Source organism: Gobio gobio (assembly GCF_949357685.1).
Source record: "Gobio gobio genome assembly, chromosome: 2".
In the NCBI taxonomy this organism is placed as follows: domain Eukaryota; kingdom Metazoa; phylum Chordata; class Actinopteri; order Cypriniformes; family Gobionidae; genus Gobio; species Gobio gobio.
The window spans coordinates 2602952-2675040 of record NC_137098.1 but is presented as its reverse complement, the minus strand read 5'-3'; the positions used below and the strand labels follow the sequence as shown (position 1 = coordinate 2675040).

The window sequence follows — 72089 nt, the reverse complement described above, 5'->3', positions numbered from 1 at the left end:
ACAACCTTAAAACAACTAAATATCAACATCAGCTGACGTTGGTATTGGACGTCAAATTAACGTTGGCATTAGACGTTGAGCTGACGTTGAATTTTGGTCACCTGACTTCACAACCAAAATGTAACCAAATATCGTCTTATGACGTTGTGTGCCTGCTGGAAAACTCCTCAATCTCTACCTTGTCCTTTTCCAGGCATTCCTCTCCTTTGTCCTGGTACTCATCTTTCTCTCCCTCATGCAGCCTTTTTTCTGACTTTCTTTGTGTTGCTCTATATTGTTCCTTTTTCACACAAGATCAGCCCAAAGACGTCTTCTTTTACTGTATACCATATGGTCATGTGATTAAAAGAACATCAACACCTGAACAATTCCTAGATGGGAATCAGCTGTGATTTATATATTTGCACAAATTCAATCAGCTGTTTCTCAGTAACAATGGAATAAAATACAGGGGATATATTTGTGTTTCAATTCTCAATATGAACAGCTGTTTACCTTGACTTTAGCCTATAGATTAGGGTTTAGAACATGGTGTTATCTGTTCTGACACACAGTGTTAAAGCATTGGTAAATCTGGCAGTAAAAATCCAGTGTTTTGGTCTTGGTTGAGCTTGTGTGTAAAAGAAGTTCAAGCATTTTAAATTTGCGTTAACTGCATTTTGTGTAAAAGCAACAATAAATGTGTTAATTGTATAGCCTACACAGACAAATGTTGTGCTAACTGCGTTAAGAGTTTAGGAAATGTGTTAAAAGTATTGAAAAAATTGTCATAGCGATTGTAATAAACTGTAACTTAGTAAGTTGAACTTAAATATACTAAGTGTAATAACTACAAATTAATTGATATTCTTGAAGTTAAATTAACTCAAATGTTTAAAGTAAATTCAACTTATCCGGGTTAACAGTGTAATAATACATTTCTTATATATTTACGGTAGGACATTCACAGAATATCTTCATATCCTAATGATTTTTGGCATCAAAGAAAAATTTATAATCTTGACCCACACAATGTATTACAGAAATACCCGTGAGACGCACGACTGCTTTCACATCATAAATAAAATAAAGAACGAACCGAATAATGCATTTTCAGTTGTTGTCATGGCTGTTTCTTACATTGCTTACTCAAAACGGCCATTTAAGACACAAATGGCTCATCTTGGGCACGGAGGAGATGCTTGAGCACAAAGACTCGGCCTTAGAAGGAAACTCTGATGAGCCTCAGACGTGTCGCGCTCTTGGAGCCCACGGGGTCAAAGCAGGTCGGCCCTTGAACGTCCAACAGAAAGGCTGATGGAGACACTCAAGGGCCCGGGCTCAGTGTGTTTAATGAGCTGCCCAACATTACAGCACCTGCTCTTGAAGCTCCACACACACACACACACACACACACACTCTGCTCTATAATCAGTGTGTGTCCAGCGGGAAGGCCACTAAAGCCGTCCGCCGCAGTGATTTACAGGGCCCCGGGGCCGCTCTCCGCCTCAGGTGATGAGGTCTGGCAGGAGCAGCTCAGGTTCGGGTCCTAAGAGCCAGGCGTCTCCTGGATTCCCAGACCGTCCCCCAAACACAGGCATTGCCTCGGCAACCGGCCATTGTATAGCAGATTGTTGGGTGCTCGTTCCCTCAGTGTGGGGATCTATTCAGATCTGGTGAAGTGAATGTGTGTTTGTCATTGGTCCTCCAGACGTTCAGACAAACGGGTCAGACCTGACAATACTCACACCTACACATTAAACTACACTCTGGGTTAAAAACAACCCAAGTTGGGTTGAAAATGGACTAATCCAGCAATTGTGAATGTGTTGTTTTAACCCAGCAATTGGGTTGTTTTAACCCAGTGAATGTGTTGTTTTAACCCAGCGATTGGGTTGTTTTAACCCAGCAATTGGGTTGTTTTAGCAATTGGGTTGTTTTAACCCAGCAATTGGGTTGTTTTAACCCAGTGAATGTGTTGTTTTAACCCAGCAATTGGGTTGTTTTAACTCAGCAATTGGGTTGTTTTAACCCAGCGATTGGGTTGTTTTAACCCAGCAATTGGGTTGTTTTAACCCAGTGAATGTGTTGTTTTAACCCAGCGATTGGGTTGTTTTAACCCAGCAATTGGGTTGTTTTAGCAATTGGGTTGTTTTAACCCAGCAATTGGGTTGTTTTAACCCAGTGAATGTGTTGTTTTAACCCAGCAATTGGGTTGTTTTAACTCAGCAATTGGGTTGTTTTAACCCAGCGATTGGGTTGTTTTAACCCAGCAATTGGGTTGTTTTAACCCAGTGAATGTGTTGTTTTAACCCAGCAATTGGGTTGTTTTAACTCAGCAATTGGGTTGTTTTAACCCAGCGATTGGGTTGTTTTAACCCAGCAATTGGGTTGTTTTAACCCAGTGAATGTGTTGTTTTAACCCAGCAATTGGGTTGTTTTAACTCAGCAATTGGGTTGTTTTAACCCAGCGATTGGGTTGTTTTAACCCAGCAATTGGGTTGTTTTAACCCAGTGAATGTGTTGTTTTAACCCAGCAATTGGGTTGTTTTAACTCAGCAATTGGGTTGTTTTAACCCAGCGATTGGGTTGTTTTAACCCAGCAATTGGGTTGTTTTAACCCAGTGAATGTGTTGTTTTAACCCAGCGATTGGGTTGTTTTAACCCAGCAATTGGGTTGTTTTAACCCAGTGATGGATGTTTTTAACCCAGCAGTTGGGTTGTTTTAACCCATTGAATGGGTGGTTTTAACCCAGCAGTTGGGTTGTTTTAACCCAGCAATTGGGTTGTTTTAACCCAGTGAATGGGTTGTTTTAACCCAGTGATTGGGTTGTTTTAACCCAGCAATTGGGTTGTTTTAACCCAGTGATTGGGTTGTTTTAACCCAGCAATTTGGTTGTTTTAACCCAGTGAATGGGTTGTTTTAACCCAGCAATTTGGTTGTTTTAATCCAGTGAATGGGTCGTTTTAACCTAGTGAATGGGTTGTTTTAACCCAGCAATTGGGTTGTTTTAAGCCAGTGAATGGGTTGTTTTAACCCAGCAATTGGGTTGTTTTAACCCCGTGAATGGGTCGTTTTAACCCAGCAATTGGGTTGTTTTAAGCAAACATTTAACCCATCCGCTGGGTTAAAACAACCCAATTACTGGGTTAGTCCATTTTCAACCCAACTTGGGTTGTTTTTAACCCAGCAATTTTAGAGTGTACGCAGTTTACCTTCATTTCTCTCCGATTTCTGCAGTAAAAAATGATCGTGATTTTAATGGTAAAAGACTGTAAAAATGCTACAGTTAAAACCGTAGTGTCTGTACTATATACAGTGAATAACTAATAAATCGAACCATATACATTTAATGTAATTTTACAGTAAAATACCGTTAAATTACAGTTTTTGGAAGTGAAAAAGAACAAGTATTTGTGTAATTTACATTAAAAAAAAAAGTATATTGACATTCCCAGAATTCCCTGCTGTTGTTTTGAACTGTCTATTCATCAAAGAATCCTGAATTTTTTTTTACACAACTGTGTTCAACACTGATAATAATCATAAATCATAAATCCTCATATGAGAGTGATTAGTGAAGGGTCATGTGACACTGAAGACTGGAGTAATGATGATTTGATCACAGGAATAAATCACACTTTACTATTTATTCACATAGAGAACAGCTGATCTACACTGGACTGTGTGTGTGTGTGTGTGTGTGTGTACAGCTGATCTACACTGGACTGTGTGTGTGTGTGTGTGTGTGTGTGTGTACAGCTGATCTACACTGGACTGTGTGTGTGTGTGTGTGTGTGTGTGTACAGCTGATCTACACTGGACTGTGTGTGTGTGTGTGTGTGTACAGCTGATCTACACTGGACTGTGTGTGTGTGTGTGTGTGTGTGTACAGCTGATCTACACTGGACTGTGTGTGTGTGTGTGTGTGTGTGTGTGTGTGTGTGTGTGTGTGTGTGTGTGTGTGTACAGCTGATCTACACTGGAGTGTGTGTGTGTGTGTGTGTGTGTAAAGCTGATCATTAACCCATTCACTATAAAACAACCCAACCGCTGGGTTTGTCCATTTACAGCCCAACTTGGGTTGTTTTTAACCCCGCATTTGTTAGCGTGTATAATAACAATTGTTCACCATTGTGAGAATGATTACGAGCATAAAGTCTCAAAATACAAAACTGACCACATGTATACATTAAAGATATGGAATTAATAAATCTGTGTAAATAAAAACAAATTCACTTATATATTATAGAGAATTCATAAACGTCTTGATTAGCCTCTGATGGCACAGGGAGGCTTTAGAAAGACTGAAACCCACCGGCCGTCCAGAGCCATGGCGCCATCTGGCTGCAGCTCCACACAACACAAGCCCTGCTCCTGCATTACACTACACAATCACTACACAATCACTACACAATCACAGCACAATCACTACACAATCACTACACAATCACAGCACAATCACTACACAATCACTGCACAATCACTACACAATCACTGCACAATCACTACACAATCACAGCACAATCACTACACAATCACTGCACAATCACTACACAATCACTGCACAATCACTACACAATCACAGCACAATCACTACACAATCACTACACAATCACTACACAATCACTGCACAATCACTGCACAATCACTACACAATCACTACACAATCACAGCACAATCACTACACAATCACTGCACAATCACAGCACAATCACTACACAATCACTACACAATCACAGCACAATCACTACACAATCACTACACAATCACTGCACAATCACAGCACAATCACTACACAATCACTACACAATCACAGCACAATCACTACACAATCACTGCACAATCACTACACAATCACTGCACAATCACTACACAATCACAGCACAATCACTACACAATCACTGCACAATCACTACACAATCACTGCACAATCACTACACAATCACAGCACAATCACTACACAATCACTACACAATCACAATCACTGCACAATCACAATCACTGCACAATCACTACACAATCACTGCACAATCACTACACAATCCCTGCACAATCACTACACAATCACTGCACAATCACTACACAATCACTACACAATCACTACACAATCACTGCACAATCACTGCACAATCACTACACAATCACTACACAATCACTGCACAATCACTACACAATCACTACACAATCACTGCACAATCACTGCACAATCACTACACAATCACTGCACAATCACTGCACAATCACTACACAATCACTACACAATCACTGCACAATCACTGCACAATCACTACACAATCACTGCACAATCACTGCACAATCACTACACAATCACTACACAATCACTGCACAATCACTACACAATCACTGCACAATCAATACACAATCACTGCACAATCACTACACAATCACTGCACAATCACTACACAATCACTGCACAATCACTACACAATCACTACACAATCAATACACAATCACTGCACAATCACTGCACAATCACTGCACAATCACTACACAATCACTACACAATCAATACACAATCACTGCACAATCACTGCACAATCACTGCACAATCACTACACAATCACTGCACAATCACTACACAATCACTGCACAATCACTACACAATCAATACACAATCACTGCACAATCACTACACAATCACTGCACAATCACTGCACAATCACTACACAATCACTACACAATCACTACACAATCAATACACAATCACTACACAATCACTACACAATCACTGCACAATCACTACACAATCACTGCACAATCACTCACTGCAAAATCACTGCACAATCACTACACAATCACTACACAATCACTGCACAATCAATACACAATCAATACACAATCACTACACAATCACTACACAATCACTGCACAATCACGACACAATCACTACACAATCACTGCACAATCACTACACAATCACTACACAATCACTGCACAATCACTACACAATCACTACATAATCACTGCACAATCACTACACAATCAATACACAATCACTACACAATCACTACACAATCACTGCACAATCACTACACAATCACTGCACAATCACTGCACAATCACTACACAATCACTACACAATCACTACACAATCACTACACAATCACTACACAATCCAGCATATATATTATGCTACATATTAAGTTAATGAACCCTTCCATGCATGACTTATGACAACCTCATTCAGGATTTTTTTTCTTGTGTTTTTATTGCTCTCAAGGCATGAAAAACAAGATTTTTTAACATTTTGTTTCTATGGGGAATCATCGATTCGTCGCTCTGTTGAGAAGGTCTTGTGTGTTAACCGGTGTTGTGCCAAATTTCCTACCAATACCAGGGGGTCAGAATTCGGCACAACACCGGGAACATACTCTGAGTTGGCTGAACTTACTCTGGGACTCGTTTTTGGAACCAGCATACCTCGAGTAAGCAAGGTTTGGGATAATCAACCGAGAATTCAGGGTAATCCTTACGAAAAATAACCATGGTTTTATTATAGTAAAAGTGTAGTAACCAAGTTTTTTTGGCTAATTGATTACTTTTATATAACCAGTTTTACCACAAATGTTAAACTATGGTTAGAGTAGTTAATTTGTGGTTAGAGTAACAAAACAATGGTTCATTTTCGTAAGGGAAGTTAACCTCACTCAAAAAAAAAAAAAATGTATGATGCTGTTCACTTTATTTAAGCAATTCATCTTGATTTAACACAATTGTATCAGGTTTCTGGTTCAAATGTGATTGATTAATGTTAAACTGACTTAAAACCGTTACTCTTTGACATAACTTGATGTTTTCATTTTGAAGTAACATGTTTCAATCAAGTAACCCAATCAAAACCAATCACTTCCCATCATGCTTTGCAAAGGGGCTGAATTCGGAGCGTAAATGTTTAAATAAAGTGCTAGTTGATGCATTTTTAACAAAATGAAGAGACTTTTTAAAGGGATACTCCACCGTTTTTTCATATTAAACGTTTCGGTTACGGATGAAACCCTCGTTCCCTGAGGAGGGAACGGAGACGTAAAGTTAGTGACTAACGAATGGGGGTTTCGCCTAGAAGCCAATCATCTTCAAGATCTTAGAAAACGCCCAATGGCAGTGCCAATGCCATGGGCATGCAGAATTTGCATACGTAACTCCGCCCCACCGTGTGGGTATAAAAGGAAGTACATGGCAATATCGCATTATGTTACCTGCTGAGGAGGCAAGACTGAACTCCCGGCCGTTCCAGCCGTACAGCGGATGTGGCAAAGGGACGTTACGTCTCCGTTCCCTCCTCAGGGAACGAGGGTTACATCCGTAACCGAGTCACTGGGACACGGAGCGTGCCTGAATGCCATGGCCATCTCGGGACTCGATCGCGAAGCCAAAGCTGAAGCGGTCTCATATGAACAATCCGAGCGGCGTTACCGCGGTTGCAGATGCCATATGCCCCAGGAGCCTCTGAAATAACTTCAGTGGGACCGCACTCTTGCTCTCGAACTAACGAAGGCAAGTCAGCAGTGACTGCGCACACTTGCTGGAAAGCAGCACGAACATGGCGAGCGAGTCGGAAACCATACTGAGAAAAGAGATCCTCTGCACGGGGCAGAGTCGCTCTTATCCTAGTTAACCCGAAGGCCCAGACGGGCTAAGTGCCGGAGCACTTGGACTGTGTGTTCGCACACCTGCTCTCGAGAGTGACCCAGTATGAGCCAGTCGTCGAGGTATTTCAGGATGCGAACCCCGTGCTGCCTGAGTGGCGCAAGGGCTGCCTCGATAGACTACGTGGAGTCACGAGGGGACAGAGCTGGCCCGAATGGGAGGACCGCGTACTGAATGTCTGCCCCTTGAAGCAAACCGTAGGAACGGTCCGCGTCGAGGAAGGAGACATGGAAGTAAGCATCCTTCAGGTCGATCGCTGCAACCAATCTACCGGATGAACGCATCCTAGGAGGCGTTCGCTACCAACATCCTGAACGGAAGCCTGTGAAGGGATCGGTTCAGGACGGGCAAGTCCAGGATTGGCCGTAACCCACCGGTTTCCTAGGGTACAATGAAGTAAGGGCTGAGGAAGCCGGACTTCATTTCGGCTGGAGGGACAGGCTCGATCGCACCGTTCGCCAGTAGGGTGGCAACCTCCGCACGCATGACTGGGGCCTTTTATTGGGCCCCACCATGGAGCGCGGACTCCCCGGAAGCGGGGAGGAGCCTGTGCGAACTGAATCGCGTAGCCGAGCCTGATGGCCTTCGTGACCCAGCGGACACTCCCTGAAGCTGTAGCCAGGCTCCCAGGAACTGACCAGCGGGGTCACTCGAACCACAGACGTACCCTGGGTGGGGCAGCGAGACATGGGAAGCGTAGCGTCCCGGTGTGGGGGCACAGTCAGCAGCTGCGTCCTGACAGAGGAGACCACTGGGAAGGACACACGTTCCACTGGGGTCTGCTCTGAGACAAGGCTGGCGACAGAGAGGGACGAGAGCGGCGCGGCCCGGGGGGTGGCACACACTGCCATCACCGGTCTCTGGGACCTCAGAGATGGGTAAACCAGTTCTTTCAAAGTGCCGCCAGCCCGGGGGACAGCAGCAGAAGGATTTTCCCCCGGCCCTCCACCGGGGGAAGGAGAGGCCCTGCTACCATCCCCTGGAAAGAACTGGAACCCATCTCTGTGTTGTCCCTCTGCCATCGGCGGCGAGCGGACTGAGGCGACTGAGCCGGCGGCTGGTGCAGCAGCTGGCGCCGGGGCAGTACGTGTTACAGCCTCAGTCTGCTCTAGGGCGGCCGAGAACCGTGGCGCGCAGTTCTCAGCCGCGCTGCCGAAAAGGCCAGCCTGGGATATGGGCGAGTTGAGGAGGCAGGCTCACTCAACCTTCAGCACATCACCAGGTAAGGCCAGGTGTTTCTCCCGGACCACAGCTGTGGACATCGCCTGACTGAGGGAGCGTGTGGCCGAGGGATCAGTGGCGGCACGCAGCTCATAGAAGAGCCCTGGGTCGGCTCCATCCTTGTGCATGTGCAAAGGGGCGGCGGCCTGCTCGTAGCTCTGCAGGACCACGCCACCGAAGTAGACGAGCCCACAGGCTTTGGGAGGGTGCTTAGGACAGCCACGCCACGTCAAAGCCCTCTGGGGACACCGTAGTGCGCAACAGAGAGTTCAACAGTGGGGGGGGGGGGGGGGGGCAGTGTACCCTAGGCCGCAGCCCCATCAAGGGCAGAGAAGGCGGAGGAGGCCACCAAACAGTCGCAGGGAAGCACGGGGCTTCCGGGACCGCGTGATCTCCTCATGCACCTCGGGAGCCAAAGGCATTGGGGGCGGGGCCCAACAGCTGTCGGGTGCCGCCCCCAAAAACCAATCGCGCAACCACAAGCACTCGCGACAGGGCGGAGTTCCACACCAACACGAGACTCGCGGCTGCCCGAGATAACATGGCTGTCAACTCTAGGTCGGATCAGGCGCTGACACACCCGAAGGCGGAGCACAATCTAATCGTCATCCCCAAAGGACTCTAGCCCACCTTGGGATGCGGCGATCGACATCTCACTGCTATCTGGAGTGTGAACGAAACGAACGAGGCGTCAGAGACGGGCCGCTGTTTCAGTCCTGCTCTCGCGGGAAGCGATGTGCGAGAGGGGGGCGTGGCCCGAGGAACGTATCGTCGGGGTTCTTAATACCACGGCACCCCCTCAGGTCACCCTGGCCACCAGCCAAAGCACCACCTCACTCGGAGACGGTTAATTGGGGAGTGGCAGAGGGGACTCTCTCTCCTCACGGAGATCATTGAGTCTCGACCGCGACATCGCGATGGTTCCCGCAGTGGGAACATGACACATCCACAAACACTGCCCGAACGTGCTGAAGCCCAAACACGTCGAGCAGTGAATGTGCCCATAGACAGCAATGGAGATCGATTGCACCCGGAAGTGCACGGGCGAACCGTCTTGAAAAAGACGTGCCACGCGCAAGCTGTTTTTTGTGAGAGGAAAGCTCTGCGATAATGCTATATTGCCCACATACTTCCTTATATACCCACACGGTGGGGCGGAGGTACGTATGCAAATTCCGCATGCCCATGGCATTGGCACTGCCATTGGGCGTTTTCTAAGATCTCGAAGATGATTGGCTTCTAGGCGAAACCCCCATTCGTTAGTCACTAACGTTACGTCGTAGTGACTGAACGAAAGGGAACTATGTTATTCTCTTGACTAAGACGAGTTGATACATACCTCTCTCGTCTCAGTGCGTGCACTTAATCGCTCTGATGCACAGTGACATTTTGATAGCACTTAGCTTAGCCCACTAAGCCCAGTTCATTCATTAGGTACCAAACAGAGATCAAGTTAGAAGCGACCAAACACCTCCACGTTTTCCCTATTTAAATACAGTTACACGAATTGTTGAACTACCAAGTATGGTGACAGAAAATAAAACGTGGCGCTTTTCTAAGGATGACTATATTGTATGGCGGAATAGCACTTTTGAGAGAGTACTTTGAATCTGCGCAGTAAAAAGTCACGCTGAGAAAAATCCTTGGATTTTTCAGGCGTGACTTTTTACTGCGCAGAGTCTTAATTGCGTCAGAGCGATTAACTGCACGCACTGAGACGAGAGAGGTACGTATCAACTCGTCTTAGTTAAGGGAATAACATAGTTTAATATGAAAAAACGGTGGAGTATCCCTTTAATGCTTAATGTTTTGTTATGTTGGTATTTTAAAGTTTGTGTTATGTTAGTGTTTTTGGAGGTTATTGTGGTGAAGTGTAGAGCATGTGCTTGGGCTGAGGACCTGATAATAACAATTAAAGCTGCTTTAATAATAAAACAATTGGGCATGCCATGGATGTAACAAAACCATCTTCTGGCTAGCCAATAAGATCTTGTAAAAAGGTTGTGAAATGTTGTAAAAATAGGATTTCACTAAATAAATATATCAATTAAATTGGATTACTTGTTTTGGTTTGTTATTCTAATTCATTTTTAGAAGAATTAAATTGAATAGTTTGGACAAAATTAAGAATGTTAACCATAAATGACATTGAACTAACCTTACGTAAAAAACGTATGTTTACTGAAATAAACCATTTTAATTAAATTCAACATAACCCAATTACGTGGAACCTGTTGACATAAAAAAAAAAAGAAGTAAAACACACATATCATTTTTGTTGGAGTGTATTATATATATATTATATTAAAAAATTGTATTATAGTATATATAAAATATACCTTATATACCTTAATAGTCCACTATTTGTATACTTTTTGTGAACATATTTTTGATATTGGCAATTTGCACAGTGGTCATTATATGTCCAGCATAATATGTTTAAATGTCAGAGAAATGCTTTGAGCAATAGAGTCTGCTGTAGAGAGGAAGGGTGAGTCTTCAGCTGTGTTGGATGTCGCCATCTAGTGTGCATTAGTGTCCTCACATGTGCAGCAAGGGGGATGTTTATAATACAGTTACAATAAATACAGTTTGTTAAAGGGATCATTCAAATATTAAAAATACTGTCATCATTCACTCATCCTCATGTAGTTTTATACTGATATGTTTTTCTTACATGCATGATGTTAGGCAATAATCACGGCCTTCACTTTCATTATATGGAAATAAAAGAAGTGATGCAGAACAAATGTCACTAATGTTCATCTTTCGTTGCTCCCTGTAAGAGATTGTACGAGTGTGCACAACACATCTCCATCCACTGCCACAAGAACAAACTTCAACACATGAAAATATTACATTATTTCATATTTACAGTTATCTCAACAAGGCATAATTGTTTCACACCAGTCAGTGTGAACGACTGACTAATGAAAACAGAATTAATGTCCATGAAAACTAAACATAACTGTGACGAACTCCCTGTGATATGACTGACTCCTCTCTGGTTAAATCCAGTTGCATTCAGACAAGCCTCCATTCCAGCAAAACCAATACAATTTAATCCCGCCCTGTTTGTTTTCTATAAGCAGTTTCAGTTGCACTTCATTTTAAGGTGTCCTTATTACAGTGTGAAGACATTACTGGTTAATATTAAAGGTACACTATGTACTTTTTTATTTAAAATGTATGTAATGAGTAAATAATGAGTAATGAGTCAATGCATCATCAATCCTTCTTCACGTCAGAGCGACACTACACTCTAAAAAAAAAAAGAGTATAAAATTGTATCTTTTAAGGTACAAGTGGCCGTCACTGGGGTGGGACCCTTTAAGGGTACATTTCTGTAAATCCCCTGTTTTGTAGCACTTTGAATGTACAAAAATGAAAGGGTTTGTTTAATTTTGATTGGAATTGTTGGATAAATGTTGTATGCCTTCATTTGATTGCCAGAAAAATTTAAATAGCTACATAAAACAAATAAATATATATTTAGTTAAACTTTTAATAAATTGCTGTTAAATTTTTCAAGTTTCAATTAATTAGACATGCTTTTGGTTAATATAATTGTATAAAATAAAACAGATTTCATAGGGCCCTACAAATGAAAATATCATGCATCTGAAGTTATAATTAAATACGGAGCAACAGTGCGTATGATATATCTGTCGTTTTAAATGGCATTCACTCAAGGGCCTGAGTAGATGACACATGCGCATTTACTTTCCACACAGGTACACACATTTTTGGTTGAAGATTCTGATGTGTGTAATAATTTCTTTCTGTTTGATAATAGAAAAAATACTTTAAAGTTTAGAATTAGACAGCCTTGTGTTGTGTAAACAATTGTGCAGTAAAAATTACCACAAATTACCACCTAGTGTCCAACCTACTCTAATACTGTCACTGTTTTACTGGGCAAAACACATAATCAGAAAACACAAACTCAAAACATACCAATGCGGGGAAAACAGGAATCACGGGGAAACAGGAGACGTAGACAATACAACGTACCGACAAAGACTGTGAACACATGGGAACTATATAAAGGGGAAGAAATCAGGAGGGAACAGGTGGGAGAAATCAAACACTAATCAGATAACAAGGGGGAGGGATCAGACAGGGACACGAGAATACAAAACACCACATGTGCTACACGAGACAGGACAGGCATCACAGGACAGGGGGAGGGATCAGGCTTTTGCTACTAGACGCTGCACTAGGAACGGGAGGGACAGACCAGGACGGGATGGGGAGGGACAGACCAAGGAGGAACGGGAGAAACAGACCAGGGAGGGACGGGGGAAACAAAAAGTTCAGGCGGCCAGGGCGAGCCGCAGAGTTCAGGCGGCCAGGGCGGCGTGGGTAGAGCAGGATGCCAGGGTGGCATGTCCGGCACAGCAGCGACCACCGGAACACGATCCACCGGAACCACCGGAACTGGGACCACCGGAACAAGATCCCCCAGAACTGGGACCACCGGAACACGATCCACCGGAGCTGGGACCACCGTACCACCTCCGGAGCTTTGGAGAAAGCCCTGTGCTTCTCCCAAACATGCAGGACTGCCACCACAAAACATCCCATCACAGCCCTCCAGGCCATGTCCGGACTTGGGACCACCGGAGCAGGGACCACCGGAACGGAGACCACCGGAGCAGGGACCACCGGAGCAGGGACCACCGGAGCAGGGACCACCGGAACACGGACCACCGGAACACGGACCACCGGAGCCGGGTCCACCGGAGCGGAGACCATCCGAGCAGGGACCACCAGAGCAGGGTGTCATGTCAACATGTCCCTGGCAGCTCGCTCCTGCTGACGAGCGAAACCCTCCACCATCCTCTCAAAAGTACCTCCATCATAAACACTCCTGAGCAGGCAGTCCATGAGCTCATCTAGTGAATTATTAAAAAGGTTTTTGAGAGCCGAGTCACTGAGTTTAAGTCCCTTGGCCGTCTTCAGGAGTCTCCCGGCAAACCTCCTGATCTCCATCCCCTCCTGTCGGAGTAGTTGGAGGACTCTGAACCTCAGAATCCTCTCATACTGAGGACATGTGGTAAACGGTTCCGGGATCGAATTCTCTCTCTGCTGAGTCCTCGACATGGTCGGTACGTTGTCATGTCACAAACAAAGGAAACTGGTGCGAGGACTCAAGTGCAGATAAATGAAGATTTATTAACAAAATAAAACATAAACACAAAACAAAACCCACAATGGGGCAAAACACATAATCAGAAAACACATAAACTCTACCAATGCGGTGAAAGAGTGGGAGAAATCAAACACTAATCAGATAACAAGGGGGAGGGATCAGATAGGGACACGAGAATACAAAACACCACATGTGCTACACGAGCAAGGACAGGCATGTGATGTGACAAATACTGTTATAACCCGTTTACACATGAACAAGGGATCTACAACATGACGAAAGCAATTATTTATAACATGTACAATGTTATAAAATGAAATAAAAATTGTCCACAACTATGGGACAAGGTCAGCAATCATCACAACATAGGGCCCCATTCCTGTATTTTGCTTGGGGCCCCCAAATCACTAAATCCACCCCTGGGGAAGAGATCCGGTCAGAGTAATAGATACAGACATTTGAGTTGTAATGTGCTGATCTAACCGAGGAAAGATGCAGCACTGTTGGGCTGACTGAGGAGAGGTAAGCAGCTGTTTATATACTCTGGCTGTTGGCTGTTGATTGGAAGATTAGATGGGCTCGCTCCTCCCTAAATCACGTTTGGAACTTCACTTAATTTTCAAAGCACTAAACTGAGTTGTACAGTAACCATCCAAAACAGTCTACAGTTTTCTTTAACCTGAGCAACTAAAAAAAAACACCTTCCCAAACTAGAGTACGCCTAGTGAATTTTTGACCATTTCCACCACTGCACATGTGTATATATAAAGGCTGCCGAACAAAAGCCAAATACATTATCAACCTTATTAGGCGAACTCAAATGAAAGTGTTCCCACATTTCAGAACCATGACAAAGTCTTGCAACAGTAAACTAGCGCAATACAACAGTGGTGCGCTTTTTGAATCAGAGTACGAAGCAGTCACGTGGGTGTGTGTGAAACGAAGCTTCGGTCATCATTGGTCATGTGGTCATTGGTCATCGATACAAAGCTTCACTGAAAATCGTTTCTTTTTTTGACACGCGCTTCAGAGCTTTGGTGTCATTGTTAACATCACTAGTTAACACTGTAACAAAACCACAAACTCACATAAAAGCCAAGAGTCAAACTGCCCAACTAAATGAAACACTAATCAACGTAATGGTGACCAAACATTTTCAATAAAACATCAACATCTAAACCTCTGTTAATTCTCAATAAGAGCTTCTATAGATGTCTGTCAGGGCTGGAGCCAAACTCTGTAGGACAGCGGCTCTCTTGGACCGAACTTGCCCTGCTCTAAGTAGAGGAAAACGTCTCAGGTTATAACTATAGGGGAACGAAACACTGCGTCCACTAGGGACATCTTTGGGAGCGCCTACAGTGTGATAGCGTCTGATACACGTATGTCAACTCAGCCAACGGCGAGAGTGAGCATCACGGGCGGGTGACGTCACGACCAGGAAAGGATAAAACACATCCGGTCCGATCACACTTCAGCAAAACTGCCGAAGCAAAAGATCACAGGGATGCAGGGAGTATGGCAAAGGGACACAGTGTTTCGTTCCCTACTCAGGGAACTATGGTTATAGTCATAACCTGAGACGTTCCCTTTCGAGGGAACTTCACACTGCGTCCACTATGGACAGCTTTGGGAATGAAATACCAAAACGCCATTATACCAAAATGCCTGTCGTGTGAAACTGTGGCACATTCAGGCCAGAAGCACTGAAGAACCTGGAGCACAATCCAGGTCAAGATCATAGTATCTCACAAACGTAAGAGGCGAGGACCAGCTGGCCGCATCGCAGACTTCTTTGAGGGAAACCCCCGACACCAAGGCCTTAGAGACCGCCATATTTCTAGTAGAGTGAGCTCTGACAGCTAAGGGACACTGCTGACCAGAAGACTCATAAGCCAGTGAAATAGCCTCGACTATCCACTTGCTCATTGTATGTTTGGACGCAGGGAGACCCCTGTTAAGAGGTCCAAAACAAACAAACAATTGATCCGCTTTTCTCCACAGGGCAGCTCTGTGGACATAAGCATCCAGTGCTTGCACTGGAGATACAAGGTTTAATCTTTCCTGGTCCAGATTAAGAAATGGAGGAGGACAGAGAGCCTGCAGCACTATAGGCCGTGGAACATTGGTTAACATCTTCGGAACATACCCTAATCTAGGGTAAAGGAAAGCTTTAACCATCCCTGGTGCAAACTCCAAGTACGAAGGGGATATTGACATGGCCTGAAGGTCTCCTACTCTCTTAATGGAAGAAACGGCAAGAAGGAAGACGGTTTTTAGAGTCAGAAACTTTTCTGAGATGATGTCAAGTGGCTCGAACGGAGCCGCAGATAAACCTTCCAACACTATAGCCAAATCCCAAGCAGGAACTCTAGTGCACACCGCAGGCCTCAGCCTCCTGGTGCCACGCAGGAAACAAGTTATTTATGGGTTCCTCCCCACAGTAATACCATCCACATGGGCATGGTAAGCAGAAATAGATGACATATACACATTTAGTGTAGAAGGGGACAACCCAGAAGAGAACCACTCTTGTAGAAAATCTAGCACTGAACCAACAGGGCAGTTGACTGGATCTACATGTCGTTCCTGACACCAAGAAGTGAACAACCTTCACTTCATGGCGTATAGTTCCCTCGTGGATGGAGCTCTGGAGCTAAGAATCGTCTCCACTACCTCGGTAGAGAGACCAGACTCTATGAGCTCGGCCCCCTCAGAGGCCAAACTCACAGGTTCCACATTTCTGGGCGGGGGTGAAATATTGAGCCCCCTGCCTGAGATAGAAGATCCCTCCTGATCGTAATCTTCCAAGGTGAGCCATCGAGCAGTGCTACAAGGTTCGAGAACCAAATTCGGCTCAGCCAGCAAGGAGCTACTAGCAGTAGACTTATCCCTTCCCGGCAAACTTTCTCCAGAACTCCCTGGAGTAGAACAACTGGGGGAAAAGCATGCCGCCTCTGCAACGTCTGTACCATGGCATCCAGTCCCAGAGGAGCTGGATGCGTCAAAGAGAACCAGAGTGGACAGTGCATCGTATCCTGAGAAGCAAACAGATCCACTTCCGCCTGGCCATAAATCTCCCAAATGAGCTTCACCACCTCGGGGTGAGGTCTCCATTCCCCTGGCCTCAGCCCCTGTGTCGACAGGATGTCCGCTCCTATATTCTGGGCCCCCGGGATAAAGATTGCTCTCAAGGATAGTAACTTCCCCAGAGACCACATGAGGATCTGGTGCGCCAGTTTGCACAGTGAGCGAGAAAGCAGACCCCCTGGTGATTTATATATGAGACCACTGATGTGTTGTCCGTCCGGACCAACTCATGATGGCCCCTCAGGTCTGGGAGGAAAAACTTCAACGCATTGAAGACTGCCATCATCTCCAGGCAATTTATGTGCACCGAAAGATGATGGTCCCCCCACAGACCCTGAGTTGAGCGGCCTTCCATTACCGCTCCCCAGCCCGTGAGAGAGGCATCTGTCGTGAGAGTGACTCGACGACACTGTTCCCCCAACCAGTGTTGGGGAAAGTTACTTTGAAAAGTAATGCATTAATATTGTGTTGCTCCCTTAAAAAGTGACTAATTGAGTTACTTAGTTACTTTTTAAGAAAAGTAATGCATTACGTTACTTTTGCGCTACTTTTTCTCACCTGGGCTGGGCTTGTTTTTGTTTTTATTTATAACAAAAAAGTTATATTTTTGTGCAACGGTAAAGACCTCTTCATACCAAAATTTAAATAATAAGCCTCAGGCTGAGGTAAAAATGCAAATTCACACATGAACAGTAGAGGGCGCAGCTCTGCTGTGCTGCCATTCTGGATAATGGTAGAACAGGATGCAGGAGAAAACAGTTTTACCAATAAAAACAAAAAATATAGTAATTTTCATCATCAAAGGTCAGCAGCAAGACATTGGTAAATTGAATATAAAGGTAGATTGTGCATAAAAAATACTTGTCTTATTTAACATTTAATAATTTGAGGTTTGCATAGTACTCTGATTTTGCATTTGACTGATTTTATTCATTTTGAGGAGTACAGAATCTTTATTGTGCAAGTGAGATAAATAAATGCTCACATTTAGTCTAGAACTACAATAACCATCATGTTTACACACACACACACGCCTCTGCACTTATTTTTCTCAACATGGGGGCAGGAGAGCTGTCAGTCAAATTAATGTGAAAAAGTAACTCAGATATTTTGTTGTAAATTTGAAAAGTAATGCGTTACTTTACTAGTTACTTGGAAAAAGTAATATTATTACGTCAAGTTACTTGTAATGCGTTATCCCGAACACTGCCCCCAACACAGGACCCTGGGACAGGAACCAGGCTTTCTTCCATATGACCAAGGCGTGGAGACACCCGCCATCATGGTTTAAGATGCTAATATTTTCAATGTTGCGATGGGCATTTTCTTTATGGTCACGCAAAATGATGAACAAACAATGATTTACATTTTGAACGCATAATTTCCTGTGATAAAATTAAGTAGGATAAATTATTAAATAAAATAATTACTAAATTATTATTTCAATTAAAAAAGAAGGTAAATAAACAAGTAACAAGCAAAGTTAAACTAGTTTGCTTAATTTCTGCGAATACTTTGCCTACAAAAAAAAAAAAAAATCTTGCCCCCCCCAACTCGTTAGTCAAATGTCGCCCATGTTCATTAAATATTACCATGACAAACTCTTGAGTTGTCATGACAGGAATAATATGGTTGCTGCACTATGTATTAGTACACTTATGTATTTGACAGATGGTTTTATCCAAAGCAACTTAATGCATTCAAGGTATTCATATCCTCAGCTAATGTGTTACCTGGGTACGGAACACATGACATTGGTGTTGCTAGCATCATGCTCTACCAGTTAAGGTATTTATTAATATAAGTTATTTGAATAAATATAAAAATAAATCTTCTCTTTTTTAAATGCATAGTGTTCTTAAAGACACATATTCATGAAGGTGTATTCCTACAGTATACTAATATATCTTATTTCTAGTAAAGTGTCTATTAAATTATATAACCTGAATAATAAACGTTACATTTGTATTTTTCTGGATTTCAAGTTTGCAATCAATAAACTTGTGTACGTTTTCACAGGGGGTAAAATATTTTTATTTTATTCAAGTTACAAAAATAAATACACCAAAGTTCTCTCCTACTCATAAAAGTTCTTATAGCATTTTCAAACATGAACAGATAAAAAATGAATGAATGACTATATATCAAATTTCACTGATAAAGCTAAAGAAAACACAGCAACATTTAAACAATGGCAAAGATAAGAAAAAATTCATTATTTCTCTTCATTTTATTAAAGATTTATTTATTATGAGAGAAAAAAAGAAAAATAAATGTAGCAACCATTTGAAGTGCAGTCAGAGATGTTCACAATCTCAAAACAACTCCTTTACAGCATTCAAGAAACATATTTCACATCCATAAGAGCAGTTCTTTATATATCTATATATCTAAACAATATATGATGATTAAAAAAGTATATTAAAAAAATAACCAAAACATGAGTAAATTAATACCACAGTATGGATATATGAATATGCAAGTTTATATGAATAAAGAAAAAGGATAAAAAAGAAAGACAATAATAAATTGGTTATTGCACAAGCTTATGTGTGCTCTTTGAAAGCATAGCCAAATAAACTGTTCTTCTTTCCCTCAGATAAGACACATACGTGCACAGATGGCTTTACAAAGTAATATTATTTCCCAACGACAGAGTCAAATTCAAGAAGCGTTACTCAAACATAATTTCTAAAGATTGCCTCAAAAGGCAGAATGCCCTGCGTTTTACAATACTTGATATTTTAAGTAGAGCTGTTCTTCTGTCTTTCTATGTCAAGCACACATTGGCCATGAACACTACAAGTATTTTCTCAAATTGCAACACTGTTGGGGATTTTGTCTGGGGACAAATAACAATACTTAATTGTCAATCCCTCATTCCGGCTCTTGATGTCGTTGGTCACCTCATGTAGGTTCATTTGGAAATTCTTGATGGCTTCTTTCACTGGTTGCTCTGTGAAGCACATCTCTGGATACATGCCTAAGTACAGCTGGAAAAAAAGTCATTTCTTCAGAGAGAATAACAACATTGTCCTGTTTACAAGGTAAACTGACCTATTTTTTTAACTCGTACCTTGATACTCTTTATTGTGGAAGCTTGTTTCCACCACAGAATAAAAAATAAAGGTAGACGTTTCTCACAATTCAGACTTTTTTCCTCTCTCACAATTGCGAGTTTCACAATTGTGAGATAAAAAGTTGCAATTATCTTTTAAAATGTTTTATTCTGTGGCAGAAAAAAGCTTCCATACTTAACCCTCAAGCTAGTAGCAAGTTATTTATTTTTATATAACTTTACTTAACTTCTTAGCTTAATTGTAAAAATCTAGTAATCTGTACTATTAACATACTATGCTGTTGAATTACAAATTTATACATTGTTATATCTAGGTTCAAATGTAATAGAATATAACTGAAAACATTATCTATATTTGTGTTTTACATTTTGAAGTAAACTTGAGGAAATTCTAAGGAGATTATTTCAGGCTGTGTAAGTGGTTGAGACATTAAGTCTTTTGTCTCTATGCAATTTCCTGACTATTTAGCATGACAAGTTTAGAGCAATACTGCCTGAATGATTGGATTAGGATCTATGCAGTTGAATGGCTCCTGGAGTTCCTGGCCAGCATTAGCATGCGAATAGCTATGCTCATTCAATGGGACTGGTAGGGATTTCATAGTAGGGTGTGTCCTTTACCTACACAACACATGCATTCCTTTGTTTGAATGTCTCCTCCTCTGCTGTATAACCACTCCCCCTAACATGTAGATAAATTGCCTTATTTTGTACTGTTAAAATCAGACGGACGACCTGCAGCACAGAAGGTTCTCATTAAAAGAATAATTCTGTCTTGATCCGAAGTCTCCTGGTTTTCATTCTTCAGCAAACAACTGAAGTTCACAACAATGCCTTGTTTAAAACCCAAGTTAGATTAATTGATTGGTTTAAGTTTAAGTCAGGTTTAAGTCAGGAACGCCTGTCTTTTAAAAGCAGATTAGACAAGCGTTTCCTATCCGCGCACTCTGCTCAACCTCCACGTCGCGGCTTGCCATTCTCTCCTGACCTCCACACCGAGGTGTCGAGGTCATGGAAACGTCCGGTTTCGTCCACAATTTTCAGTGAACAAACATCTACATATAGCAATATATTAGGGCTGAAAAAACATGGATATGGTCAGACGCTCACGAGCCATCTCTCTCCTGATTCGGCATCGTCCATTAAAGCCCCGACATTGTCCACCAAGCCATTAAGAGCTACATCAGCGCTGGTGGGCAAAGCATACTTGGCAGCGGGTCAGGCTGCGGCATGATGGCACACAATGGCTATTGTGCAAACATACCAAGCTGACCAGCTAAAAGATCTGGGGGAAAGTGAGGAGATCGGAGCTGATGTTGTTCACAAGCTCCGATCATCAGCTGATTTAGCTCTCCGTGCCACCGAGGAGACGGCCAGATCTGTTGGCCGTTCTATGGCAGCCCTGGTGGCCACAGAGAGACATTTGTTGTTAAACCTCACTGAAATAAAGGAGAGAGATAAGAGCTTTCTGTTGGATGCACCGTTTTCTCCTGATGGTCTGTTCGGTGACGCTGTTACTACTGTCACAGACAGATTTCAGGAACCAAAGAAACAGGTGGCGGCGTTCAAAAGTTTCTCCCTCGCAAACCCCAGACTCCTGCTGCTGCTGGGCGGGAGCGCAACAAAAACAGAGTCGCCACTCGTAACCGCCTACAGAAGGGGTGGGGCCCATCCGAGGATGATTCGCGCCCTCCGAGGAGGGCCACAGTGCAGTCGGGCCAGTCATTCCCTGCAGGTTCGCCGCTTCAGGGCGCTGCGCTCGCTGTGAAGAGTACATCAGAGGCCAGCCTCGAGAGGCTGGTACCCTTGGGAGATTTTATGGCAGAGTGGGAGAATCTTCCAAATATATCTTGCTGGGTCCTGAATATCATAAGAAAGGGGTACGCCATTCAATTCAAAGGGGGTCGTCCACCCAGTTTCAATGGGGTTCTGCCCACAGTGGTGGGCCACGAGCAGGCTCTGGTCATGTCTCAAGAAGAACAGGTTTTACAGCCGGTATTTCATTGGGCCAAAAAAGGATGGGGGGTTGCGGCCCATTTTAGATCTGTGCATTCTCAATCGCGCCGTAGCGAAACTCAGTTTCAAGATGCTTACACTCAAACAGATCGTGTCTCAGATCAGGTCCGAGGACTGGTTTGTCACGCTAGATCTGAAAGACGCATACTTCCATGTATCCATCCTTCCACAGCACAGGAAGTTCCTGCGGTTCGCTTTTGGGGGAGAAGCGTACCAATATCAGGTTCTTCCATTCGGTCTAGGATTGTCAGCCTGCACCTTTACAAAATGTGTAGACGCAGCTCTGGTTCCCATGTGTATGCAGGGGATCTGAATTCGCAAATATATCGACGATTGGTTGATTTTAGCGCAGTCAGCGCAGATGGCGGTTCAACATCAAGATGTTGTTCTCGCACACATGAGAAAGCTGGGGCTGAGACTAAATTCCAAGAAGAGCGTTCTTTCTCCAGCACAGAGAACGACGTATCTGGGTGTGATTTGGGACTCGATTACCATGCGGGCTCGCCTATCAGAGCCTTGTGTGGGGTCAATCCTCTCAGCGGTGAAAGAGGTGTAACTAGACCAGCCGCTCACTGCCAAACAGTATCAGAGACTGTTAGGTCTGATGGCAGCAACGTCCAACGTGATTTCTTGCGGCCTGTTGTACATGAGACCGCTACAGTGGTGGCTCAAGACTAAGGGGTTTTCTCCGAGGGGAAATCCTTTTCGCATCATCAAGGTCACTTGGCAATGCCTTCGTGCGTTGATGATGTGGAAGCAGCCTTGGTTCTTGGTTCAAGGCCAAGTGTTGGGAGCGCCGTGTCGTCGAGTAACACGAGACACTGTATTTAAATGTGGAAGCAGACATCCTGTCAAGACAAGGGCCGAGGCCCGGGGAATGGAGACTCCACACCGAGGTGGTGGAGCTCCTGTGGGAGAACTTCGGCAGAGCGGAGGTCAATCTGTTCGCATCATCAGAAACAGCTCACTGTCATCTGTGGTTCTTCTAACGTCTCCAGCTCCCTTGGGACTGGATGCTATGGTACAGGAGTGGCCGAGGCTGCTTACGTACGCATTTCCCCCGATCGCTCTGCTTCCTGGAGTTCTAGAGAGAGTGCGTCGGGACAGGGCCCGTCTATTTCAAGTAGCCCCGTTCTGGCCGGACGGAGTATGGTTCCCGGACATAGTGTCTCTCCTCGATGGCTCTCTTATGGAGATTCTGATCAGGAGGGACCTACTCTCTCAGGCGAGGGGAGCAATCCTGCACACTTGCCCAGAGCTGAGGAAACTGTGATCTTGGCCTCTGAGGGGGCCCAGCTCATAACTTCAGGTCTCTCAACTGAGGTTGTGGAGACCATTCTACAGTCTAGAGCTCCCTCCACAAGGAAACTTTATGCCTTGAAGTGGAAACTTTTCACTTCATGGTGTGGGGATCACCAGTGGGACCTAGTTAACTGCCTAGTGGGTGCAGTGCTGGACTTCCTGCAGGAGAGATTCTCCACAGGGTTAGCTCCATCCACATTAAAGGTGTATGTGGCGGCCTTAGCAGCTTACCACACTCCTTTGGGTGGCCATTTCTGCTCGCTATTTCATCTCTTGGAAGAATTGGAGACATTCAAGCTTTATCTGTGGCACCCTCGTGCTTGGAATTTGCGCCCGGTATGGACGTCGGACCAGGAAACACTCAATCCGCTCTGCCCGGTTCGGGCTCTAGATGCTTATGTCCACAGAGCTGCCCTATGGAGGAAAACTGAACAGCTATTCAGGGAACTTAGGTTACATACGTAACAGAGACGATTTATATTATTGTAATTATCTTCCAATTGATGCAGCGATGCAACAAAAAAAATCACAGTTATTTGTTTTATAGGTTGCTTTTAAAATGTGACCTAACTAGAGCATTAGTTACTTATGTCATAAGCACCTTGTGAAAATTTTAATTGGGTTGATATAATTCCTCTATATTTGTGACACACACAGACTTCAACATTCAGCATCAAAACACAACAATGGTAACAACAATGGTAACAACAATGGTAGCTATACTAAGTCAAGAGTAAATCTAAAGTAAATTATCAAGTACTCTCAGTTTTTTGTTTTATTTATTAGAACTCTAGTGTAAGGGAAACATACTAACTAAGCATTTGTCAGTACAACATACTATTCCTATGTCACTCATTCTTTCTCTTTTTAAGGCAATTGGTTTGCATGCTTTTTAAAGTAAGTCTAACTAATTCGATTTTACAGTGTAGACTGTTAACATGTTCTCTACTATTTCAAGTGTAAAGTATACCCATATCAGACATCAAACCTCATTATTCTGGAACCGACTGAGGTCCCAAACTGTTCCTTGAACCTCGCTGGAACATCCACGGTCAGGCAGACTCTCCATGATCCACTTCAAATCCACTAGGCCCTTCTGTTCAGGAGGCGGCTTGCGCATGGTGGAAGGACTGTTGGGGATCCAGGCATACCAGTCAAACTGGAACATAAAAGTAATATTTACTCACAGATATTATATTATAAATATTATCCAGGGCCCGTATTCATAAAGAATCTTAATTCAAAGAGTAGCTCCTAGTGACAAAATTCTAAGAAAATTCTTAGAAATGTGGGCGTTTACTCTTAAAATTAACAAAAAAATCCTAGTAAAGAAAAAAGTAATTCAGAAAGCATTTTAACCCTTAAAAGAGGTCTTAACGTAAAATTTGTTAGGAGCACGGACGAGGAATTTTAAGAGGCTCAAGAGTTTCTTTAGCAGCGGAGAAAATGGCAGAAAGATGAAGAGGGAGAAGAAATGTGTTGCAGACAATGGATGACAGTGACTTAATAAGACGCTATATAGATTAGATCGTGCAGGGATCATGTTTGTTGCATTAAACCCAACTTTCAGACCACCAATTAAATAGACATGCCAGCAATCAGTGTAATTAGAAAGAGTTGAACAATGTTTATAATTCTAAGCCAATCAAATACCTTATAGGAAATTAACAGCATGGTAAATAATAAAAGGATTTATATACATATATATAATGTGTGTGTGTGTGTGTGTGAGTAAGAGAGAACGGTAAAATAGGACAATTTGCACTTGTAATTTCAAAGTAAAGGCTTAAAATAGACCCTATACTTAAAAGCGCTCCTTTTTCCCCTTTTTGGACAACCAACCAATCACAGTCTTCAAAAGACTGTGTCATACATAGCAATGGGGTCAGCCCCGCCTCTTCACTAAGATAAAAGTTTTGTATTTTCCTTGCTCAGAGTTGCTCTCAGATCGGTCCTGAATAGCTCTTAAGCTAAGACTCCTACATAAAAGTTTTTAAGCTAAATTAGGAATTTTCTGAGAGGACTCTTAGAATCTTTATGAATACAGGCCCAGAATTTTGCCTAGCAATTTTTAACTCTCCTACAGATGAAAGTGTGGAATCTCACCTGTCCAAAGTTGACCGCAGCATGTTGTGCTGATGATGTGAATATCACAACAGTCAGGTACTCAGATAAATCCTCTCGAGTCTTCAGAGACTTTTGAAACTCTGTAAAACAGTGGCAGTATGCATTTATCTTGTGCACACATTTAAAGGTGACTTGATACACACAAAGATGCATATTCAAGAATACAAACAATCATGATTTCTTTAAGGCGAGGTCTATGGGCAGGTAAATGTTTGAGCTTTTTTAGATCTTTTGATCTAATGGACAAAATAAGCTTGCTTGATTTACATACAAATGTGACCGGAGACGGCCTGCAGAAATATACATTTGATTGAACAATATAATATTCATTTTGTAGAACAAACAGATGAATATCCGTCAATGTGCACGCAATGATATTGTGTGCTATTTTGCTCCAGTAGTGTTCCCTACTTCCCCACTTGGCAAACCCTGTTGAGTTCCTCCACCACCACCTTCAGCAGTCAGACGTGGTGGAGTGTCCAACACCAGGCCTAACACTCATAAGTACGCCCACTGGTTGACCCCTGTTCTAGGCTAGGAGCCCATATGCTGTGATCCCTATGTTGATTCTTCAGCGGTAGGGATTTCCTGACAGCGAGCCCATGTCTGTCCCTGCTGGCATTAACTCCCTCCTAACTTGGTCGGATCTACCCCAGATGGGTACATTCATGGGCAGTCCATATGTGGAAACTGCGAGCCAGGCCTTCTTGTCCAACATCAGTGCCTAACCTCACATTTACATTTAGTCATTTAGCAGACGCTTTTATCCAAAGCGACTTACAAATGGGGGCAATAGAAGCAGCTAGAGCAGTCGAAGGGCAACAATATCAGCAATATGCAAGTGCTGTAACAAGTCTCAGTTAGTCTAGCACAGCAATATATAAAAAAAATTTATTATTTTTTTTTTATTATTTTTTTTTAAATAAATTAGACAGACAGACAATGAATAGAATGATAAGTGCTATTCTCGATCGGTCAGGTGTTGCTGGAAAAGATGTGTCTTTAGACGTTTTTTGAAGATGGCTACAGACTCGGCCGCACGAATTGAGATTGGCAGGTCATTCCACCAGGTGGGAACGGTCCAGGAAAAGGTCCGTGAGAGCGATTTCATGCCTCTCTGGTATGGCACCACAAGGCGTTGTTCACTGGCAGAACGCAAGTTCCTGGAGGGTGTGTAAGTCTGAACGAGCGAGTTTAGGTATATTGGTGCAGAGCCAGTGGATGTTTTGAAGGCGAGCACCAGTGCCTTGAATTTAATGCGAGCGGCTATTTGTAGCCAGTGCAGACTGATGAGGAGAGGCGTGACGTGCGCTCTCTTCGGCTCACCAAAGACCAACCTCGCCGCTGCATTCTGGATCAGTTGCAAGGGTTTGGTAGTGCATGCCGGAAGGCCCGCAAGAAGAGCATTACAGTAGTCCAGTCTGGAGAGAACGAGAGCTTGGACCAGTAGTTGTGTGGCATGATCTGATAGGAAGGGTCTAACCTTCCTAATGTTGAATAGTGCAAATCTGCAGGACCGGGTTGTTGCAGTGATGTGGTCAGTGAATTTTAGCTGATCATCAATCACAACTCCAAGGTTCCTGGCTGTCCTGGACGGAGTTATGGTTGATGAACCTAGCTGAATGGAGAGATTGGAGTGAAGTGCTGGGTTGGCTGAGACCACAAGCAGTTCTGTCTTTGCAAGGTTGAGTTGCAGGTGATGTTCCTTCATCCAGGCTGGAATGTCTGTTAGGCAGGCAGCGATACGAACACCAACCGATGGATCATCAGGTTGAAATGAGAAGTAGAGTTGAGTGTCGTCAGCATAGCAGTGATAGGAAAAGCCATGTTTCTGAATGACCGATCCCAATGATGACATGTAGATGGAGAAGAGAAGTGGTCCAAGCACTGAGCCCTTGCGGAACTCCAGTAGCTAGATGATGTGACTTAGACACTTCACCTCTCCATGACACCCTGAAGGACCTACCTGAGAGGTAAGACTTGAACCACTGGAGAGCGGTTCCTGAGATGCCCATCTTCATGAGAGTTGCCAGGAGGATCTGGTGATTAACTGTGTCAAAAGCAGCAGACAAATCCAGTAGGATAAGTACTGTGGATTTGGAGGCTGCTCTTGCCCGTCTCAGTGCCTCCGTAACTGAGAGCAGGGCAGTTTCAGTTGAGTGGCCGCTTTTGAAACCGGATTGGTTGATGTCCAGGAGATTGTTCTGTTCAAGGGTTGACCCCTGTTCTAGGCTAGGAGCCCATATGCTGTGATCCCTACGTTGATTCTTCAGTGGTAGGGATTCCCTGACAGCGAGCCCATGTCTGTCCCTGCTGGCATTAACTCCCTCCTAACTTGGTCGGATCTACCCCAGATGGGTACATTCATGGGCAGTCCATATGTGGAAACTGCGAGCCAGGCCTTCTTGTCCAACATCAGTGCCTAACCTCACAAATGCGCTTCTAGAAGAATGGTCAAAAATTCCCATAAACACACTCCTAAACCTTGTGGAAAGCCTTCCCAGAAGAGTTGAAGCTGTTGAAGCTGTAAAGGTTGGGCCGACTCCATATTAACAGTAGGTGGAGAGTAGGGGGTCTTTCAGAGGATGTTTGAGTGAATTTGACAACATGGGCGTTTACACTACGAAAGCAATCCGGTCAAATGCATTTTCGACTACCTCTGGAAGTGGTCAAAAGTGGACAAGCTCAAAACATTTAGACCCCGTTTACACCTGTATTTAGCGCCGTCCACGATTGACCAAAACACATCTTAATACCAGGTGTACACAGGGACTTTGAAAAGTTAAACATGTACTTACTGTCAGAATTATTCATGCCAGAGGAAACATCCTTAACAAATTCTTGAATCTCTGTATCGTTTTGAACGGCCTCATCGCTGTCATAGTAGATCTTGACCACAGTAGAAACAAAACTACAGAAAGAACAAGATGACAAATTAAATTAATAATAATAACTTTTCATTGGGCTAATTGGTACTTTTGCACTAGTAGTACAGGATCTGAATTGATACCACCTACCAGTTTATTGTCTTCCAGATCTTCTTCCCATCATCTCTATAATAGTACTTGGGCACATCTTCCATTCCTCGAGCTTTTATGGCCTCAGGGAAGCACAGGGACTCGTAGGTTAAAGACTCCATGGCACTTTGCATCACTGTCTCCATCCCAGCTACACTGAGGCTACTGATCTTTGGATACCAAGAATTCAGTTAATCTTTTGCCTAAATATTTTTAGCACTTATTTTACTCAAGTGACAGAAATGATGGCTTGCCAGAAAAAGACAAAATAATGAAATAAGAATAGAATTGCTTTGAATTCTAACAAGATATATTTATATATACTGTATATATTTATGCATTTGGCAGATGCTTTTATCCAAAGCGACTTACAGTGCCCTTATTACAGGGACAATCCCCCTGGAGCAACATGGAGTAAAGTGCCTTGCTCAAGGACACACTGGTGGTGACCACTGGGATCAAACCAACAACCTTCTGCGTATCAGTTCCATGGTTTAACCCACTGGACCACCATCTCACACATATGCTGTTTATGTGTGGATATATTAAATTAGATGTAAAGCTACCTGGCTGAAGACCCCGCCTTCATTGACAAGATTTTCACGGGCCGCTGCATTGATTGCAATTGTGAAACGAACATGAGGTTTCAGTAACTGTAAGAAGCAAATGATACATATAAACATGTGCATTATATCATAATTTATTTTTCAAAAAGCATAACCTGAAACAGCAAAAATTGTTTCCATGTCATTCCCTGGTGGTTTTTGGTTAACATTAAACCAAGGTTAAAAAAAGGGAAGGATATCAGAACCAACAATCCTTCATCAATAAATTGACACATGAAACCACAATCTTCAGTTTAGCATTGAATCTAAATATCAAGACGGGTACCTTGTATACAGGATGGACTGCAGAGAGCTTTCTGTACATGGCCATTTCAAAAACCTCTGATATCAGATGTGTCTTGAGAAGGTGTGTGACCAACTGGTGTACAATGAAGTCGGCAGATTTCACCCACATCTTGGCAAGCATCCAATCATATTCATTATCACTTGGGAGAAAGATTGGGCTCGTTTCCCCGTTTCGGTTTTGACTGAGCTGATTCAGATATAATAAAGCCAAGCAGGAAGTTTTTTACTTCAGAGAAGTTTTTTTATTTAATTTTTGTTTTCATTTGATACTGATTCTATATGGGACAGATACCTGAATGGCAATCGGCACAATTTGGTCCAATCTGTCCTTGTACAGCAGGCAGATGGGTGCAGCCAAATAGCACTGAGAGCTGGATGTTGGCACTCCGTCCAATATTTTATAATCTGCTATGTAGATGTTTCCTGCCTGTAAACACGTGTACAGAGGTGTATAGTTTAGAACAAATGGTCAACTAAATGATGTGAAGGATGTCACGATATAAGCAAGTCTTGGATTTGGTCTTGGAAGTGATGAATGTCTTAATGTTTCTGACCTCTAATTCCTCTTGTAGTGTGACACCTTTCTTCAGAAAGCCCTTCACCATCTCATGTGTGACTGGAAAATTCTTTGGAAGATTCACACATTTCGTGATCATGACAGGATTGCAGCCATTCAGAAACTGATAGCCAAACATGTAATCCTTAGTCCAGTCTTGCATCACGGTCTCTGTCCAGATTTCAAAGGGGAAAATGTATATATATTTTTTGTTTAAATTAAGAAAAAAATAAAAATAAACTCTTGACAAAGGGAGAAATAATCAAACCTAGATTGTTCTCGATATTAAAATCTTGCAAAATCTTTTCAAAATCTTTCAGTATCTTTTCAAAATCGGTCACGTCGTTCAAGGGATAGAAGTAACCTTTTAACCGGCCAAGACCGTAATCCACAAACCTGAAACAAAATGCATAGAGTATAATTATAGACATGAACACTATTTGCATGGTACTGCATTTGTTCTAAATTTCATTCTTGAAAACTGAGGAAAAATGTAACAAGGACTGTGGCCATCACACATTCCCCCAAACTAACCCTCTGAAGTTATTCCATGTAAACTCTGCAGATTTTTCTGTATCAAACCAAACTTCTTTAGGAAGTTTCTTCACATTGCCATCTGCGCACTTAGGGATGTCTGGGCGCCACTCCTTCCAACTTCAACAAGAAAAATGACAACATTTACTGGTACAATCGCACTGTCATGTACACTCTAAAATAATGGTTCTGTATGGCACCAAAAGTGGTTCTTGGCTCGTAATCATAGGGGAACCACTTTTGGTGCCATATAGCACCAAGCTTGATGATGAGTTAAACTTCACAGACCACATTGTAAATAACCCAAATAATTACTTGAGTAAAAGTAAGAATGCATCCAAAAAAAAAAATACTCAAGTAGTGTGTTACTCGTTACTTACTTTAGAAGAGTTAACTTATGTAGTTGACAATATTGTTATAAACATTTAATGTAGTGTGGAAGAATCCAATGTCCAGCCTTGAGTTTTGCTTTTAAACTTTTTTTTGAAGAAAATTAACAGTAAAAACAGTCCAATTTCACTTTTAAAATAATAATAATATGAAACTTAAAATATATTTAAATACATGCAAATTGTCATGAAAATCGAATGTAAAGAGTTTTATCTCTAAAAAACAGATAAGCTAATGTTAGTCTATGGGTCACAGAATAAGTAAAATTAAATCTCTAGTTAATACCAATAACAAGGCTCACAGAATATTACGCGTACACAGACAGGAGCCATCTTGGAAAACAGTCACGACAAGTCGAGCCACGAACGCTGTGCTAAGTGAGCTGGTCGATAGGAATTATCGCAGCTTAGCACAGCGTTCGTGGTTCGACTTGTCGAGACTGTTTTCCAAGATGGCTCCTGTCTGTATGCGCGTAATGTACTGTCTTTAAAAAGTATCTTCTTATTAAACTGTTTGTACACTTACAAAGTTCTCAATGCTTCGGTTTGAATGTAGGGACCCTCATTATGCTACCGTGTTAGTGTGAGGCTATTTTGAGCCTTGTTAGTGGTATTAACTAGCGATTTAATTTGACTTACTCTATGCCCCATAGACTAGCATTATAAACTAATCTGTTTTTAGAGATGAAACTCGATTTTCATGACAACGCATCCCAGAGAACGATCTACTCGGTAACCATGTGTTAATTACCCCTAGGTTCATTTTTCACCGGAGTTGTCCTTTAAGCAACTAGCAAGACCTGCTCCACGTCCTCCCTGACTTTGCACAGTGTCTATACAAGAAGGCTCACTGGGGAAACGCATATTTGCGTAGGTCCCGGGGCCAGCTGAGTGCCAGTGCATTCAGGGGATAAAGCAGCTGGCAATGTGATGTTTCCAAGGCAGCAAACAGGTCTACCTGTGCGGTCCCAAAGCACCTCCAAATCCGCTGGACCACCTGGGGGTGGAGTCTTCACTCTCCCGGAAGCACTTGTGTCGTGGGAGCTCGTCGGCTGCATGATTGAACAGACCCGGAATGTGAGTGGCGCGAAGGGACCTCAGATGCTTCTGACTCCAAAGGAGGAGATGGTGGGCGAGTTGTGACATACGACAGGAGCGTAGATCACCCTGATGATTCATGTACGCAGCAGCCACAGTGCTGTCCCTGCGGACCAGTACATGCTTGCCTAGTAGCGCCACTTTGAGGCGGCCAAGCGCAATTTCTTGCGTTGCCAAGCTGCTAACAACTCAAGGCAGTTGATGTGCCAATGCAGTTGAGGCCCTGTCCACAGACCTGAGACTGCATGCCTGTTGTACGTGGCCCTGAAGCCGGTGGCAGAGGCATCCATTAAGACCAAAAGCATGCCTGGACACTTGTTCTAGGGGAACACCTGCCCGTAGAAACAAAGGGTCTGACCATGGGCTGAAATTCTGGCGACAGTGCAGGGTAATGGGAACCCGGTACGTGCCGCTCTGCCACCCCGATCTCTGGACTCATTGTGAAGCCAATGCTGAAGCGGCCTCATATGAAGTAAGCCGAGTGGTATCACTGTGGCTGTGGATGTTTTATGCCCCAGGAGCCTCTGAAAAAGTTTCAGTGGGGCCGCTGTCCTGCGTTTGAACGAATTCAAGCAGTTCAACAATGACCAAACATGCTCCTCTGTGATGGCTCCTCCAACTCTATACAGAGAAACGAGATCCTCGGCACGAGGGAGAGTTTGCTCTTTTCCTAGTTGATCCGAAGACCCAACTGGCTCTGGTGCCCGAAGGGTAGGACTTTGTACTGATATGCCCATCCCTCAAATGCAAAGCATAGTAACGATCTGTGTCGAGGGGGAATCAAGACATGAAAGTACGCATCCTTCAGGTCAATCGCTGCAAACCAATCTTGGGGACGGATGCATCCGTTTCTGCATCAACATTCTGAATGGCAGCCTCTGCAGGGACCGATTCAAAACTCACAGGTCCAAGATCGGCTGTAACCCACCACCTTTCTTGGGTAAACCTCGTTTCATAATGGCTGGAGGGACGGGCTTCGCCAGTAGGACTGCGATCTCCACCGGTAACACAGGAGCACCCTTCTTCAGCATGGAGGTGACCTGAATGCCACTGAACTTGGGGAGACGTGGGGCGAACTGAATCGTATGGCTGAGTCTGATGGTGGGGACGAGCCAGCAGGGTGGGCTGGGAAGCACAAGCCAGGCTCCCATTGACCGTACCAGTGGGATTAACAAAACCATAGATGTACCCGCGATGGGGTAGTGAGGTGTAATGCAGGAACCCGACCTGACTGACATAGCGGGCCAACACTTACCTGGTTACACCATTGGGCAGGGGGTGCGTGAGAAGGCTAGTTGCATCCAAAGTGCCAACACCATACTGCCAAGATTTACATGCACATCCGGGACAAAAAGGCACGGGTGGGACAAGGCGATTAACGCCCATACACCAGCCAAAGACTAAGCTCGAAACTCAGCTTTTTGACGAGCACGCAAGAGCCCGGGAAAGCATGGCTGTCAACTCTTAATCTGATTCAGCATGAGCACCTTCCATTACAGTGGGCAGACAGGCATCATCTACATTTACAGAGCCATCTCTCCAATGCAGCAATCTACATCTGATGCTCTGCTGGAGCCCGAATTAAATGCTAGGTCCCCCATGAGAAGGACCAGCAATCCCACCTGGTAGCTGCCAGGCATGTGAGACGGTGAATGTGGCTGTCGAACTCGAGTGAGAACATGAACCAACCACGAACACAGTCTCATCATGCTTGCGGTGCGATAGAGGAGTGGGGGGCCCACGGAGACTTACTCGGCAGGGAAAGCCTCACTGTAATCCTCAGGTCATCAAGGCTTATTGTCCAAAGTAGCCCTTTTCTGGGGCACCAGAAGAGAAACTAGATCAGGGTATTCTCTGTTAATGCTGTGAAAACAGCAGGTAATGCTCAGTGAGCTCAGAGCGCCGCCACACCAACACCGGTAGAAGAGGCTTCTTCCCTAAGAACAGACTCATCTAAGATTCAGTCTAAGATTCAGTCTCAGATTCAGTCTCAGATGACTCGCAGAGTAGAAACAGTAAGATCGCTCGGCCCCAAAGCTAAAACCTAAGGTGCATTGCATCTGCCTCTGTATTTATACCCGTGCTATGGGGCGGAGCGTGAGATGCAAATATTGCAAGCCAATGTGTATTGGCTTGTTTAGTTACACTCGAAGATGATTGGACTCACATGCGTTTCCCCATAACGTTGGTGATGTTACGACGTCCGAAAGGGAACCATTGTTATAATATTATATGGACCTGTGTATAATGTATATGTGACAAATATTTACAATATTTGTGTCAAGCACACTGAACTGCATCTAGTGAGTAATAAAGAAAAAAATGCAACAAATGAATATTGTTCAAGAATGAAATTGTTTCTTCAAACCTGAATTTTTCCCGTCTAGATTCCAGTTCCTTTTCTCTTTGCTCTTTAAACAATCCGGTGTCATCCTGAGGCAATCGAGCTAAATAAACACACAAAGAAATAAATAGCACGCATTTTATACATAGAAAGGACAGCATTTAAGACATGATTCAATAACAACTGAACAACTGAATTTTAAAACTTTCAAATAATAATAATAATGTTTAATTTAAAACTGGATAAGGAATAAAGCGAGTCTGCACGTACCAGTTCCTTCTCGGATAATCACTTCATCTTCGTCTTCTGTCCAGCGATAACAGGGGAACTCAAAGTATTTTCCAGAGGGTGCTTTCACTTTGATATTCTTACAAAACCACTGAAAATTGACAAAGTGTTTCCCCTTTTCAAGTTTCACCTGGACAATGTCTCCAAAGTCATCCTTCACACAGATGTCGAAGGAGAACTCCTTTAACGACAACTTTTATTAGATGGGGAAAAAAACAACCAACAAACAAACAAACAAACAAACATAAAACATCTCTCCACAGGCTTTGGGGACGAGGGGTTAATCCTAATTATGCCACCCTCAGGATGGCCATGTATTATCGCTTTATCTCACCAGATGCGGAGGAGTTCAAAAAAGTAGGTTTTCAATGTAATTCAAAATGGAAAAGTTCGGACCATGGCATAGTCACTGTTCTTGACAAATAAAGCTTCAAAAGAGGTGCTTTAAAAAAAAAGCCATGAACGATGTGTTTAAACAAGTTCCCTTTCGAGGGAACTCGCACTGCATCGAGACGACACTTTGGGGATACTCCCTTAGCACTAGCGAATCTGAAGTCAGAATGACAACTGGGCCAATCTGATTGGCGTGCGTGATGACGTAACTGTGACGGCATACCCGGAAGTATAAAAGGGGATCTGGAACGTAATGTCGGCAGTTAATGCTCTTCAGCATAGCGCTCTGTGTCACAATATTGTCTGTCTATTTATTGTTGTATTGTCAAGAGTGAAAGTGTGTGAAAAAGTATGGAGAGTGAGAAAATAAGAGAGTTCAAGCAGTGTGTGCATCCTTGCCCTCGCTACATGTCAGGCTCGGATACACACCTGCTGTGTGTGCACTGTCTGGGCGTTCAGCATGCTTGAGCGGCTCTCTTGCGATCACTGCGAGAAGCTGACGCTCAGAGTGCTCCACTCTTGGCTGGCCGTGTTTGATGAGGCCGGCCAGCCTTGTGAGCCTCTGGGGAAATCGATGTGGTAATCACACCGTCTATGACGCTTCGGGCCACATCGATTTCCCGCGAACGCATGCTGCACCAGCCGCCTCTGGAAAGACCTGCTGCTGGGCAGCTCACGCGTCCGCACACGGAGAACCGTTCCCAATCACTTCATGCCGGTCAGCCGCTTCAGGGGGTTGGGAACGGGACCCATGTAACACCCGACGGCAGCCTCGAGAGAATGGTTCCCTTAGTAGATTATCTCGGCGCATGGAAATGCCTTCCGAATATTTCTACATGGGTCCTGCGTACTGTAGAAAAGGGTTACAGACTGCAGTTCGGTCATCCTCCTCCAGGGTTCAGGGGGTTGTACTGGACTACAGTAGTACCCGAGCGGGTTCGGGTAATGGAACTAGAAGTAAAAACCTTGATAGCGAAGGAAGCCATAGAGCGCGTTCCTCTGCTGGAGAGGGAGTCCGGGTTCTACAGCCGGTACTTTATAGTTCCCAAAAAGGATGGAGGGTTGTGTCCGATTATAGATCTGAGGTTTTTGAATCTGTCTCTGAGGAGCTTCAGGTTCAAAATGCTCACTATTCCCATCATCGTGAGTCAGATCCAGTCCGAGGACTGGTTCGTCACGATAGATCTGAAGGACGCATACTTCCATATCTCCATCCTCCCATGTCAGAGGAAATATCTAAGGTTTGCTTTCGGGGGCGAAGCGTACCAATATCGAGTGCTTCCCTTCGGCCTAGCCCTCTCCCCACGCACGTTCACGAAGTGCATGGATGCAGCTCTGGCTCCACTGAGACTTCAGGGCATCCGTGTGCTGAATAATATCGACGACTGGCTCATATTGGCCCAGTCGTACGAGATGGCGGTCCGGCATCGAGATGTCGTTCTGGCCCACATAAAGTGCCTGGGGCTGAGACTCAACACGAAAAAGAGCGTGTTGACGCCGTCCCAGAGGACAACGTTCCTCGGGGTTGTATGGGACTCGACGACGATGCGGGCACAATTGTCTCCCGCGCGAGTCGAGACCATACTGCCGATGGTCTCAGGAATAAGGCTAGGCCACAGCATCACTGTAAGGCACTTTCAAAAAGTGCTGGGGCACATGGCAGCAGCGTCCACCTTTTGGCCTGCTGTACATGAGACCCCTCCAGTGGTGGCTGAAAACCAAGGGGTTTTCCCCCAGAGGGAATCCTTTCCGTATGATCAGGGTAACGCGCAGATGCCTTCGTTCCCTAGTCATATGGAAGAAACCTTGGTTTCTGTCCCAGGGGCCAGTGTTGGGAGCGTCCTGTTGCCGTAAATCCGTTTCAACAGACGCCTCCCTCACTGGTTGGGGCGCGGTCATGGACGGCTGTTTTGCGAGGGGCCCGTGGGAGGGCCATCATTCCTCCTGGCACATAAATTGCCTGGAGATGATGGCGGTCTACAAAGCTCTCAGGAGTTTTTTCCCGGACCTCCGCGGCCAACATGTCCTGGTACGGACAGACAATACGTCTGTCGTAGCGTACATCAACCATCAGGGGGGTTTGAGGTCGCGCCCTCTTTGTAGACTGGCGCATGTATTTTCCACTTGGTCCAGGGAGCGTGAGGTGGACCCAGTTAACTGCCCAGTGGCTTCAGTGCTGGAGTTCCTCCAAGATCGCTTCTCTGCAGGGCTTACCCCGTCCACACTCAAGGTGTACGTGGCTCCCATTGCTGCTTTCCACACTCCTATGGGTGATGGGCCTCTGGGTAGGCACCAGCTGGTTGTACAATTCCTCCGTGGGGCTCGGAGGATGAGGCCTGCGGCTCGTTCCAGAGTTCCAATCTGGGACCTGGCAGTGGTTCTTGAAGGTTTGGCTGAGGCCCCCTTCGAGCCATTGGAGTCAGCTGAACCAAAGAACCTGACCCTTAAGGTGGCTTTTCTCCTTGCCATTACCTCTCTCAGGAGAGTGGGAGATCTCCAGGCCTTGGCAGTAACGCCAACCTGCCTGGAGTTTGCCCCGGGGGGAGTAAAGGCCATCTTACACCCTAGGCCGGGCTACGTGCCTAAGGTGCCATCAAGGGTGGTCAGGTCATTGGTTCTGCAGGCATTCCATCCTCCGCCTCACGTGACGGCGGAAGAGGGGAGACTTCACCTACTCTGCCCGGTTAGGGCTCTCAGAGTTTATTTGGCGAAGTCTGCACAGTGGAGGAGATCGCAACAACTTTTGGTGTGTTTTGGCTCACCCAAGAAGGGATTGCCTGCGTCTACTCAGACAATCAGTAATTGGATTGTCCAGGCAATTACCATGGCCTATCAGGTGCGCAGTTTGCCTTCACCTGTGGCCGTGAGGGCTCATTCCACCAGAGGCAAGGCCTCTTCGGTGGCCCTTCTTTCTGGGGTCCCCTTGCAGAATATCTGCGAGGCGGCCGGGTGGGCTACCCCACACACCTTTATCAGGTTCTATAGCCTGGATATCCCTACGACGCCTGGTGCTAGGGTGCTCCAGTCCTAGCTGTGCCCGGTATCCGGCTTCACACTAGGGCAGGCGCTACCCTCGGTGTGGCCTAGTGGGGACTCGTTCCCCAAAGTGTCGTCTCGATGCAGTGCGAGTTCCCTCGAAAGGGAACTGCTCGGGTTATGTATATAACCCTTGTTCCCTGAGATAGGGAACGAGCACTGCATCCCGACGCCACACCTCGGCGCGCCTGGAGCGCATGCTTCAGAGCAATTACTGCCGACATTACGTTCCAGATCCCCTTTTATACTTCCGGGTATGCCGTCACAGTTACGTCATCACGCACGCCAATCTGATTGGCCTAGTTGTCATTCTGACTTCAGATTCGCTAGTGCTAAGGGAGCATCCCCAAAGTGTCGTCTCGATGCAGTGCTCGTTCCCTATCTCAGGGAACAAGGGTTATATACATAACTAGAGCAGTTTCAGATGTTAAATCATTGAAAGTGTTTACATTTTTATTTTTTTTATTATTTATGTCAGGTGGCACATGCATATACTGACATGGAAAGTGTACCAACCTACCCATACTTGAAATTAGCATTTTTTTTTATCAGTAATTGAGAGGGATCTACAAATCTTTTCACTCTGCCACAAGGATCAGTTGGGCTCCTCTGGATGATGCATTATCATCTTTACTGTTATTACCTTATCAATTTATAATTAAAGAGCCATGTTTAAAGTTGTGCCACCACGACATCTGAGAATATATACAATTTCTGTTCACTAGTTAAATTATCTCAACTACTGATACTTATAAAATGTAATTATATGAAAGGTTTCAAACTTAAAATGATGCCATAGTATTTTGCTTTAATTTTTATTATTAATAAAAAACTTTTACAATAATTTATTTAGCATTCTATTATTTTATTATTAACTGTTTTAAATAGCCTTCTTAGTCTGTTCATTTGTTCGGACAATGGCACCACCTGATATTTTGAGGGTTTAGGATAAAACATAAAATAATATAAATGTACTAAAAATGAATTTAAACCAAATCGTTTTTATAGAATAAAGAGATATATGTCATGAATATATACAATTATTTTATGAGGAAATAATGCACTTAAACACAAAAATATGCACGTCATTGACCCATATATATATAATGGATGCACGATATATCGGCCACCATATCGGTATATATGTAAATTTTTTATGTTATCATTATCGGCCTGATAAAAAAATTGCCTGATATATTAAAGCCGATAAATAATGTATTATTTCCTTCAGCTGAGACACTTCAGATGTCACTTTTCTCAAAGATGGGTTTGAATTGCTTGAACACAAAATTATAATGATAACATCATCATTGTGTGCTAGAGACATGGATTTAATGGTGAGTCTTTTGTTTTTATAATCAGGCTCTAAAAAATCATATGAAACTTGGATTTAGATTTATCGACCAATATATCGGTTATCGCCTTTCAAATATAAAGAATTATCGGTTATCTGCCAAAATGTTCATCAGTGCATGTCTAATATAATATATATATATATATATATATATATATATATATATATATATATATATATATATATATATATATATATATATATATATATATATATATATATATATAATCTCATAATGGAAATAAAAAAAATTACTTACAATAAAAATAAAGGTAATAACTTACCGTTTTTAAAGCACTAAAATAGGACTTGTTCACCAGGGTTCTTTCACTTCTCTGATTCTTCGAGTCTATCAGCGTCAGGTAAATGCTGTTCGTCATCTCAGCAATTATATGTCTACCAGTCGATACACAAACCTTGTAGGTCGACATTTTGCCTGCACGAAAGATGAACAATCTCTGAATCCTCACTTTATTCTCAAGCAACTTTATATGAAGTTCACTTCCGGCTCAACTTTCCACCTCCTTTGACATTATAATGTGTGGGTGTGGTCTACCAATCAAAAAGATCATGTTAATATCTGCATATGTCAAGTTTCTGAACTTATAGAAGAGATGTATATATAAAGAGAGTATAAATGTAGAGGTATTCCTGTGGTACAGACAATCCCCTTTCACTGATAAGCTTTTCCAGTTACAATTGCCCTTTAAAATGTTCCTCCTTAATAATATCATTAATATAAGATAATATAATAGAAGAGTGAAGAGTCATATAAGAGTGTATATAAATATAATTTAATGTGGATATAATAGGTTCAAAATAGCTCTCAATATTCAGTAAATAATTAAGAATTACCTTTTTAACTTTTAATTTATATATAAATAAATTCTGATGAGACTTATGAAAAGGAAATTCATTACTGCTCATTATATGGCAAACTTTAATCACTGTAAGAAACGAGTGAAACATTAATGAGAAGACAGTGATTTTAAATGATATTTATTGATTTTTCTACTTGTTAAACATGCAGAGAAATAAATATAAATAGGCATATATTTTTCAAAAATGCTTCAAACTGCATTCATTACTTTGTTCTATTAAACCTATTAAAGCTCAGGTTACAACCTCTCACATCCAAAAATGCTCAATGTTTCTAAATGCAAGAGAAAGAGGGTTAATATTATAATGAAAGGGTTATATCGGTTCTGAATTTATTTATTACTGTCTTGTCCTGCGATCTGCAGTTTATAAGTAAAATAAGCAGTCATCAAAATATCGATTTTCAATTAATAACTGCGTAGAAAAAAAAAAAGATTAATGAGTCATGAGTCTTATCTCATGATTGTTGCGAGGATGAAGGACACTGTGTGTGGGTGTAAGTTTGCACGAAACTGAAACATTTTCAGATGTTTTTCCTGAATAATTCTACCTATAAAAGTCTTAGGCAACACTATGGCATTTACAGGGGCGCCGCTAGCGATTTTGGGCCCTATGGAATAATATGAGGTTGGGCCCGCCCTAACACACCCATTCTGCACCAAACATACAAGCCAAGCTAGCTATCCAAAATATAATAGTGACCTCGAGCTTGTTCATTCCGCTCAGCGCTGCTCGCTCATCCCAGAAGGCACATTGTGACATTGGTTCAAAAATATGTGAAATAAGTAGGGCTGTCCCCGACTAAAGTTCTTTTTATATATAATAGTAGGCCTAGTTGTTCATTTAAGCCATTCGTTGACTAACTAAACCCGAGCGTTTACGAAGGCTACTATATTCATATATTACCGTATGAGTATGCTACCGATATAATAGGCTATTATCCCCACTCAAGCGCACGCATTAAGCTTGCCACTAAGAACCGGCAGAAGTATTGATTATGAATGTGTCAAAAATAGCAAGGAGACATTTTAATTGTTTATTAATAAAATCTAGAGTTTTCTGTGTCAGTGTCGGTTGACGATGCTGACTCGCCATCTCCGCAGTAGAGAGAGAAATGCACATTTCATTACATCATCAGAGAGTAGCCATTTCTTTTCATTTGGAATTGTTTCGTTTAAAAGTAGACATTTCAAGCGACATATTTCTCGTGTCTGTGCTCCAGTTCACATGCAATGCTATTAATGTCGCTGACGCCTCCGTGTCACGATTATATTGACTGCTATATTTCCTAATTGTTTATTAAATCCAGTCAATTAGTTTATGAAACATTGATTAAAATTAAGATAAAATGTATACAAAACGAAATTAATTTTAAAGAAAGACTTTATAGGAAACAAAATTAAATGAAATACAAGCTCAAAATCCATATGTCCCCAGACATACACTCGAAAAAATATTTAACCCCAAAAGTTAAAACTTTGACAATTTTCCATCCAATTTAATCACATAAATCCAACGTAACAAAATTAACACTTATTTAAGCTTCAGTATCATGTTCAGTTGACATATATGAATTAAATAAAGTTTATGTTAACTGATAAAATGCAATTTAAGCTTGCGTATTGCATAAAATTGACTCTTTTAAAATAATTTATAGTTACTTGCTTTATATAACTACCTTACATTTCTGTAATTGTATTAAGTAAATGGTCAAACACATGTTAAACATTTATTGTTGCAATTATTCCACGAGTCAGAAGAAACCAATTTGACAAAGAAAAAAAAAATCAGGACATAATGCAGTATTTAACAAATTAAAGCAACTGTTTTTTGCAGTTTTGTGCCTCCTCCTAAACTGATTTTGGCTCCTTGTTTGACATTTTAGCTTTAAGCCTGTGTGCCAACAAGGAACCAAATTTCAACATCAAACATTATTTTCACATATTCAAGGCAACATTGCAGTGATCTCACAGCAAAAAACTGATTGAACAGTGATCTCACTGAAAAAAAAATACCTTAAGAATTATATATTACTTTACACATGACAGGTTTTCCGTTTCTCCATCACATTTCAACATTTAGGCATTCAGCAAGTGTCCTGCTTACAAGTTGACTTCCTGGACTAAGTCAATAGCACAAAGACTAACATCTCGTGTCCAGAGTATCAGAGCTACAGGAAGTCAGAGGGTGCATTAGGTACAGTCTCTTGCTTTTGAGTTATAGTGTCATCAGTTCATAGAAAAATAACTTTCAGGGTATCCCCATCTTCCCCACATTGACTTCACAGAACAAGTTTGAAAGTTTTCAATGTCTTTCCAGTTGTTGGAAAATCAAGGCAAGCAGTGCATGTCCTAATGTCAAAATCCTGGAATTCTGGAAGATTTCAAATGTGAATTTGAGACTCAATTTGCTTAAGTTGAGATCAGTCCAAGCAGCATTATTAATCCAAATAAAATACTCTATAAGTGTTGTAGCAGTTTCACACACTCCATCGCTACTCCAGCATCCTCTGGCTCATCCTCATCGCTTTTCTTTAAGGGCCACAAAAAGCCAGAGAGTGGCTTTTTATTGGAAATTTCTCTCTCGGCTCCTTCAGGGCTGCAGTCCTAAAAAATTTTTTTTTTACCTATACTGTGTGTTGAGATCACTACAAAAAACACAAAATACAAACCTGGAATTCTTTGATAGGTGTTGTAATATCATCATTGAGGGAAACAGACTCTTCATGACAGTCTTGTTTGATGTCTTCACACTGAAAATGATGACACATTATTAAAACACTGATATAATTATAGTTCAATCTTTGTAATTAGTTCTAAAGAAATGTAATGTAATTTACCACACCTTGTCTGGAACTGCCACATGCATTGATTTCTTCTGTCAAGAAACACCTCCTTTGCTGCTTAAAAACTTGATTTGATGAACAGTGTGTTGCTTTTATCTGAGGGGAAAAATGTGAAATCAAGATGAAATGAAGGCCTATTGTTGAGGAAATGTAAATGTAAAAAAATCGAAATATTAACAACACTTACTGTGTACATTTATTGTGAACATGTTGCCTGAATCTCTCCTCCAAACTCCAAATGTTTCATCTTAAAATGTTTCTCATACCTACTGGAGGCTACTTCTGTGCCAGACTACATTGAAACTCTCTATCTCTATCTGAAAGGGAAAAAGAGAGAAAACCATAGATATCAACACTTTTACACAGAAATAAAACAAATAGTTTAGTTTTATATATATATATATATATATATATATATATATATATATATATATATATATATATATATATATATATATATATATATATATATATTGTTAGTTTTTTTTTCAGCATGAAAATAATGTATGCTTCACTTCAAGCACACGATTTGATTTAACAGGAAATCCTATAAACGTTTGCATAACGTTGGCGAATTTGCAAAGCATATTTATAGCAAAGTAGGCCTAAAATGTACATCGAGTTTATCAAAAGAAAAATCCTACATGAGTCTGCTAAAACATGCAAAAATACACAGTCAGTTTAAACATATCGTAAATCTTACAAATATATGTGAACACTCACATATGTTTTAACAAGAAATTATAAATGTTTAATTTGTAGATAACGTATACGCTCGATAAAGTGTTTGTGCAACGTTTCTGTATATTTGAACAGCATTTAGCAAAGAACGCTGAGATGACGAAGCTATTAAAAAACTCATACACACGTAACGTTAATCTGCATGAATGCAAACATGATGCACAAAGTCAGTCGACAGCATATCTTAAAATGTTCAGTTACAAATAGTAAGTTACTCTTTTTATAGCTGAGAAAGGCAGAACATATTTCAGGTTAATTCGCCTAAAAAAGTGCATTCAAGTCAAAACTAAGAAATTATGATGATTCATTCACAAAAATAGTTGATGTTGAAGATTAAATCATTTATAAACATAAAATCTTACCTTATAAAAATTCATCATCTGTTCATCAGTTCAAATCTTCCTTTTCGAGTCAAACAGTGCAGTACGCCATTGCCACATTCAAATGTTGTTGTTGTTTTTTTACTTTAATGAGCATAACACAGGCATTTTCGCCTTATGGCAACATATTAAATACCTTCTAAAAAATACTTCAGTGGCTTAGTAAATATCACAGTAATAATTAACTTTATTAACTTAATAAAATGTCTAAATATCATGTACTTGATGTTTTGAGTTGAATATACCAAAATAATTGACTAAAAATCCAACAGTTAATTTTGTCTCAAATTTACAGTTATATTTAAGTTTTTTTTCACTAAAATAATTTAGCGTTCCAATAACCAATTATTTATTTCAAATATACTTAATATATTTGTGAAATTTCTATCAAAATATTTGAGAAAGGGTAATTAAATCGATCTGTTTGAAGAACCATAAATATTACTTAATTCAAATCAAGATTATTAATATTTAACACGCACTGAAGAAATTTAGTAGGTTTACTTTATTAAAACACTGCACCCCTCCCCCGCCCACTGACCTGTCGACAGCTCGACGGTTGAGTGAGCGCTGCAGTTTGAATTCTCTTCAGTCTCCAGAGGAGTTCCTTCTTCTCAGCGTCGCAGAATTGGAACATTTCCTCTGTGAAATTTAGGTTTGTGTGTTTTATTTTATCTATAAAATCATTACTGAGCTTAAAATCTTTTTATTTAATGCAAAACAACATACAGGGACGCAATGCGAGTAAACCAGTGCTGTATCTGTCTTTGAAGCCCCTGGTGCTTCACTCCTTGCTCCTTGCTCAAAACACATGACTTTATTCCTTAAGATAATGAATATAATTAATTTGGATGATAAAATGTTCTTAAAATGTGCACTGTTTGTTTATTGGCAGGTTATGGAGTGAGGCGCGTTGCAGCATCTTTGAGCTATGAGTGAAACGCAGGACGGCGGTCTCAAGTTCAAAGTCCACCCGCTGAACGCGAGTCCATCTCAGGCTCGAGAAACGGCGCTGATACGGTGGAAATGGGATAACAGACAGGTTGATTACACTTGAATTACTTTTAAATGTTTCATTTTTACTTCTAAAATGTTTGTTACATGAGTTTAAATGTTGTAAATATGTTGTAAAATATTCTATACATGTCAAAACTGTAATATATGCTGTATTGCGTTACTCATCGACAATAAAAGCCAATGTCACGTAGGCTATAAGTGTGGTGTGGAGTATTTTACAAAGGTTTAGAGGAAATTAAAGTTAATATTAAAGTTATACTATAAGAATTAATATTCTGTTGATTATTATATATAGATTATTATATAATATATTTTGTTGATTAAATGCAAAGTTTTTCATTTCAAAAGCATTTCTAAATTCAGTTTATATTTCCAACAAACGAAATTCCGAGCCAAAATAACAAAGTGGTAAAAAAAACCTTTGAATTACCACCATCAAATTCAAACATTAATCCATCAATGCTTGGATAACACACGTCTCCTTCCATTAATAATAATGGCGTGCGGTGGCTGGGATATAAACCTAACAACATACATGGCATAATTTTTGGAATGACTTATCACGAGAAAAAAAAAAAAAGATTTTGTCACATAACATCAGTTAATCAGTTAGAAACGACATCATTTCGCAATATTTTTGATCGACTTTTAGAAAATATCGCAAAAGTGTTGCGCGAATCTGTAATGGAAACCCGGCTACCGATGAGTGCGCTGACGCAGGACCAAACCATTTCATGCAGATACAGGGGGGTGGTCGGTCAATATGGATGTTTACTTTTTGGTCAATGGGGATATTTAACTTTTATTGCCAAAATAAATCAAATCAAAGACATCATTCATTTTATTATTATTTGAAATATACTCAATGATGATGGTTTTGAAGGAATTGAAAATAATCGAAGATATTTGATATTTGAAATCCAACAAAGAAATTTTCTTTACTGTTGTCAACACCCATTTTCTTACCAGAAGGGCCATCTGGAAGACAATAGAGAGGCCTGTAGGCCACATGGGGTGCCACACCTTTACAGTGGGGGAAGTTTGGTCTGATTGGTCAGTTTGAGTGTTATGTTTGAGTTTGGTCTGATTGGTCAGTTTAAAAGAATACATTTGGTTTCAGTCACATGGTCAAGGAATAGATAAAAGAAGATTGGAACTGTGGCTTTTTCTCTCTTTTCCTCGGGCTCTCTTACTCTCTAGCTCTTGAGGTCATTGGGGGCATCTCATACATCCATTTTGAAACTATTTTAAGTGTAACCATAACCAGATTTTGTCATTAAATCCTTTCTATTACGAATACTGTGCTGACTAGTTTGGATTTAGTATTGACTTTGAAGTGCTCCCTATTGCAATACAATATAGTCACCTTATAGCAACGCTCTCCCACATATTTTGCTATTGTAACTGCACTTATCTCCGTCGTTGGTATAAGTTGCAGTGGGTGGAAATAGACGAGAAATGTACAGTTTTCTTCCATCTTTCTGATAACGTTTCTTTAGTCTTCTGGCAACCCTGCAGATTGAACCATCTGCAGGAGTCCACTCTTACAAGTCAAACTGCCAAACTAAAGCAAACACTAATCACAATAAAGGTGACCAAACATTTTCAATAAAACATAAACTTCTAAACCTCTGTTCATTCTCAATAAAAGCTTCAGTAGACGTCTGACAGAAATAAAGCCGATCTGGTTAGTAATAAGTGAAGCTGGTAATGCTGTTTGTGGAGTTGTTTAATCCTCCTCTGCTGAGAAGTTCAGAGATGTAATGTCTTATTTATCTTCAGTTGATTTCATCTAAGGCTGTGGCTGAAGTCAGTTGTAGTTCTTGTTGTTTCTCTTTCCTTCATTGATTCTGTTAACAGCAGGAGTTCATCACTAATGCCCGATCATCACTTAATAAATCTCTTAATTATCTCATTAGCTTTAACTCTGATTCAGTGTTACTTCAACACTCTGTAGAGTGGGATCATATGTGCTCTGAGCAGTGTTGATTTAACACTGGGGATTTAACTGTGTATTTATTACAATTTCATTAGAAATCAAAGTGAATCATTCTGAATTTGTAAAAAAAAAACACTAACCCAACAAGTTTTCGAAATCCGTTTGAAGCAAGTATAACTTCTTTTCTTCTGTGAAATACAAAAGAAGATATTCTGAAGAACATTGGGAACAGTAGAACCAATATTAATGCCCTTTGACTTCCAGTGTATGTACAATGACAATTTTTTACAATATGGTTCCACGGAAGATTGAGTCATTCAGCATGAGGGCAACAGCTTTTTTAAACTATCAAACTATCCCTTTAAAATGGACCCACAAAAGTGTATATCACGTTTTTCTTTATTGTACTCAGTTTACAGTCAAATAAAGAGCATTGTTTAATCGTTTAGAGAATCTGAGATAAAGAACTACTACTAATAATAAACATTATATTAATAAGCATTAGCAGAAATTAGTTAATGCAGCCTCTTATTTACAAGAGGTAAACATTTTTTATATTCATAATTGTATTTAATGCATATTTTAAAATTGTATTGCTTTTATTCTCTTTCTCCTTTTCGTTCTTAACATCTTAACAACTCATAATAGTTATAACAAAGCGTAATGTAATAGGGTTTACACTATTATTGTAATAAAAAGTTTATAATAATATATAAAATAATAATGATTTTTCACACACTGTAATGGGTTATTGAATGAGAAATGCATTACATGGGTTGCACCAATAAGGGTTAAATTAAGCAAGGTTTAGAGCTAATCTAGGGTTTGATGATCTAGGCTTTATTTTAAATTGAGGTGTGTTGAACCACTTCATTTAAACACAGATTAACAAGGTCAGTTCCTAAATGAGATTTAAAGTTATGGAGCAATAGGATTAAAGCAAAGACTATATATATATATATATATATATATATATATATATATATATATATATATATATATATATATATATATATATATATATATATATATATATATATATATATATATATATTTATATATATCTTATAGGGACTTTGATTAAAGTTAATATATTCCTCTAAAGCTAATCTATTTTAAATATAAATTAAATCCAGACTCAAAATGTCACTTTAAATGTAAACCTACTTATTTTTAACCCTCGGGTGCTTTTCGGTCATTTCTGACCGGAAAGTTTTGAATTTCTAAAAATCACAGCTTCAACTTTTATGACATTAGAAATGTAAACACAACAAAAAAAAAATTGAGAGCATGATTCGCGCATGCTAAGTGGTCATAAAAAAATACTACCTCTGATGCTCTTTGGTCAAAAAATGGCTGACCATAGGAAATTAATGGGAAATCAACAAAAACTATTTTTGTGTGTACAATCTACAAATCGGCCACAATGCTGAAAAAAATCACACAGCAGTAAAGGGGTGACACTCTAAAACATCAAGAGTGTGATATTGACACATCCACTCACACACAGACGCACACTTAAACACACACACACACACACACACAGGTTGGACCCCCTACCGCACCCACTCCGCACAAAACATACAAGCCAACCTTCCTATCCAAAATCTTTGTCTGCAATTTTATAATGCTGAGCTATTATGCGAGCTCATCCGCTCAGGGCCGCTATCACCCAGAATGCTCATTGTGACATGCTCGAAAATATGTGAAATAAGCTGCCCCCGACTTTTTTTCTACTAGACTAGTAGTTGTTCATTTAAGCCATTAGTCGATTAAGCACGTTTTTAATTACAATGAATTGAATAACATAAATATATATACTGGAGAGAATTCTAAATAGCCATAGGAAAAAAAATCCATAGCCTAATGAGCGTTTAAGTAATATATTTGCCTATTCCGCACATAAGCACACACATAAAGCTAGCCACAAAGCACCGGCAAAAGTAATGATTATGAATGTGTCAAAAATAGCAAGGAGACATTTTAATTGTTTATTAATAAACTAGTGTTCCCTTTCGTTCAGTCACTCCGACGGACGTCAGTGACTGACGAATGGGGGTTTCGCCTAGAAGCCAATTACCTTCGAGGTGTTTAACAGCGCCCAATGGCGTGCCAATGCCATGGGCATGCGGAATTTGCATGCGTAACTCCGCCCCACCTCGTGGGTATATAAGGAAGTACGCTAGCAACATCGCATTATGTTTCTGCTTTGGAGCCAAGAGTATCTCTTCACTCCTTCAAGCCTGCTAACTGAGTCTTTGTCAGCCTTCGAGACGAACAGCTTTCCAGAGGCGTTGGATCTACGGCGCGTTCCAGCGATCGCGTACTGCCTGCCTGCTGATCTGCGCAGTGGTCTGCTAGACAGCTGGTGTGTGGTCCCTGGGTGCTTCGGCGTTCTCTGCGAAGCTTCCTCTCACAAAAGAGCTTGCACGTGGCACGTCCTTTTCAGGATGTCTCGCCCGTGTACTTCTGGGTGTGGCCGGTCGTTGACTTCCTCTGATGGGCACAATCTCTGCTTGGTATGCTTGGGCGTTCAGCATGCTCAAGCAGCGTTTGTGGAGGAGTCATGTTCCCACTGCGGGGACATGACCATCGCGGTGCTGCGGTCGAGGCTCAAGGATCTTCGTAATGAAGTGAGAGTCCCCTCAACCACACCCCGATCTACCGTGCCCCCCGTGGTCGGTACTTCGGCTGGTGGTCAGGGTGACCTGAGGGTTACGGTGTGGAACAAAGCCCCGACGCTCATGCCTCGGGCCAAACCCCCCTCTAGCGCTCCGCAACCCGCGAGTGTCCAGGCTGAAATCGCGGGGCCAGCTCCGGCTCCCCCGCGCATTTCGTTTGGCGCTCCGGAGGATGATGCGATGCCGGTCACCGCATCACAAGGTGGGCTCGAGTCCTCTGAGGATGATGACTCGGCTGTGCTGCCGCCTTCGGGCGCGCCAGCATTGCCCGAGTCGGACCCAGAGCTGACAGTCATTCTGTCTCGGGCAGCCGCGAGTCTAGGGTTAGAGTGGAACCCTCCACCCTGTCCCGAACGCTCGCGGCTCGATGATTGGTTTTTGGGAGCCCACGCTGACTCACGTCAGTCCCCGCCCCCAATACCTTTCTTTCCCGAGCTGCATGAGGAGATTGCCTGGTCCTGGAAGTCCCCGTTGTCTTCCCGTGATCGGTCTGCAGTCTCCTCCGCCTTCTCCACCCTTGATGGGGCCGCGGCCAAAGGGTACACTGGGGTCCCCCAGGTTGAACGTTCTGTTGCGATGCAACTGTGTCCTCAGAGCGCTTCAACCTGGCGAGGTGATCCTAAGCACCCCTCCAAAGCCTGTCGATTCACATCAACCTTGGTGGCGAAATCGCACAGAGCTGCGGGGCAGGCTGCCGCCTCTTTGCATGCCATGGCGATCCTTCAGGTCTACCAGGCCAGGATCCTCAGGGACATGCACGAGGGTGGAGTTGATCCGGGGCTCTTAAATGAGCTGCGTGCCGCCACCGACCTCGCTCTCCGGGCGACGAAGGTGACCGCACGCTCCCTGGGTCAAGTGATGTCCACAAATGTGGTCCAGAAGCGACATCTGTGGTTAAACCTGGCCGATATGCGGGACACCGAGCGGACACGTTTCCTCGATGCCCCCATATCCCAGGCTGGCCTCTTCGGCAGAGCGGTTGAGAACTTCGCCCAACAGTTTTCAACCGCCCAGAAGCAGACTGAGGCAATCAAGCATATACTGCCCTGGCGGCCAGCTGCTGCTTCCACCCAGCCGCCGGCACAGTCGCCTCAGCCTGCTCGCCGCCGAGGACGCCCTCCTAAGGCTCCCGCCCCTCCCACCCGGTCCAAGCAGCAGCCTTTACCCGGCCCGGGTCGCGGAGGAAGCCGTAGGAAGGCGTCCCAGGCCCCTCAGGCCGCCCCGCTAAACGCCAGGCCAAGCGGCGCTCCTGAGACGGACGGCTCAGGGAAGGGAAATTCTTTCCAGGAGATGGTGGCAGGACCACTCCTTCCCCCGGTGGAGGGCCGGGGGAGAATCCTTTGTTCAGCTGCTGGCCCCCGGGTCAGCAGCACCCTAATTTGGTCAATGAAAGAATTAACACTCCCATCCCTGAGCCCCCAGAGATCGGTGATGCCAGTGCGCGCCACCCACGGGTCCCGCCACTCGCATCCCTCTCTGTCGCCAGCCTCCTGGCAGAGCAGACCCCAGTGGAACGTGCGTCCTTCCCTGGTCTCCTCTGTCAGGACGCAGCCGTTAACCGCACCCCCACACCGGGACGCCCAACAGCCTCCCTTGTCCGGGTCGGTAACGCTGCATCGCTGCCCCACACCGGGTACGTCTGTAGTCCGAATGACCCCGCTGGTGCAGTTCCTGGGAGCCTGGCTTCAGATTCCAGGGCTGTCCCGCTGGGTCGCGAAGACAGTCAGGCGCGGCTACGCGATTCAGTTCGCGCAGGTTCCTCCCTGCTTTCGGGGAGTCCGCTTTACTATGGTCGGGGCCAATGCCCCTGTCATGCGAGCGGAGGTTGCCACCCTACTGGCGAAGGGTGCGATCGAACCTGTCCCTCCAGCCGAGATGAAGTCCGGGTTTTACAGCCCCTACTTCATTGTACCCAAAAAGACCGGTGGGTTAAGACCAATCCTGGACCTGCGCATATTGAACCGTTACCTACCCAGGCTTCCGTTCAAGATGTTGACAGCGAAACGCCTTTTCGAATGCGTTCGTCCCGGCGATTGGTTTGCAGCGATCGACCTGAAGGACGCCTACTTTCATGTCTCCATCCTACCTCGACACAGACCGTTCCTACGGTTTGCTTTCGAGGGGCGGGCATACCTGTACGCGGTCCTCCCATTCGGGCTATCTCTGTCCCCTCGCGTCTTTACGAAGATTGCAGAGGCAGCCCTTGCGCCCCTACAGCAGCACGGGGTTCGCATCCTGAACTACCTCGACGACTGGCTCATACTGAGTCACCCCCGAGAGCAGGTTTGCGAACACAGAGATCTGGTTCTCCACCACTTAGCCTGTCTGGACCTTCAGGTCAACTGGGAGAAGAGCAAACTCTGCCCCGTGCAGAGGATCTCTTTTCTCGGTATGGAAATCGACTCGGTCGCCATGTGCGCGCAGCTTACGAGCGAGCGCGCGCAGTCTCTGCTGACTTGCCTCTGTCAAATCGAGAGCAAGAGTGCGGTTCCACTGAAACACTTTCAGAGGCTCCTGGGGCATATGGCATCTGCAGCCGCGGTGACGCCGCTCGGATTGCTACATATGAGACCGCTTCAGCACTGGCTTCGCGATCGAGTCCCGAGATGGGCATGGCGGTCTGGCACGCTCCGGGTCCAAGTAACCCGGGCCTGCTTACAGACACTTACTCCGTGGTCGAACCTCAGTTTTCTACGGACCGGCGTGTCCTTAGAACGAGTTTCCAGGCATGTTGTTGTATCAACGGTTGCCTCCTCCACGGGCTGGGGTGCCATGTGCAATGGACAAGCAGCCGCGGGCTCCTGGACAGGACCCCAGCGCCTTCTGCATGTCAATTGCCTCGAGTTGCTGGCAGTACAGTTCGCCCTGCACCGCTTCCGAGCGTTGCTGAGGGGTCAACACGTACTTGTCCGGACAGACAACACGGCCACTGTAGCGTACATCAACCACCAGGGCGGTCTACGCTCCCGCCGTTTGTCTCAACTCGCCCGCCATCTCATTTTATGGAGTCAGAAGCACCTGAGGTCCCTTCGTGCTATCCACATCCCGGGAGAACTGAACCGTGCAGCCGACGAGCTCTCACGGATTCAGCCACTTCCTGGAGAATGGAGACTCCATCCCCAGACGGTCCAGCTGATTTGGGAACAGTTCGGCGACGCACAGGTAGATCTGTTTGACTCCCACGACTCTTCCCACTGCAGCCTGTACTATTCCCTGACCGAGGGCACGCTCGGCACGGATGCACTGGCGCACAGCTGGCCCCAGGGCCTACGCTTATATGCGTTTCCCCCAGTGAGCCTTCTCGCACGAGTACTGTGCAAGATCAGGGAGGACAAGGAGCAGGTCATGTTGGTCGCCCCGTATTGGTACGGCCAGACCTGGTTCTCAGAACTGCTACTCCTTGCGACAGCCCCTCCCTGGCCTATCCCTCTGAGACCGGACCTCCTCTCTCAGAGATGGGGCACCCTATGGCACCCGCGTCCAGCGTTCTGGAAGCTCCACGTGTGGCTTCTGGACGGGACGCGGCAGGTTTCGGTGGCCTCCCACCTACGGTGGTCGCCACCATCACTTCCGCTAGGGCAGAGTCTACACGACACCTCTATGTGTTGAAGTGGAACCTCTTCGTCACCTGGTGCTCTTCCCGCCAAGAAGATCCCTAGAAATGCCCGATCGGGTCCGTGCTTGAGTTTCTCCAAGAGGGGCTGGAGCGAAGGCTGTCTCCCTCCACCCTGAAAGTGTATGTGGCTGCAATATCTGCCCATCACGACCTCTTGGGAGACAAAAAGGTAAGTCAGCACGACCTGATCATCAGGTTCCTGAGGGGGGCGAGGAGACTGAATCCTCCTCGCTCTCCTCTCGTTCCCTCTTGGGACCTCTCAGTAGTCTTAAGTGCTCTGCAGAGGCCTCCCTTTGAGCCTTTGCGGTCGGCCGATATTAAGTTTCTGTCTATGAAGACGGCTCTGCTGACCGCATTGGCCTCTCTCAAGAGGGTCGGGGACCTGCAGGCATTTTCGGTTGACGAAGCGTGCCTGGAATTCGGGCCGGCTAACTGTCACGTGATCTTGAGACCCCGGCCTAGATATGTGCCCAAGGTTCCTACCACTCCCTTCAGAGATCACGTAGTGAACCTGCAAGCGCTGCCTTTGGAGGAGGCAGACCCAGCCTTGGCATTGCTCTGTCCAGTACGCGCTCTCCGCGCTTACGTAGACATGACGCAGTGTTTCAGGACCTCAGACCAGCTCTTTGTCTGTTATGGTGGGGAGCGGAAGGGAAGAGCTCTCTCAAAGCAGAGGTTGTCTCACTGGATAGTGGACACCATTGTTTTGGCTTACCAGCAGCAAGGTCGACCATGTCCCCTTGGTGTGAGGGCACACTCCACCCGGAGTGTGGCCTCATCTTGGGCTTTAGCGCATGGCGCCTCGCTAACAGACATCTGTAGAGCTGCAGGCTGGGCGACACCCAACACATTCGCCAGATTCTACAATCTCCGAGTGGAGCCAGTGTCCGACTATGTCCTCGCCCCCCCGAGGGGCCGGTAATAGACCAGGCTCTGGTGTCTTCGCTTGCTCGCCACTCCACTCCACGGACTGGATACGTGTGATATTCTCCTCAGGTGAGCTCCCCGAGAGCCCTGAGCTCCGCCAGCACTGTCAACGCCGACATCAGTTCAGTCTGCCCTTTCGAGCCCAGACCCTCATGTCCGGCCAGGTGCCCCGTGTGCATGGTTCCCTCCGGCGACCGCCACACGAGTATTTCCACCGTAAGCCTCCTCAGTGAGCAGGTGTCTTTCCCTTGGCAAGCCCCTGCCACCCCTAGGGTTAAAAATCCACCTTCGGCTGGTATCCTAAAGTTTCCCATATGCAGCCCACAGCGGGTCATATGTGTACTCTCTAAGTCCTCCCCACGGGTAGGCATCTTTGGCATACCCTCACTGGGATATGCTTCCCAGTGTACGTTGGTAATCCTGTGATAAGTGGGAGTCCTACGGCCTTAAGTGGCGGGATCTCACACTTACGCAGGGCACTGGACGACAGCTGAGTGGCGCGGTTATATTGGAACCCCCATTCGTCAGTCACTGACGTACGTCGGAGTGACTGAACGAAAGGGAACGTCTCGGTTACGTATGTAACCCTCGTTCCCTGAGGAGGGAACGGAGACGTACGTTCCTCAGCCACGTCAGCTGTGCTGCTGGAACGCGGAGTTCAGATCTTGGCTCCGCAGCAGATACATAATGCGATGTTGCTAGCGAACTTCCTTATATACCCACGAGGTGGGGCGGAGTTACGCATGCAAATTCCGCATGCCCATGGCATTGGCACGCCATTGGGCGCTGTTAAATTCTCGAAGATGATTGGCTTCTAAGCGAAACCCCCATTCGTCAGTCACTGACGTACGTCTCCGTTCCCTCCTCAGGGAACGAGGGTTACATACGTAACCGAGACGTTTTCTGTGTCAGTGTCAGCTGCAAAGATGAAGTTGAAGATGCTGACTCGCCATCTCAGCGATAGAGAGAATCCTCGAGAGGCTGGTTCCCTTAGTAGACTTTCTGACAGAGTGGAAGCTTCTACAAAATATATCACTATGGGTCCTGCAGACGATAGATAAAGGGTACAGAATTCAGTTTGGGTTCCGCCCACCTCGATTCAACGGAGTGCTGTCAACATTAGTGTACCCCGAGCAGGCTCTGATAATGGAACAGGAATTAGAAACCTTATTAAAGAAGGAGGCTATAGAACAAAACAGAGAATTGGGTTTTTACAGCCAATACTTCACAGTTCCAAAAAAAGGATGGTGGGTTGCGTCCCATATTAGATATTCATTAGCCATCTGAATCGCACAGTCAGGAAACTAAAATTCAAGATGTTGACGTCAAGTCAAATTGTGATCAGATCCAAGGATTGGTTTGCCACAATAGAGCTAAAGGACGTATACTTCCATGTCTCCATCCTTCCACAATACAGGAAATTTCTAAGGTTCGCTTTCGGGGGCAAAGCGTACCAATATCGGGTTCTTCTGTTCAGCCTAGCTCTTTCACCCTGTACATTCACGAAATGCATAGATGCAGCTCTGGCCCCGCTCAGGCTGCAGGGCATACGCACTCTGAACTATATAGACGACTGGCTGATACTAGCACAGTCAGAGGTGATGGCAGTTCGGCATTGATATGTCGTCCTTGCTCATATTCGAAAGTTGGGGTTGAGACTGAACTTAAAAAAGAGTGTGCTTTCTCCAGTACAGAGGACCACTTTTCTGGGTGTAGTTTGCAATTCAGTAGCGATGCGAGCAGTTCTCTCACCCGCTCGCATCACTGCTATTCTATCAGTTGTGAAAAGAGTAGAGCTAGGCCAGTCACTCACTGTGAAACAGTTAAAAAAAATTGTTGGGGTTGATGGCAGCAGCATCCAATGAGATACCTTTTGGCCTGCTGTACATGCGACCTTTACAGTGGTGGCTCAGGACCAAAGGGTTTTCCCGAGGGGGAAGTCTTTTCGTATGATCAAGATCCCGTCCGCGCCTTGGTTATATGGAAGAAAATTTGGTTCCTGTCCCAGGGTCCTGTGTTGGGAGCCCAGTGTCGTCGAGTCACTAAGAAAAAAGGTGCAAACTGGCGCACCAGATCCTCCTGTGGTCTCTGGGGAAGTTTCTCTCCTTGAGAGCAATCTTTATCCCGGGGACCCAGAATATAGGAGCAGACATCCTGTCGAGACAGGGGCTGAGGCCAGGGGAATGGAGACCTCACCCCGAGGTGTTGAAGCTCATTTGGGAGATTTATGGCCAGGCAGAGGTGGATCTGTTTGCGTCTCAGGATACGACGCACTGTCCAGTCTGGTTCTCTTTGACGCATCCAGCTCCTCTGGGACTGGATGCCATGGAACAGACATGGCCGAGGCTGCGTCTGTACGCAATTCCCCCAGTTGTTTTGCTCCATGGAGTTCTGGAGAAGATTCGCCGGGAGGGGATACGTCTACAGTTAGTTGCACCCTACTGGCAGAGCCGGATTTGGTTCTCGGACCTTGTAGCTCTGCTTGATGGCTCACCTTGGAAGATTGCGATCAGGAGGGATCTTCTATCTCAGGCGGAGGGCTTGATATTTCATCCCCGCCCAGAAATGTGGAACCTGTGGGTTTGGCCTCTGAGGGGTTCGAGCTCATAGAATCTGGTCTCTCAACTGAGGTTGTAGAGACCATCCTTAGCTCCAGAGCTCCATCCACGAGGAAACTATATGCCCTGAAATGGAGATTGTTCACTTCTTGGTGTCAAGAACGATAGCTAGATTCAGTTAACGGCCCTATTGGTTCAGTGCTAGATTTTCTGCAAGATCGTTTCTCTTCTGGGTTGACCCCTTCTTCATTAAAAGTGTATATGTCCAATATCTCGGCTTACCATGCCCATGTGAATGGTACCACTGTGGGGGAAAAACTCATTAGTAGCTCGTTTCCTGCGTGGCACCCAGAGGCTGAGGCCTACAGTGCGCACTAGAGTCCCTGCTTGGGATTTGGTTATCGTGTTGGAAGGTTTATCATCAGCTCCGTTCGAGCCACTAGATAGCATCTCAGAGAAGTTTCTGACTCTTAAAACTGTCTTCCTCCTTGCCATGTCTTCCATTCAGGCCTTTACTGTATCCCCTACGTGCTTGGAGTTTGCACCGGGGATGGTAAAAGCTTTCCTTTACCCTAGAATAGGGTATGTTCCCGAAGTGCTAACCAGTGTTCCATGGCCTATAGTGCTGCAGACTCTCTGTCCTCCTCTATTTGATTCGGGCCAGGAAAAATGGAACTTTGTATGTCCAGTGCGAGCACTGGATGCTTACATCCACAGAGCTGCCCTGTGGAGAAAAGCGGATCAACTTTTTGTCTGTTTTGGGTAGCATAACAGGGGTCGCCCTGCGTCCAAACAGACAATGAGCAAGTGTATAGTCGAGGCTTTTTCACTGGCTTATGAGTCTTCTGGCCAGCAATGCCCTTTAGCTGTCAGAGCTAATTCTACTAGGAATATGGCGGTCTCTAAGGCCTTGGTATCGGGGGTTTCCCTCAAAGAAGTCTGCAATGCGGCCGGTTGGTCCTCGCCTCTTACGTTTGTGAGATACTATGATCTTGACCTGGACGCAGCTCCAGGTTCATCAGCGCTTCTGTCCTGAATGTGCCACAGTTTCACACGACAGGCATTTTGGTTTTATGGCGTTTTGGTATATCGTTTCCAAAGTAATCCTAGTGGATGCAATGTGAAGTTCCCTCGAAAGGGAACGTCTCAGGTTATGACTATAACCATAGTTCCCTGATAAGGGAACGAGACACTGCTTCCCTTTGCCATACTCCCTGCATCCCTTGGTCGATTTGCTTCGGCAGTTTAGCTGAAGCCGGTCGGACCGGAGGTGTATTTATCCTTTCCTGCTCATGACGTCACCCGCCTGTGACGTTCATTCTCGCCATTGGCTAAGTTGACAAACGTGCATCAGACGCTATCACGCTGGGGGCGTTCCCAAAGTAGTCCTAGTGGACGCAGTGTCTCGTTCCCTTCTCAGGGAACTATGGTTATAGTCATAACCTGAGACAATTTTCCTCATTGTCTAAATTGTTTCTTTTGTTTGGAATTGTTTGTGTGTGTAGTTTCAGAGAAGAGCACAACCTCTCATCAGCTGAAACCTTTCGTTTTTTAAAGAGTGCACAGTTTATAAGAAAAATAACAGACATAGCAACTTCAGCTGTTTAAGTTATTCTCTCTTACTATAAAAGCATCAGGTAGGAAAAAGACATTCACATTCTTTAGAGATTTCTTGTGAAAACTACATGAAAGTTTCAAGATTATCTGTGGTTTTCAGGCTTCAGGGATATCTAGTCTCCTCGTCTAACCTCTACATGTTACATTTTCATGGGAAAGGACACCGCAAATGTGAAATGGCAGTTATGACAGTTCTTCAATAAATGCCATAGTGTTGCCTAACACTTCTATTGGTAGAATTATTCAGAAATGCAGCTGAAAAGATTTTGGTTTAGTACAAACTTACACCCACATGCAGTGTCATTCATCTTCGCAACAATCATGAAAATACAAATAAGTACATAATTTAAATAAATTAAATAAACGTGTCCAGCAAAAACTCTCAAGATGGATGTGTATTTTTACACATTCACAAAACAACACTCTTTCTATCATCATCTAAAATGTATTACCTTTATTTAGACTAATTTGGTAAGAAAACATACTTTTAAAGATGTGTACCATTAGAAACATCTCAGCATTTATTTGTGCATGAACTTATGTTTTTTTTTTAATTGTACACTCTAAAAAATTCTAGGTTAAAAACAACCCAAGTTGGGTTGAAAAATGGACAAATCTAGTGAATGAGTTGTTTTAACCCAGCGGTTGGATTAAATGTTTGCCCAACCTGCTGGGTAGTTTTATTTAACTCAACTATTGTTTAATAATTACTGTATTTCTTGCTTAACTTGAACCCAAAATGTTGGATATTAACATTTATTAATGATTAATAAATTAACTAATAAGTTAAATGTATGATAATTAAACAAAACACATTTACATTGTTTATTAATAAATGTTCACCTTTTGATTATTATTGTTGCTTCTAGTAATTATGCGTCTGATTTTTAATTTCCAACCTATTTTGGGTTCATTTTAAGCCAGCCATATAATAATTTTTAAACAATAGTTGGGTTAAATTAAATTGCCCCAGAATGTTGGGCAAACATTTAACCCAACCGCTTGTCTATTTTCAACCCAGATTTTTTTAACCCAGCATTTTTTACAGTGTACAGTGAGCTTTCAAAACACTGCATACATTAATGCATTTTGATGTGTGATATGATCACTGTGCATCTGTCGCACAAAATAATTATTATTGCATTGTATTTATTTAGTTTGATTGATTGGGTATTTAATTTATCCTTAACTAAAAATGGAGAACAATCAGCAAATTTACATGTGCAGGAGTCCTTCGCGCTGGATATAAGACAAGGCAGAGCAAATTAAGCAAAGTTTAATACTAATTTAGGATTTGTTGATATGGGTTTTATTTTAAATCAAGGGTGAATCGACGACAGGCTAAAGAATCCTTACTGTAACCCACACTTAAAGTGCCGTAATAGACTAAAACAGTGATATTAAAACATCACATTCAGTTTACACCTTTTTGATGATGCATACACAGGTGAGCAAGTGAAGCTGGTAATGCTGTTTGTGGAGTTGTTTAATCCTCCTCTGCTGAGAAGTTCAGAGATGTAATGTCTTATTTATCTTCAGTTGATTTCATCTAAGGCTGTGGCTGAAGTCAGTTGTAGTTCTTGTTGTTTCTCTTTCCTTCATTGATTCTGTTAACAGCAGGTGTTGATCACTAATGCCCGATCATCACTTAATAAATCTCTTAATTATCTCATTAGCTTTAACTCTGATTCAGTGTTACTTCAACACTCTGTAGAGTGGGATCATATGTGCTCTGAGCAGTGTTGATTTAACACTGGGGATTTAACTGTGTATTTAATACAATTTCATTAGAAATCAAAGTGAATCATTCTGAATTTGTAAAAAAAAAAAACACTAACCCAACAAGTTTTCAAAATCTGTTTGAAGCAAGTATAACTTTATTTCTTCTGTGAAACACAAAAGAAGATATTCTGAAGAACATTGGGAACAGTACAACCAATATTAATGCCCTTTGACTTCCATTGTATGTACAATGACAATTTTTTACAATATGGTTCCACGGAAGATTGAGTCATTCAGCATGAGGGCAACAGCTTTTTTAAACTGTCAAACTATCCCTTTAAAATGGACCCACAAAAGTGTATATCACGTTTTTCTTTATTGTACTCAGTTTACAGTCAAATAAAGAGCATTGTTTAATCGTTTAGAGAATCTGAGATAAAGAACTACTACTAATAATAAACATTATAATAATAAGCATTAGCAGAAATTAGTTAATGCAGCCTCTTATTTACAAGAGGTAAAAAAAAAATATTTATAATTGTATTTAATGCATATTTTAAAATTGTATTGCTTTTATTCTCTTTCTCCTTTTTGTTCTTAACATCTTAACAACTCATAATAGTTATAACAAAGCATAATGTAATAGGGTTTACACTATTATTGTAATAAAAGGTTTATAATAATATATATATAATAATAATTTTTCACACACTGTAATGGGTTATTGAATGAGAAATTCATTACATGGGTTGCACCAATGAGGGTTAAATTAAGCAAGGTTTAGGGCTAATCTATGGCTTGTTGATCTAGGCTTTCTTTTAAATTGAGGTGTGTTGAATCACTTCATTTAAACACAGACAAGGTCAGTTCCTAAATGAGATTTAAAGTTATGGAGCAATAGGATTAAAGCAAAGACTTTATATATTTATACATATCTTAAAGGGACTTTGATTAAAGTTAATATATTCCTCTAAAGCTAATCTATTTTAAATATAAATTAAATCCAGACTCAAAATGTCAGTTTAAATGTAAACCTGCCTATTTTTAACCCTTGGGTGCTTTTCAGTCATTTCTGACCGGAAAGTTTTGAATTTCTAAAAATCACAGCTTCAACTTTTATGACATTAGAAATGTGAACTAAAACAAAAAAAATTGAGGGCATGATTCGCGCATGCTAAGTGGTCATAAAAAATACTACCTCTGGTGTTCGAAAATGGCCGACCATAGGAAATGAATGGGAAATCAACAAAAACTATTTTTGTGTGTACAATCTACAAATTGGCCACAATGCTGAAAAAAAAAAAAATCACACAGCAGTAAAGGGGTGACACTCTAAAACATCAAGAGTGTGATATTGACACATCCACTCACACACAGACGCACACTTAAACACACACACACACACACACACACACACACACACACACACACACACACACACACACACACACACACACACACACACACACACACACACACACACACACACACACCTATGAACCACCGTGTCTGTAAAACAGAGCAAAGTTTTGAGAATATGTGAAATCCATTCAATAATTCAGTCATAATGCAGGAAAAGCTCACAAAAATGAAGGGGTGACACTCTAAAATGTCAAGACTGAAATTTACACACACACACACACACACACACACACACACACACACACACACACACACACAGGTTGGACCCCCTATCGTACCCACTCCGCACCAAACATACAAGCCAACCTAGCTATCCAAACTCTTTGTCTGCAATTTAATAATGCTGAGCTATTATGCGAGCTCATTCCACTCAGGGCTGCTATCACCCAGAATGCTCATTGTGACATGCTCGAAAATATGTGAAATAAGCTGCCCCCGACTTAGGTTTTTTCTACTAGACTAGTAGTTTTTTTACTAATTTAAGCCATTAGTCGATTAAGCACTTTTTTAATTACAATTAATTTAATTAATTACATAAATATATATATATATATATATATATACTGGAGAGAATTCTAAATAGGCATAGGAAAAAAATCCATAGCCTAATGAGCGTTTAAGTAATATATTTGCCTATTCCGCACATAAGCGCACACATAAAGCTAGCCACAAAGCACCAGCAAAAGTAATGATTATGAATGTGTCAAAAATAGCAAGGAGACATTTTAATTGTTTATTACAGTTTTTTTGGATTGCTTAAGCACGATTTTCAAAACAGGGCCCGCGTTTTCAAAACACTACACACAATTAGCACAACCACACACCCAATTAGCAAAACACTACAGATCCTTTGCATAATTAAACACTCTTGTAAAAACTATACACTTCTGTTTCAAAACCACACTTTGTTACCATATGAAACACACACGTTTCACATTAACATACTCTGTTTGCACGAGTTACACTCTGCTGTGATAAACCTAAAACACTTTTAGCACTTCTATTTCCCTATGATTAGAGTAGGCTACCATCAACAAAGTACAAATATAATGTAAAGTCACCAAACACCACACAAGACCAATGTTGCAGACTGAAGAAACTAATTTATTTGTCAACACGCCCAAAATGTTGACATGGAGATCCAGAATACTGTAACAAAATGTCACTTCACATATTGTACTGTAAGTTCAAGGAACAAAAAAAACTATACATCGTCTCTTCGCCTAGCTGGATCTGGCCAGAGAATTTCATCAACATCGCAGGCAATGTTGTCATTGGCAAGACACCTTGGAAAGAAACGTCTTGAATGACGAATCCATCCTTGCATTGCTGCAACCTCCATCTGGTCACAGGCCTCCTCCATGGCTTGGATGAGGAGTACCTCAGCCTGGAGACGGAGATCATATACCTTCCACCGCCATGCCGAGAAAAACTCTTCTATAGGGTTGAGGAATGGAGAATATGGTGGAAGATATAGGATAGTGAAATGTGGATGTTGCTGAAACCAGTTCTGAACCAGAGCAGAGCGGTGGAAAGACACATTGTCCCAGACAACAATGTATTGCATATGATCAATTTGATTAGCTGCTGTTATGTTGTGCAATTGGTCCAAGAATGTAAGTATGAGTGCTGTGTTGTAAGGGCCCATATGGGCATGGCGGTGGAGGACCCCATTCTGTGTAATGGCTGCACAGAGTGTTATATTACCCCCACGTTGCCCGGGGACATTGACTATAGCCCTTTGGCCAATGATGTTTCTTCCCCGCCTTCGTGTTCTCGCCAGGTTAAAACCAGCCTCATCTACGTAAATGAACTCATGCAGGATCTCCTCTCCATCCATTCGTAAAACTCTCTGAAGAACAGTGTCAGGCAAAATTGTATAGTTCAGTGTAGATCTAGTATACATAGTACAGTACAGTAAAAGAATATGAAACAGTATGCAAGATCACACTGCTATAGTGAATACATACCTCTGCATAATCATGCCGCAGTCGCTTCACCCTTTCGGAATTGCGCTCGAAAGGCACTCGATAAATCTGCTTCATTTGAATATGTTTTTTTTTTAGGATGCGTGCCAGTGTTGATGTTGAGACCTGATGGATATCGTTGAAAGTGGCATGGTTATTGACAATGTTAGCTTGGAGCTGCTTGAGTGTTATAGCATTGTTGGCCAAAACCATGTTTACAATCTCCCTCTCTTGCTGTGAAAATAGGAGGCCTTCCCCCTTGTCGCTCCTGACCCTCAATCCTATATATAAAAACAAATCCATACAATAGTACAGTAATTTTACAGGAAAAGGTAACAGAAGTGCTGATAGTGCATAGAATACAGTACTGTAAGCAGTTACTGAAACCGTGCAGATGTTTGTGATATGATGATATTTTTACAGTACCTATTTTCCAGTCGAAATGTTCTTATCACACTTGCCACTGTGTATCGGCTTAGATTTGGCTGTACTCGCAGTCCAGCCTCTCTCAGCGTCAGTCCGTGGTTGACAACGTGATCAACCAGTGTTGCACGGATCTCATTTGTGAGATTCAGTCCTCTTTGAGCACCTTCTTGTCTTCCTCTTCCTCTTCCTCTTCCTCTTCCTCTTCCTCTTCCTCTACCTCTACCTCTTCCTCTACCTCTGCCTCCAGCATGGCCTCCATCTCTTCCTCTGTTGATTGCTCCTCTGTTGATTCCTCCTCCTCCTCATACAGAGTGCCAGTATTGCCTTTCGTGCGCCCCCTCATAGGAGGAGGTCGCAAAAGGGGCGGGTCTCCCGTAGGAAGAAGGATCCCTCATAGTTTTTCTTCATAGAACGTTTCTCCAGGTGCTTCTTACATCAGGCCTGGGGAGGCCCGCCTTGGCTTGATCAGTGAGAGTACCCTTTCAGGCATGCAAGGAGAACTGTGTGGTGAGTCTTCGCTCTACACGCCGCAGGTGAGAGTGGTCTATTTTGTGTGATAACACTAAAATATGTATTTCTTACAGACCTTTGTTCCCTGTATAGAGTGTGGGTTTACGCAACCATTAGGAAGGAGGAGTTAACTGAAGTTTCCCCCTGTAGGTGGCTTATTGCAGCACCAGGAGCTGGGCTGTGGAGGTGAGCGTGTGTTGGCTTTCCCTTGCCGGTCAAGATATCGCGAGGCAAGCCACCGCTCATGGTATCATATGTATGTAATTAAGGCCTCCTCTCATGGGGAGAGTTGTGTTGAGGCCGCCAATCATTTCTACTGAAATGTTAGCGGAGTACTATGCGGTAGGACGTCCTTCTGGGAGAATGCTACCACTTAGGGTTTTTACTATGTGTCTTCGGTTCCCCTAAGCCACCGCAGGTTAGAGTAGTTTGTCTTGTCTAGAGTGTGTTTACTAGAGACTGACGCTGGAGCTTCAGTTGGGCATATTTGCTTAGTTGGCCTAGGCTGTATGGATGTTAGAGATGCGTTGCTGAGGCACTGTCACCTCTGGCTGTTCACTACGTGAATCTGAGCCTTTATACCATCCCTGTGTTGTCAGCCTCCTCTCATGTGAGAGTCGCTCGGTCAGAGCCAGCCCGTTTTTGCTAAAGTCTGGGTTCACAGCAGCTGCGACCAGGTAGCTGCCTAAGAGGCCTCCTGTGGGCGGCCCCAGTTGTGTGAATTGGTGTGTTATGCTTCCCAGATACGTTGACTATTGTGAAGACTTGTTACCAGCTTGTAGGCTTTACAAAGCCTTCCTGAGGGCGGGTCCCCATAGCAAGGTGCAATGGGTAGTTACTATTCAGCCAGTAGTCTAACTGTCCAGGGTTTCATAGCAGTCAGTTGTGACTTGCTACCAGGTGGTAGGCCTCACCAGGCCTCCTTGGAGGCGAGTTCCTGAGTTGGATACTCTGCTAGTATGGCTTGCTATCGAGTGGTAGGCCTCATCAGGCCTCCTTGAGGGTGAGTGCCGATGTGTGACATCGGTACGGCTAGCCTGACTGGCTATCAGGTGGTAGGCCTCATCAGGCCTCCATGAGGACGAGCCCCCAGGGACTTTTTTGTTATTCTGACAATTTGTATAAATTGCTATCAGTTGGCAGGCCTCTCTAGGCCTCTCTGGAGGAGTGCTCTGAGTCTCAGTCACTTGACGGTTAGCATGGTTAATGCTAGCAGGTAGTAGGCCTCACCAGGCCTCCCTAGTAGGCTTACCATCAGACATAAGGCCTTTCTAGGCTTCTTTTGAAGGTGAGCTCCCGAGATAGGAGTGCTCGGGTAGCTAGCATGACTTGCTATGAGGGTAGGCCTCACAAGGCCTCCCTGAAGGTGAGCTTGAACGCTCTAGAAGCCGGCATATATTGCTATCAGGTAGCAGGCCTCACTAGGCCTCCCTGAGGGTGGATTCCCGAGTCAAGATGCTCGGCTAGCTAGCATAGCATGCTATCAGGTAGTAGGCCTCTGTAGACCTCCCTGAGAAACCCGCTATCAGGTAGTAGGCCCCACGGGGCCTCCTTTAAGGCGAAGTTCCCAAGTTTAGGCACTTCTCGGTTACCAGTTCTCTGTGAGTAGAACCTATGGTAGCTTAGCCTACAGCTGGGGATTACCCGCCAGGCAGGTTCAGCTGCTCCCCTCACTGTGGGTTGTCTATGAGCACATAGCACTGAGCCTGGTCAGACGGTCGCAGGCCTCTCGTGAGGCCTCCCTGTTAGATCAGTCCGTAGGCCTTTCCGGCCTCCCTACTGCTTTGAAACACAAGCACTTGGTAGATCCTTGATTTGAGCAGGCAGACTCCCCTCGCTAGCAAGGGTTGTAAAGCGCTACGCTGAGTGTTGCTCTCTGGGATAACCCGTCTCTGAGTTCCGGGCTAAGTAGGACTGCCAGGGTTTCAGTCCCTTAGTCTGGATACCTTCTGAGGCACCATATGGAGGCTCTGTTTCTGAACAGACAGGGTTGGCTAAACCGAAGTGTCCATAACACTTAGGGCACCAGGTCAGGCCTCCCTGGTGGCACTCGGGATAACTTGTTTCCCGAGTAGTGACTGGCTGGGGCTCCTTCGGGTCCCCTAGCCACATTCCCTTAAAGGGACCCCTTCTGTTGAAGTAGTTGGTCCCCGGCCTTTGAGCAGTCTGGGTAGGACCTCATGCAGTTGCATTAAGGTCCCATTTTAGGCGTATAGCTTGGGCTATGACCGTAGGGGATGCTGTCACTGACAGCCCAGTGTGACCTGAGGGGGAGTTGCTCAGGTTTTTCAGTTGAATTTACTTGTGCTGACAGTTGTCACTGCCAGGGGCAGACACTCCCCTCAGCATGGCGGCGTGGGTATATCGTTCCCCATAGCGTCAGCTGACGCAGCGAGAGTTCCCTTTCGAAAGGGAACATCTCAGGTTACGTATGTAACCTCTGTTCCCTGAGAACAGGGAACGAAATGCTGTGTCTCGTTGCCATGCCTCGGGGCCTGTCTGCCGAACAGTCCCTTCAGATGAGAGGATGTGTATGTGTTGGCAAGGCACCCTTATATACTTCCGGGTTGCACATTGATGACATCATGGGCTGTCACCGGTCAACAGGATTTACTTGATTCGATAGTAGCTTCAGACACCTGTCACGCTGGAGGCGTTCCCCATAGCGTCAGCTGACGCAGTGTTTCGTTCCCTGTTCTCAGGGAACAGAGGTTACATACGTAACCTGAGACGATTCCTGCCTGAAGATGAAGGCAGGGGCGCAGCCGACCCCCAAAAATAGACGAAAAGAATAGACGCCGGACTTGAATCCTGAGGTTCCTGAAAGATAGAATGTAAAAGTTAATTAGGTTAATTTTAAAGTTAATTTTATTTATTTTATAAATTTTTTATTATAATTTTTTTTTATATATATTATATATGCGCTACTGCTTTAGCCTTACGTAACCAGACTAAGACAGCCTCGATAGGCAGACAGATATAGCCACGATAGGCCAGACATAGACGGCCTCGATAGACCGAACAGATATAGCCACGATAGGCCGGACGTAGACAGGCCTTGATAGACCGACAGATATAGCCACGTTAGGCCAGACATAGACGGCCTCGATAGACCGAACAGATATAGCCACGTTAGGCCGGCCATAGACGCCTCGATAGACCGGACAGATATAAGGGCGTTGGCCAACATAGACGGCTTTTTTTTTTTTTTTTTTTTGAGACAAGGTCACGCAAGGCCATTACCGCCATTAAAACCACCACCAGTAATTGCATAAAATGTACCTGATTGTTACTGAAGAGCTTGCTGAGCTTCACAATGGTTTTTGAATCGGGTCTGATGTATGATTCAAAAGCTGAGGAAGACCATCTGCCCATGATCTTAATCGCTGATGTAGAGATTCCTCGTTCAGCAGCTGTTGTAGCTGCCCCGATTCTGAATGAATGGCCAGTATAGAGAGAGGGGGATAGACTGCAGCTTTTGATAACAGTGATTAAGTGAGTTCTGAAACAAGCCTTGGAAAGGGGTGCTCCGTTAGGTAATATAAAAAGCGGTGCGTATGTGGAAGTTCTAGGCCGGATTTTAAGAAATTTAACCATAGCTCGCGTCGGTGAATAATTGAAGTTGAAGCGATGATTCAAAAACGTCGTTGTAAAAAAAAGAAATACCGTTCCAAACGTTGAGCAATCTTTTCCAGAAATGAATGTCGGACAAGCAGCCTTCGTCAAGTTGTATCTGATCGCTTAGCTTTACCACGGAATGGGCCAGAGTTAACAACCGTGAGATGAAAGCCCTGCCTTGAGGAATTATTCTCATGGCGAAATTTAGGTGACCGAGTAGCGAAAGCAAATCGCGCTTTGATATAGAATGAAGGGAGGGAAAAGCTTCCAAGAAAGACCTGATCCTTGCAAGCTTTTCGGGGGAAAGGGAAGAACAGAGAACAGAATCCCGAGAAGTAGAGGGTCCCAAGATTTTCTCGGCGGAGAGGGGAATGCCGACATCACTAAAGATATGTTTGAGTATGTCTAGAACTGAAGATTGGTGAGATGGAAAGTCGCTTAACAGAAAGTCGTCGAGCAAATGCAGAACAAAGGGAAGCTTGCTGACGTTCAGCAAGATCCAGCACATCGCTTCGGAAAGGCTATTAAAAATATGAGGGCTACTCCTACACCCGAATGTAAGCCTAACGGCAAAATAAAATTTGCACCTTGCCCGGCTATCTTAATTAAATGAATAGCATTGTCAACCGAGGCGTACTGTAGAGAGAAGGGTGCTAAAGGTATGCATTCGTTCACGCTCGCTGTGTAGTTGGAATGAGGGGAAGACATATCAAAGATCAGACGTTTTTTACCGGAGTATTTCCGTGTTGCAACGCCAATGGAATTAATGCGGAAAGGCGAAAATGGCGGGGAAGCAAAAGGGTCAATGACGTAACCTTTATTTACCTCTTTCTCTAGTTGATCAGAAACCACGTCTGGTTTAGTAATGGCTGATTGCAGATTTTTAGCTATGAAGGAGGTGGTGAGATTGGAAAGGATGCCCACCCGAAACCCTTGAGACAGACCGGTGATTAGATAGTCGACAAAAGTAGGATCAGGGTGAGAGGAGAGGGAGCTAGAGAGAGTAGTAACATTAATAGGAGTAGAAGGGTGACTTTTCAGAATTTTCTCCGAATTGGAGCTTTTCCTTGAATTAGAGGATTGTACCGGTGGTACAATAGTCTGGTGTTAAAAAAGCGAAATAAAGGAAGCTGATTTGGCGGAGAATGATTTATGATATTCGCAGAATAATGTACCTCCGTATCGTTGGTTAAAGACCGCCATCATGGCTAGAAACAAATCCAGCTCTTCCCTCTGATCTGGGAAAGCCTGACACAGGATATCTCTGAATATGCTGAAAGCAATGACGAATTCTGCGAATGTAAGATTCTGTTGTAATCTTGGATCGGAAGTTTTAAGCAGGACTGCCACGTCACCACAGTCAACCACCTTCCTGTCAGCAGCAGGCGAGGGAAGCAGAAGTGAAGCAAGGTTTATATCCTTACCTCGGATGATTTTTGTTCTGATGTGAGGAGATACCGTAGCAGCAGCTGGAAAGACAAACGCCTACCGAATGTCTGGGCAGGAGTTGCTGTTGAAAGGTTAAAGGATGGAGTTTCAGTTGGAGCAAGAACATCCTGGAATGGTGTCTGAGCCGGTTGTGGAAGAGTTAGCGGGGCTGAAGAAGCTAAGCCCGGGGGACCGCTTAATCCACTGGCAGGAGGACAAAATTGAGGAGTTACGGCGAAGTTAACAGCTGGATTCGGGCCATTGGAGGTCGCAGCAGAGTGTTTGAATTTTGATATCCTTGATTCCAGGCATTTGACGGTTTGGGAGAGGCTTTGAACCGCTTGGAGGAATGAGTGTTAACTCCGTCGGGCTCTGTGATGTCCGGATGAACAAGTGCCCGAGCTTTCAGTGTAGTACTTTTACCGGGATGAGGTGACGATGACTTCGCTGTTCTCTTTCTACTGGTTTGTTTTGATTGGCCAGACACTGAAGGAGTCGCGATATCGGAGACGGACTCGGGTGGATTATCCAGAGTATTTTGAGCGAGAAGGAGATCCTCTCTGGACAGACCTTGGCTGATGGGAATGCCGGCTGATTCCAGAGTACTGTGAATGTCCTCCATAGACCACGTTGCCCATGGCGAGTCACGGCGTTGGAGGCGAGCACTGCGCCGTGCTGGAAGAGGAGAGGGCGGTACTAACTCATCATCAGAGTCTGAGTAATCACAGACGATTGGAGTATCGTTGGACATGGTGGTTTAGCAGTGAATGCGAGCAAGTGTTGTCGCGTCGGCATCTGCAAACTCAAACATGTGTAAGTACGACTTTTATACGAAAAGTATGAAGACGTGATTGGATAGAGATGAAGGTAATAAGTGACAAGTAATTAAATCTTCCCGGCAGAACTTGAGCTAACGCTTCCATATATTCATTAGCCATCTGATTCGCACAGTCAGGAAACTAAAATTCAAGATGTTGACGTTAAGTCAAATTGTGACTAAAATCAGATCCAAAAATTGGTTTGTCACAATAGAGCTAAAGGACGCATACTTCCATGTCTCTATCCTTCCACAAATTTCTAAGGTTCGCTTTCGGGGAAAAAGCGTACCAATATCGAGTTCTTCTGTTCAGCCTAGCTCTTTCACCCTGCACATTCACGAAATGCATAGATGCAGCTCTGGCCCCGCTCAGGCTGCAGGGCATACGCACTCTGAACTATATAGACGACTGGCTGATACTAGCACAGTCAGAGGTGATGGCAGTTCGGCATCGAGATGTCGTCCTTGCTCATATTCGAAAGTTGGGGTTGAGACTGAACTTAAAAAAGAGTGTGCTTTCTCCAGTACAGAGGACCACTTTTCTGGGTGTAGTTTGCGATTCAGTAGCGATGCGAGCAGTTCTCTCACCCGCTCGCATCACTGCTATTCTATCAGTTGTGAAAAGAGTAGAGCTAGGCCAGTCACTCACTGTGAAACAGTTAAAAAAATTGTTGGGGTTGATGGCAGCAGCATCCAATGAGATACCTTTTGGCCTGCTGTACATGAGACCTTTACAGTGGTGGCTCAGGACCAAAGGGTTTTCCCGAGGGGGAAGTCTTTTCGTATGATCAAGATCCCGTCCGTGTCTTGGTTATATGGAAGAAAATTTGGTTCCTGTCCCAGTGTCCTGTGTTGGGAGCCCAGTGTCGTCGAGTTACTAAGAAAAAAGGTGCAAACTGGCGCAACAGATCCTCCTTTGGTCTCTGGGGAAGTTTCTCTCCTTGAGAGCAATCTTTATCCCAGGGACCCAGAATATAGGAGCAGAAATCCTGTCGACACAGGGGCTGAGGCCAGGGGAATGGAGACCTCACCCCGAGGTGGTGAAGTTCATTTGGGAGATTTATGGCCAGGCAGAGGTGGATCTGTTTGCGTCTCAGGATACAATGCTCTGGTTCTCTCCGCTCTGGTTCTCTTTGACGCATCCAGCTCTTCTGGGACTGGATGCCATGGTACAGACGTGGCCGCGGCTGCGTCTGTACGCATTTCCCCCAGTTGTTCTGCTCCATGGAGTTCTGGAGAAGATTCGCCGGGAGGGGATACGTCTACAGTTAGTTGCACCCTACTGGCAGAGCCGGATTTGGTTCTCGGACCTTGTAGCTCTGCTCGATGGCTCACCTTGGAAGATTGCGATCAGGAGGGATCTTCTATCTCAGGCGAAGGGCTTGATATTTCATCCCTGCCCAGAAATGTGGAACCTG

General features: G+C 43.7%; 1 protein-coding gene across 1 annotated transcript; it reads right to left on the bottom strand.

Annotated features, from left to right (window-relative positions):
• Window positions 1–24496: 24496 nt before the first annotated feature.
• Window positions 24497–64641, bottom strand: LOC307139241 (polyunsaturated fatty acid 5-lipoxygenase-like; the record flags this gene model as incomplete). The annotated part of the gene is made up of 17 exons (XM_079838130.1): window positions 24497–24673; window positions 25621–25721; window positions 28440–28552; window positions 28659–28828; window positions 29225–29311; window positions 29550–29756; window positions 29862–29996; window positions 30124–30296; window positions 30394–30521; window positions 30660–30779; window positions 33050–33271; window positions 33402–33466; window positions 33918–33963; window positions 34515–34593; window positions 34761–34959; window positions 43112–43192; window positions 64516–64641. 17 exons carry the CDS (start codon window positions 64639–64641, stop codon window positions 24497–24499), a joined length of 2229 nt encoding a protein of 742 aa, XP_079694256.1.
• Window positions 64642–72089: the final 7448 nt, after the last annotated feature.